The following is a 65,266-nucleotide window of genomic DNA, read 5'->3' as shown; positions in this document are numbered from 1 at the left end:
TTGTAATGAACCTGTGCATGTACCCCATGAACCTAAACTCAAAAATCAAAAACAAGTATTTGGATAATTTTTTTAAATAAGCAAATAAAAAATAAAGATGTGTTTGGACAAGATGAATAAGGAAGGGAAGGGTACCTCTGGGGAATATGGCACAGTGTTATCATTATAACAGAGGTAGTCTTATAGTGTTATCACTATAACAGAGGTAGAAGATGGTAAAAGGACTTGGCAACATTCCTCTCCACCAAGGATGGTCTGAAGTATGGAAATACTAAGAGGAAAATGAGGTCTGCCTAAGAAGATTGGGTGAGAAAATAGCAAAGATCATCAAGCAACTTTAACTCAAAACTCTAAGCCAGACACATTTCTAATGCAAGGAAATAAAAGGACTTTCAGGTTTGAGCTCAGACCATCATTAATAACCTTGTGAGGAATCACAATCTGTAGAAGAAAGGCCAGAACACTGCTCCAATTTTTCAGAGTTGCTCTTTCCAACTCTGGAAATAATGATCCACTGAGCTTGACATAAGTCCTCAGAAAATTCTACAATGGATAATTTTATATGACTTTTGAAAATAATTATGTTACAGACAAAGTGTAAATATTATCAACTTGACACAGTGAAGGCAAAATTACAGCTGAGAAAAAAGAGAAGGTGAGGAGGCATTTAAAAAGTGGCAGAAAGGATAGGAATATGAATATCCTTATCCTACAAAGTGGATGGTCAAGAGATTATGTTCATAGCTGATTGAACAAAAAAGAGGAGTTTAAGTACATTATTCTGAGTTACAAAAGTTAACTTTAGAAGAACTAAAAACAGTGATATTATATTACAAAAGAGAAGAGAGATGGGGGTGGAGAATGAGCAAAATTCTCATCTACAATAGTGTCTACAATGAATGAACCAAGAATTCATAGTAAGCATGTTTTTAAAGTTACAGGCATTACCAACAAAAGAAAGCAGAAATGGTTAAAGGTGAGGATTTCTGAGAAGGGAGGAGTAGGACAGAATAATGATTATTTTCAGTATAAGCCCTTCCACACTACATGATGCTTTAAACCATGTTTATGAATTACTTAAATTTTTTAAAAAATCATTTTTCAAATGATACATTAGTAGTTCAGAAAAAGCTGCTATTTATCTCTAGGACCCCTTATATGCTCACCAAGAATAATTCATGCCACACTAGCCTGGATAGGAGAGGAGCTTTGTTGAAATAGATCTTTTTTTCCACCTCACACAGTATTCAGAATACAATATACATCTAAGAACTATCTCTTGAATGAATTAATGAATGAAGAAATGACATCTCAATTTCAGCCTAAGTCTCAAATGATGTCTTTTTTTGTGCAATGAAGGAATGTGGGTGGAGGAGGGTACAGTGGGGTGAGTTTTTTGGATGCGCCTGAGTCTTTCCAATCCAAGAGCCCTGAAGTCAGGCATTGGCGGTAATTCTAGATATCTCCCAGTGATCAACAGCAGCCTCTGAATCACTGTTACCAAAACCTGCCAGCAACCACGCTCAGCACTGGCCACAGAGACTTCATCCTCCCTGTGCCCAGATATGACTCTAGCTTCACAAGAGTATCCAAGTACTGATGGGTAGTTTTCCCTCTGTACATGTTAGGATCTATTAAACCATCCAATCTCCAAACGGAGACTTGGAGTATATCTTTTAAATAACATGAAAACATTATTTTGTGTGAAGCTTGCTTTTAAATACTGTGGCTTCGTGTTTGTAATTTAGCAATTAATCTGGCTTTGAGTTTCTTTGCTGCCAGAACATCTTGAAACTAGATTTCCATAGATAAAATGGACCACTCAGAGAGTTAAGTCGAGAGATAAAAGAGTGCATCCAAATTCAGAGCAGAGTGAATTAATTTTCCAGGTCTAGCTGGTTTTTGAATACATAACTTTGCTTAAGAAAATTTCCCAATATCTGTTTTTTTTTTGTTTTTTGTTTTTTGTTTTTAAGGACAAGGATAGGGGGAGGAAAGAATGAAAGAATGCCATTGGTCCTGAAAGTAACTGATTCATTCTTCTTGGGTTTTTTTCGGGTTAGTTGGTTTGTCTGTTTGTTTGTTTTTTTGAGATGGATTATCACTCTGTTACCCAGGCTGGAGTGCAGTAGTGTGATCTCGGCTCACTGTAACCTCCACCCCCTGGGTTCAAGCGATTCTCCTGCCTCAGACTCCCAAGTAGTTGGGATTACAGGCTAATTTTTGTATTTTTAGTAGAGATGCAGTTTTTGCCATGTTGGCCAGGCTGGTCTTGAACTCCTGACCTCAGGTGATCCACCCACTTCGGCCTCCCAAAGTGCTGGGATTACAGGCGTGAGCCACTATGCCCCGCCTAATTCATTCTTCTTAATGCTAGGTGAAGCCACAATTTTAGTCACAAAAGAAAGCTTTGGAAATAATTGATGAAATAAGCTTAAATATACCTTTGTTTGATATAGGACAATGTGTTGGCTGATAACTTGAAATTTTTCTTACACCTAAAAGTAGCACCTTCCATTTAAATTTAATATGCTAGGATATGCTTGAAAGAAAATTTAAGGCCTTTGAGTTCCCATGGAGGAAGTCGGTTTTGAAATGAGTTTTGAGAGATGAACAAGATTTCACCAGGTAGAGTCTGGAATGGGAAATCATTTCAGGAAAAAAATAATGTGGAAATTTTAAAATAAATAAATGTAATTTCTGACAGCTCTGTCAGAATGTCACTTCTGAAGTAAAAAGTAAGTTAACACAAACACTTCCTCTCAAATAGCTCAGCTATTCCCTGCCCTGAGCCTCCCTTACCATCCTTCCCACCGCTCTCCCTCCCTGCTGCCCGCCCATCACCCCTCCGTGAAACAAACACAGCATATCAAACTGGAAGGCAGTGATGATGAGACAAGGAGTCCCACTTGACAGGAGCAAAGCTGAATAGCTCTTTAAAGCCAGACTCGAAAGCTCTGCCATTTGAGCCTTCATGTCATTTCATGATAAATGATCCTTTCCCAACAGTTTGCCACTGCTATTAAACAGGGGTCCTAACAGGGCCCTCCCATCTACACTCTACCTTTGTAATTAGCACGTTTGGTCTCTGTGCATGTATTTCATGGGTGACTCACTTATAAGCTAAGTGATAAGTAACCAAATTACAAGGCTATAAATATATCAACTGCTGCCTGGGAGAAAGCCTGAGTGGTTTCGTTTATGAAGTCAGCAATATTCTGAACTGATTCTTACAACAGAGCTTAGTTTTCTTTTCCTCCCTCCCCCTCCCCACTTAGGTAATTTGATATTGTATATATCTCCAATTATAAATCACAAGTGAATTATTGGAAAAATGTAACTTGGGCCTGAATGATTTTAATTAGAGCAACATTTTTTATTCATAAGAAGCCTTAGCTGGACAATTTCCAAAGAAACTACATCCACCCAAAACATTTGGAAACAGGCAAGAACTCTTGGTATGTAAAGCAAATCTGGCCTTCACCAACTGTCTTGCTGTCTTGGTACCATCATTGTGTTTTATCTGTCCAAATGGGTGCCAGTTACTAAATTTTAGAAAGAAATGTATTAGGTAAGAGTCCCCAAAGTGTGATTTCACATGTGAAAAGGACAAAAGTTGACGATAATCATTATTATAATGAAGACAACTAACACTGAATGGAAATTTACATTCAACACTTTCCCTGTTTCTACTGTCTAGTTTACCCTCCACACTGACAACAGAACTTTTTTAAAAATTATCATTTTAATAATATAAGGATAGGGTCTCACTATGTTGCCCAGGCTGGTCTCAAATTCCTGGGCTCATGTGATCTTCCCGCCTTGGCCTCCCAAAATGCTGAGGTTACAGGTGTGAGCCACTGTGCCCAGCCAGCAGAGCTATTTTTATTTAACTTTTAAACATTGTCCTTCTTCTGCCTAAAAACTTCTGTTAGCATAAAGACTGAGAAATTAATCTTGACTCCTCCTGTACTATTATTTGTCATGTTGTAGTTCCATCTCCTCCTTGAGAGTAAGAGCATGTTTTACCCATCTTTGTATCCTAAGCACCTACCATAGACCCTGACACAAAATTGGTGCTTATCAAACATTTCTGTTGAACTACGAACTGAACCTCTTTAAACAAGAGATCTGATCTCATGTGAATACACATATATATGTTTTCTATGAATTTCTTGTTGTTTTAAACTTAAAATTGAAACTTCTCAATGTGACATAGGGGACTTTTTGCAATCTGATTCCGATCTTCCATTCTGGCATCATCCCCTACCCCTCCACCTGAGCACCATATTTGTGCTCAGCTTCTCCGATATTAGGGCAAAGTTTTGTTCTCCTCCTAGGCCCATTGTCTTTTTAATATTCAGTTAAATATAGAACAAATGATCTCATTTAATGGAAGCTGAGTCTTGAGGCAGCACCAGTAAAGGTCAGAAGCAGAGACAAGAGTGAATTGTGGAATATCGGAGCAAAAGCCAGAAAACAAAGATACTGTTAAAGAATGGGAGAGAAAATTCAGACTAGAATTTTTTTTTTTTCTAAAAGCTAGAACATGACTATGGGTAATGTTTACCTATGCATGGGATAAAGAAGAAAGGGATGCATTTCACCCTGAGAGATAAAAAATTAGAAAGTTGGTCCCAAGTTTAAGATAACCCCTAGAACAGAACTAGATGTTAGGAAATATGTGCAGAGTTCCTCACGAAGTAAGTTATTTTATTGATGATGATGAGTCAGTACAAAGTCACCACAATAGTACCATGCTCCATGTTTGCTATCACCCTTGTTACAAACACCTCAGTCTCCGTTGAGCCTATCATCAGACAGTTAACAAGGAAGGTGGGTGTCATGAACAGGTAAGAGACAACAGCTGGGCTCTATCAGTAGGGTCAGGGTTGCAAGGCTTCCAGGAGACATACAAACAGATGAGATGCTGAGAAACCTTACCTCCCAAGGTTGAACAAGATCATCAGAAGTCAATATTTGCAGCGAGTTTTACAGGTGATTCTTCAGGCCTTACCATAGCAACCTCACCAAGGAAACAGAAGCCTAAATGGCCAAATGACTTGTTGGGAACATGTGGCAAATCAGTAGGATAAAGGCATTTCCCTCGGTCAGTTTGGTGCTTAGTCCTTCAAACCATATTGTCTCTCCTTTTAAACATGTCTCTGCTCTATGGATTAAAAAATCTTGGAAACTTGAGATGATGTGCTTGCTAATTAAGAATGTTTCCATTTCTCTGAATTGCTCCTCTTAAATCTTTTCATGGGAAAGCTATAACAAACCCCTCTTTATTACTAAATAGGACTGGCCCAATGAGGTCAGCTGCTCCAAGGAAACTGTCTCTGCTTATAACAGTGACTGGACTGCAGTACAGCAATTCTCTCCTGCAGAGAAAGTGGAATCAAGACCAAAAGAGGAAGGAGCAAGATGCAAAATTCAATCTGAATTTCATTTGAGGCAAATTGCATTTATCTCTCTAGATGTATTCAAGATTTGTAGGAGTGGGGAGGGGAATAGCATAAACATATCTATAGGATTGTATAATTTTTTAGCCAAATGATGAAACTGAGGCCCAAAGATATAACACAGCAAATTATTAGCAGAGCTCTGACTAGAACTCAGAGTCCTATGGCCACTTTCATTGCAAGAGGAGGCAGAGCAGAGAGTGTGGTTTCCTGGCCTGAATCCTGGCTCTGCAGCTTACCAGCTGTATGACCTTGGGTAGGTTTCTTAAAGCCTGTACTACGTTTTCACGTCTGTAAAACAGTGGCGATGGATCCTCCCCTGAGGTTGTTGTAGGGTTTAAATTAGTGACTACATGATCAGTGCTTACAACAGCGCTTGGAACTTAGAAAGCAATTACCGTTAGCCTCATTTTGACTTAGGATCTTTTCCAAACATTTCAAACAACACACCAAAAACACTGAAAGCAGAAGGAGGGAAACACCATGGAGCTGGAAAGCAAGCTCTTCATATAAAGCCCTTACCCATCCAGTCTCCTTCATACTTTGTGATCCTTTAAAGCAGGCTACACTATCTTTTCCTGTGTCTAGTTTTTTTTGCCAACTGGAGCTAAACATTTCTTTTTTTAACTTTTTAAAACTATCATCCTAGGATGCATCTTCTCAGCAATAGCTTACTGGTCATGACAGCCTGTACAAAATTCTCTTTTACCCAGGAGAGTGAGGAGTTCTTCACTGAAGCAGCACAGTTCCTCTCTCTCTCTCATCCCCCCAAGCCTGTCCCCCTAAGGGTGTGATGAACCTTGAGTTCAGTCATACACCCTGATCTCATGTTGGGCATGGAAAGGAAACAGTGTTATTCTGAGTGACTGTGAATGAATGAAGGTGAGTGGTGCTCCCTCCCTGAGAGGAGCTGCTCCCTCATAACAGCTTAGGAGCCCTAAGGAGGCTCACACATGAACAAAGTCTTAGAGGGAGACGGTGGATTCCTGCAGCGACCTCAAGAAGGAAGTGTCTGGGTATTTCTAACGTGTATTAGCGAGTTGGGGTGGTACTCGTATAAATTCAAGAAATGCTAAGGAGTAATTGAAAGAAATAGGGAGAGATCGAGAAGCAAAATGAACAAAATGCCTGATATGTCCACGTGCCAGTGAGGAGGTGAGGTGTGAGGAGAAGTCTGTCACAGTAGCCAATAAACCATGAGGGCGAAAATATTTGGCTTGAATAACTTAGAATCTGCTCCCTGCCTGCAGCAGAGCTTGGCAGTGAGTCAACAAATCCAGAACAGAATTTCTTTTTCAGGAGCCACAGAGAGTTCATTTACATACACACACACACACACACACACACACACACACACACACACACACACTTCTCTTATAGATATACCCTTTATCAGCAAGGAGACTAATATGGCATTTCTTAGTATATTTCCAAAACTGTGTACATCATTGACAGTCATCAGGACCTATTTGCCAATAAATCAAAAGGTTTTTTGAAGCATTTTTTAAAATTCTACTAAAAAAATGCCACATGTGTTCTGATAATTTCTTCTATCCTCTCCTTTTGTTAAAAGTGAAACAAAAACACAAGGACATAACCAAAATGTTAATAATGGCTATATCTGGGTTGCATGATTACAAGGTAATTTTTTCCTCTTTTTTCTTTGTTGATTATTTGTATTTTCTAATTCATCTTCCATAAACATATATTATTTTTCTAGTATTCAAAATAAGAATAAAAACAGAGTGAGCAAAAGCAAAAAATTTCCAGAGAGCAGTCTTGCTATATTATATGATGTTCCTTCAAATGACACCCCCTTGAACCAACAAGTACCAACGATAATATTCTTGAGAAAGGGCAAGACCACCACAGAAGAGCAAAAGGGATTAAGAACACAGGGGAATCACAGAGATTATTTCACAGTCTTGCAGAAATGCTAAAACCTGCATAGTGACTGTGCTGAGCAAAATGTCACACTGAGAAGGCTCTGTGGGACATCAGCGTCTATCAGGTCCATGAGCAGTAGGACCCCCCAAACAATTGCAGGTCCCAAGCAGGCTTTGCAACTCAGTCAGAATTTTCCTTTTTGCAAAGGTATTCCCAGTATTCACATTGCACATGTGTTTAAGTGCTAATTAATTGGGTGTAAATAGAGGAGAAATCCATGTAATTCAAGCTAATGCTATCTGTGAATGTCATTTTCCAAATTGAAGCCCATTTGGTTCTAGATATCAGCCAGACTACAAAGTAATCATGCACTCCAAAACCTGTCCTGCCCCACTAATGGGAAAACATCCTTAAAAAGCCCATTGAAGAGGCTCACCTGGATTTCAGGTAACATCTTTCTCACCTCCACCTGGTGCCTTTGATATTGAGGAAACCACAATATCAGAAACTCTGATCTTTCCTTTTAAAAACCTTCCCAAGGATTGGCATTCAATTCAGAATCATCAGTTCCTATAAACTACAAGTATTTTACATGCACTGGAGATCACACCAGCTTCAGTTGTCATGTCCCAGGGTCTTTACTGTGCCAGAGGTGACGAGCAACCTCGTGTTGTCTAGTCATTTCAATGTACATGTCATAGCTCAGGCATGTCCCAACCCAAGGCAGCGTGGTGTCAGTGGAAGAAGCTAAGATTCAGGCAAGAGAAGGGCTGGTCCCTAAGGAGGAATGGAGGTTGGGGTGAGAGACCCCAGTCCAATGAGCAGTATTTGAAGTGGAAAAAGCACATTTGGGCTCACATCAGGAGTCATATCTCAGGGGATCCAGTGTCATGAACAAGTGAGGGACAACAGTTGGGCATAGGTAAAAGTTTACCTGCAACCAACCCCCAACCTACATGGCATTTCCAGTAGCTCCATCTCTATCTGAATCATCCACCTGGTATTCAAGTTCATGTAAGCCCTTAACTATCTCCACAGGGTTTGTAATTAGACTCCTCAATCTCAGCCCTGGAGCTCAACAGGCAGCACCCCCTTACACTACATGCCAGCTGTTGTCACGCATTGCAGCTTTTCTCCCAGGCTTCCATATTATGGCTTCATTACATATGGCCACAGGGTGAGGAAAGGGCATCTGACACATATATGAGCCCCACACTATGTGACCTTGGGCAAGTTACTTTTATAAACTTCAGTTTTCTTATCCAGAAAATGGGAGCAATAGAGTTCCTTCATCTTAGGGTTGTTATGGGGATTAAATGAGATAATGAATGCAAAGAATGCCTGCCACGTGGTAAGTACTCAATAAAAACAGGATGGTGGATGGATCTTCTTAACCCTGGCCACATGCCTGGAACCCAACCTACCACAGTGGTTCTCAACCAGGGGTGATTTTGCTGGTTGCATTAACTGAGAGGGGCTGTGGGGCTACTAACCTCTAGTGAGTAGGGGCCAGGGATGCCACTCACCATCCTACAATGCACAGTGCAGCCCCGCAATAAAGAATTATCTTGTCCAAAATGTCAACAGTGCCAAGGCTGAGAAACCCTGTCCTGCTAGTAGCTTCACTTGACTTCCTTCGGCCCATGCTGCTACTGTGTCCCCCACGTTGGAGTGGCTTTGGAGCCCTTCCCAGGACCGGCCCATCCCACTGTCTCCTGAGCTCCCATTTGTGAGACTGTTTGTCAAAAGGCCGCCAGGCTTTAGTGCCCTGACCTGAGTCCATAACAGCAGGAGACAGGCAGAATCACCAGGCCTCTCTGACCAGAGACAGGCAAGAAACTGCCTCCTGCAGGGCTGTGGCAAAGAGCCACGTGAAAACAGGCACAGCAGCCAGTGGAGCGTTCCACCCAAACTGGCTCCACACCAGGCCCAGACCATGAGTCACCACCACATGCTGCCGCCTCTCGCCACGACCTTTCTTTATCCCTTCATTAGCCATAAATCTTCAGGAGCAAAACAGCAGAGAACAGACTGGGAAGGCCCTGGCAGAATATCACACCAGGCAAATGCCCAAATCAAAATTCAGAGTTAAATGCCCGGGCCCTGGATGAATGCCAGTCACGGCAAAGCAAGGCTCCCCCGAGCCATCCCTGCAAACCAGGGAAGTGGACAAACGGAACCTCCACTCTTGCCATAATTTAAATCATGTGACAACACTGGGGCATCCTCTCCAAGAGAAGAAACAGATGTGTTTAGCAATACCCAGATGGCTGGAGACAAACTGAAGAACCTGTGCAATGTTTGCCTCTAATTCATGCTTGCACCAAAAGTCCCCGACTCCTCTAATGTCAAATGGAATTAATATTAAGTCTTTCATGCAGTGTTGTGAGAAACAATTGACACAAGTTATTAAGTGGTGCTTTGACTCAAAATAAAGCAAATTTGGCTTTTTTGTTTTCTGGTTGTTTGCTTCCTTTTTAGAAGCAAACCATAATGCTGGGGAAAAGCCTGGCAGAGGCAGCTCCTCCTACACGGAAACTTTACTCTGCCCAATCTCACTGGAATTGTCTTTTTCAAAGTGTAGTTTCTAAGCACCTGTGTTAGAAGTACCTAGAGAGCCAGAAAACAAGCAGATTCCTGGGCCCTACCAACAACCTACTGAATTGAAATGTTTGTGAATAAGGCTTTGGAAGGTGCCCTTTTAACAAGTTCCCCACTTGAGTTTTATACCCCCTAAAGTTTCAGAACCTTGTAACAGTGAATAAACCCTGGGACAGCCCAGCCACTGCCACTATTTCCAGCAGTAAGAAGACAGACTGGGTCCTTAGCTTGCTTCTTTCCTCTGCCAATGGTACCCCATCTTATGCAAGTGAAGCTTCTGGACAAGACAGGACAGACCCGGAATGACTCATCTGAGCTAAACTGTCCACCCTCACACTGATGTTTATAATACTGACAGCAGCAAATTGCCATTTGTCCTTCTTGGTTTTGTAATTTATGTCAACATTCTCAAAGTTAAAAGAGCCTGAGTGTTTCCCTTTCACAGCTGGATGCTGACGGCTCTGAGCAAACTCCCATCTCCATTGCTTGTTACCAGGGAACTCATGATAAACAAACAGATCTGACCTTAAATCAATCTCTCTTCCCCTCACTCCTCCCCTCACCCACAACAACTTTTTTGAGTATTTAATGTGTGCTCCAGACATTCACATACATTTTTCTTGCAAAAGGTCTTGTGAGGAATTAGCTCCATTTTACAGATGAGGGAACTGAGCCACTAAGAGGCCATGTAAGAAACAGAACTGATGCTCGACTAGGCTTTCTGACTCCAAACCCAATGCTCTTAACAGCTAAACTACACTGCCTCCTGCTGTCTCCAGGAAATGATAATTCAGTGTAGCCACCAATTGACTGTGGTTGTCTAACCTTTAAAATCTTCTAACCATACCATTAGCAAGCACAAACAAGCAGACCAAGTAAAGGAGGATTATTTTATGACTACTCGACCATCCAGTTTCATCAATTCATGAACTTCTGGGATAATACCAACAACTCACATTTGTTAAGCACTTACTGCTGCAAAGAATTCTTCCAAGTGCTGAAAGTACTCGTTTAATCCTCGCAACCACTCTTGGAGGTCAGTGCTACCATTGTTCTCTCTTCACAACTAGGAAGATGTAATACAGAAACGTTTGCTAAGGTATCTAAGGTCACACAGCTAATAAGTACCTAAGTTGGGAATATACCCAGGAAATAAGGCTGCAAAGCCATACTAGTCAAAGTTAGTTAAAGCCTTAACTAACCCACTTTACTGTGTATTCCAGAGTTAACACAATGACAGTGTCAACACATCTATGCAAACAATGAGGAGAGCGGGACACACTCTTCCTAGATCTTTCTGGTGCCTGAGGGAATTGACATTGTTTTGAACCATGGTTTCAGAAATGCTACAGAAAACGGAGACCCATAAAATGCTGAGCACATGGAAGATGAAAGCTCTAAAATGGTGTGGGATTCCGTCATAAATAAAGTCTCAGAAAGAGTTCAGGTCTGCAATGTGCTTTCAACTAAGGGCAGGGAGAAGCTTTGTTATGATTATTACAATCTAATTTAAAGCTGAAGCCAGGCAGGAGGGAAAAAAAGAAAGAAAATAAACTCTCCACTAAAGCTGTCAGCCCAGCTGTAGCCTCCAACTGTTTTAGTCACTAAAACCTCATATTTAATGGTCACTTTTATAACGAACACTAAGAAAGAAATACAAAGCTCTAAATCAGACTTTATTTCTTTAAAGATGAACAGAAATCGCATTGGAGGCGTCGGGAAGGCCACTGAGAGACGGTGCCACCATGCTGCCCTTCCCGCTGGTGATGGTGACATAACCATCAAGCCAAACCTCTGGTCTAAGGTAGTCCAATAACCTTGAAGGGAATCCCAACTGTGTGTGCAGAGTCCAAATCATTCCCAACACCAAGTGACAGCAGCTTCTATCCATCTGGCCCAGACCTAGAGCTTCTACATTCCCATTTCAGAATGATCATCTTTCCCATTCATAATTTGTTTAACATGGCGTTATTGCCACAGGAAGTAAATACTGGGTGGCCAAAATGAAAGTCTCCCATAAAACTTCTTAACAAATTGGAGCATTTATCTGCTAAGCCTCAAGAATGCAGTTTATCTCTGATTATGTATGACATCTTTTAAATTCTTCGGCTCAGAAGAACATTCCAGAGATGCTACTATGGTACTATGGTCTGTCACTAATTGCAGAACCAAAAGAACAAATGCTGAGACCATATTTGGCCAGAAGATGTTTTCTAACATTTATGAGGTAGTGTGATCAAACTAAAATCTGGGAAACAAAACTTCAGCAAATGAGTAAACTCCTTATGCTTAAATCCCAGCCCCAGGGTTCCCTCCTTCCCTGACTTTCCTAGGACAAGTCAGTCACTCCATCTTCTGGGTCGCACTGCATTCTCTTCATACCTCAATGATGGCATGGAAGATATTGTGGTCTAATTATCCTTTTTCACAATGTCTGTCTCCCTTACTATCTACATGATAGCTCCTACAAGGAAAGGGCCAGTGCCTTATCATCTTAATGTCCTCAGCACTTAGCAGAACTGGCAAATAATAGGCACTCAATAAATATTCAGTGAAAAAAAGAATGGGATCTAAAATGAGAGGGCAAAACCCATCCATTCAATTCAAAATTTTTGTTGTTGTTGTTGTTTTAGAATTAGGGTCTCACTCTGTCACCCTGGCTGGTATGCAGTGGTACAATCATAGCCCACTGCAGCCTCAAACTCTTGGGCTGAAGAGATCCTCCTACTTGAGTCCCCCAAGTAGCTGGGACTACAGGCCACCCACTACCACATCTGGCTAATTTTTTATTTTGTTATTTATTTATTTATTTATTTATTTTTAGAGATGGGGTCTCACTCTGTTGCCCAGGCTGGAAGACAGTGACACAATCATGGCTTACTTCAGCCTCAACCTTCCGGGCTCAAGCAATTCTCCCACCTTAGCCTCCTAAGTAGCTAAGACTACACGCAGGCACCACTATGCCCAGCTAATTTTTTATGTTTTTGTCAGAGACAAGGTCTTGCTGTGTTGCCCAGGCTGGTCTTGAACACCTTGCCTCAAGCGGTCCTGCCCTGGCCTCAAAAAGTGCTGGGATGATCCCCCACACCTGGCCTCAAAGCAATTATATCAATTAATCCTGTGGTACTGGGTCAATAATTTTGTGGCTCTATCTTCTGATTTGGCCTGTCTCTGGTTCTATTTCTGTTCAAGTGTAATCCCTTTTTTTTTTTTTTTTTTGAGATGGAGTCTCACTCACTCCGTCACCCAAGCTGGAGTGCAGTGGCACCATCTTGGCTTACTGCAACCTCTGCTGCCTGGGTTCAAGCAATTCTCCTGCCTCAGCATACCAAGCAGCTGGGATTACAGGTGTTAGCCACCATGCCCAGCTAATTTTTTTGTATTTTTAGTAGAGACGGGGTTTCACCATGTTGGTCAGGCTGGTCTCAAACTCCTGGCCTCAAGTGATCCGCCCACCTTGGCCTCCCAAAGTGCTGGGATTACAGGCATGAGCCACCAAGCCCAGCCTCAAGTGTGATCCTTACACCAAAGACTTGATCAGGGATCCTAAAGTTGATGTAACACACATAAGTATATAGGTTTGCAATACATTGACATACTATTAGGTTGGTGCAAAGTTAATTGCGGTTTTTGCCGTTAAAAGTAATGGCATTAAAAGTAATGGCAACAATCGCAATTACCTTTGCATCAACCTAATATTTACTGGATTTCTCAAACCAAAAAAACAAGTAGTATATGGATACTTCCATTTTCATCAGGAAATTGTGTCTAATGAATCTGAGACTGTTTCTTTCCTCCTTCCTCTACCCAGAGGGCAGACAAGTCTGCATGGCCATTCCCACACAGTCCACAGGAAGCCAAGAGTAGGATGGATCATTCGCTCCGTCATTATCCCCTAACTTTGCACCAATCCCTTCAGCCCTATTCAGTACAAACGCATCGTGACTCCACTTCCAGGTTACCTTCTCCATAAAGTCCCCTATCCTGGGGCAAGGGAAGCCTGGATAGAGGCAGGACCAGAAGAACAAAGTTCTGTCATCTTTGCCCCAACATGCCTCTTTCCAAATCCCATAGCTCAAGTGTGTACTCCTGACATAAAGCCACATGCCAGAGTTCTCTCCTCTTCTACCACACAGCATTCATCGCCCTTTAGTTCCTAGATGACAGCAAAGATTTATTAGCATGTGAAAATGCCCCAATCCACCCACAAGTAGAATTATCTTTGTCAGCCCATTCGTAAATCTTTTATGATACAGAATCAGAGAATGGGTAAGAAGTCCAGAGAGGTGTGAGAAAACAGGGAGACTAACCAGAGAAGCTAGGTCAGTCTACATAAGAAAGAGCTGGGAGATGCAGGGCACAAGGGGGGATGTCAGTAGACATGTTGGGAAGTAGTGATTCAAAGAGAATTAGAAAGGAGAAGAAACAAGATTTTATGATGTATAGCTGGCAGATAAGAACAAGTTCTCCTTTAATGTGTTTTGAGAGGCTTGTGTAAAGATTAAAATCACTTAAATTACGTTTGGTTTAGGCTGGGCATATTTATAGGAAATTCCATGCAGAGATTGGCCATTTGGGCTCTCAGCTTGTTTTAGAGTTCTACCTGCTATGACCTAATGCAGTAACACCTTTCCAGGTTGGGAAACTTGTCCTTGTGAGAATCACCTTACCGCACCCTTTATAATATAATCCATGAGGGGCAAATTGGGATCCACAGAGGATAATTAGGCTCATTTACAAGGAAGATTAAAACTAACCATTGTGGTATATAATTCACTGTTGGCCAGGCACTGTGAAAACTGCTTTAAATGTATTTGCTCATTTATTTGGTAACAAATTTATTTTTATTTTATCCTATCTCATTTCAGAAAGATAAAAGCAGCTTAGAGGAATACTTAACTACACAAAATACAATAAATAAAAAGTGAGAGCAATTTTTTTAAAAATTGCAACGGTGTAAACTGATCCATGTATGAGGCCAAAAATGTATAACATAATGACATGCACACTTGATACTGATGAACCGCACACTTGGCTCTAGGCTTTCTAGCAGCTAGTTCAAACAAAGAAAACCAGTCAGTTATGCAAATTACCAAATCCATAAGATTAAAGCACAGCAAGAGATGTGAAGCTATTCCTGGTATAAAGGCCAAATAAGCATTTCTCCAGTGGAGAGGAACCATACATGATGGACAAAACAACTCCCTCCACAACATCCATAAATAGAGTTTCAAATACACATTTCAAAAGCTATTTCTTATATTGACGTTGAATATAAGCTGACAATTTTACAACTAACTAAAAGCAAGTCTACATATAACCCTGTGAAGTGGATATTGTTCTCTAATCTGGTAGGAAAAAAATAAGACTCAAAGAGGTTAACTGATGTGTCCACAGACACACTCAATGAAGTGCACACTCACTCAGGTTTGTGCAGCACCACCTGACTCTGAGTCCCAAGCTCTTCATATGACCAACACTACTCCAGCAAGGCCAAACCACAGAACAAAAGGAGTCCTCTTTATCAAAAGTTATTCTCCACCAAAGTCATCATGATGCACATGCATCTTCTTCTCAAAAGACTGGAAAATAGGTTTCTTAGGAGGCAATATTATAAGTCTCTGGTGTATGAGGCAGGCCCTCCTCAACTTCAGAGTGGCTTCTAGCATCTATGTTCATTTAAGTATTTAAGTGTCACTGAAGCAGGTGGCACCCTGAGTACCAGCCTGCAGAAGAGGTCAACCCTGTGGGGTGGGGGGTAACCAAGACCTGGTTATGTTGGAGGTATCTTCCCTGGTGCCCTCTCAGGACCAGCAGGTGAAGGCATCTCTGGGAATGTTTCCCTCCCCTTGTAGCACTGGGTGACAGGAAGAGATGCTCATGAGAAGAGGAACAGGAAGGGGAGGGGGGGAAGGCTGGCTGGGTCACATTGAAGGGCTCTCAGTGGCAGGTCCAGGAAGCAGGGATGTGTTTCTTACCCTTGAGCAGCCATGAGCAGGGCAGGAACAGCTGGGCAGCAGTCCTCAAGTCAGAACAAGAGGGCTTCTTCCCTGAATCACATTCCCAGCCCCGCCCCAGACCTACTGGGTAAGAATCTCAGGGCGGGTTGACCCCGGATGATTCTCATGGTCAGAACACTTGAAAACTGGAGTTAGGACTTGCAGTCAAATTGGTTCTTTAAACTCACAGATATTTACGAAGGGCCCCTCATGTGCCAAACTTGAAGTGAATCCCAGGGAAGAGGGAGGAGCACCAAGACAAGACCTTGTCTTCAGACTACAGTCATTGGAGACAGACATTTGAAAAAAACACAGAAATATAGACACAGTAGATTGTGCCTTTCTCTCACCTAGAATCAAGTCTTTCAGCTTGCAGTGCAATGTACTGAACTTTCCAGGGCCTGGGAAGCTCAGTTTTAAAAAGTATGAGGAGCTGCATTTCAAAAAGGCATAACCTGAAAAGAGGAAAGCACCCTCTGGTGGCCCTCTGGGTGGCAGCACCTGCAGGAACCCCCAGTCCTAAGTAAGAGGGCAGATGTGGCTTCAGGCAGGCGGCCCCAAGGCAGGAGATCCCAGAGTAGCCAGAACGTCCACAGGCTCTGTTGTGTTTCCGTCCTAAATCTCTCCTCAGTGTCAAACCAGTCACTCTGTGAGAAGACATTTCCCCCTGTGTCCATTGCTAAGTGGGTTTACTTCTGAACACCTGGCCTCTGCTGTGGAGTCAAGTGACATAATCTGTAGTTAAGGCATGGCCTGAGTCCATCTCTACTCTCCCCCGACTCTAACATGCAACAGCGCCTGGAACACAGAGGTACTCAATATAAATGTGATGAATAAATAAATGAACTGCACTATCCCATCTAGCCTGACATTGTCTGCTTTGTAGGACCTAGGGAAGGCTGGACAAATATCACAGTGGTTAAGTCCCTGAATTCTCTGAAAATAAATGACTTCTTAAAATATTTAAATATAATCTATGTCCTTCCTAAGAGTCTCTATGAAAAGAATAATATTCACAAGGGGTATACTTTGTGCTTGGAGCTAAGCCTGGTATGGCTTAATTTGCAGTAGAGTAACATGTAAATTTATGATAATAAATTATATTATTTAAATGAAATTATAAAAATAAGAGTGGCTCACTCATATTCAACTTTCATGAATGCTGACACCTCTTGAAGAACATGGAGGCCTGATTTGTATTCAGGCCTGAATACCAGTGTGAACCACAAGAGCTCAGAGACTGCTGGTTTGAAGTATGTCCATGGGAAGCCCAGTCAAATACCTGCATGGTATACTTAGCATTTTCAGCACATCTCCATTCAAGAAGCCATGAGGAAATCCGCTCAGTGCAGGAATCTGGGTTATGACATGGCACCCACAAAGTCACTCAACACTAGCTCTCAGAGACCACCAGGAAGAAAGGTCATAACAAGAAGGAACAGAAAAGGCGTACATTTGATGATACGGTGGAAGAATTAGAAGGGCAGAGAGAGAGAGAAAAGCACAGAATGGAAAAAAAAAAACCCTCAAAGAACTATTTGAAATGGTGTTTAATCCGCAGAATCCAAAAGTAAACAAACCAGTCAGTAGCCTCTGAAGGAGGGAATTGATTTTGAGACATGTTGATTATGCCTCTAACTCTTAAGCTTGTGAAATACTCTACTGAATTAAGAAACACCAGAGGCTGAAAAGTACTTCTGGCCAAAGATGTAATCCATCTGAGTTGAAAGGCCACGGCAAACCAGCGGAGAGATGGTTGGCTAAGTAGTTCACCACTGCACAGCCATGGCCTCTCACTGGATTCTACTTCTAGTGCTAGGAGTCTCCTCTGTCCACCATGTCTGGCTGAGCTCAGGGCATGGGATTTAACATGTGCACCTGTGGGATGTTTGCAAGGGGGCTAATGCTGACCAGAGAAACAGCTTCATTCACCTCCAGATGAGTGACATCAAATCTTCATTATTCAGAATTTTGGAACCCTGTCTTTGAGGTTTGCTGCCTATAAAAAGCCCACATTACTCCCAACTACCATCCTCAGGAAATACATGGGAGAAGTGGTTAAAAATATTAGCTTTGGTAGAAAAGCTGAATTTTAATGTTCACAGCACGAAGAAATAACAAATATTCAAGGTGATGATATGCTAACTGATATGGTTTAGCTCTGTGTCCCTACCCAAATCTCATCTCCAATTGTAATCCCCACATGTTGAGAAAGGGAGGTGATTGGATCATGGGAGCAGTTTCCCCCATGCTGTTCTCATTATAAGTGTTTGGGAGTTCCTTCTTCCCTCTTCTCTCTCCTGCCACCTTTGTGAAGAAGGTGCTTGTTTCTCCTTCAACTTCCGTCATAATTGTAAGTTTCCTAAGGCCTCCCCAGTCACATGGAACTGTGTGTCAATTAAACCTATTTCCTTTATAAATTACCCAGTCTCAGGTATTTCTTTATAGCAGTGTGAAAACGGACTAATACAGGAAATTGGTACCAGTAGAGTGGGGCACTGTTATAAAGATAACCTGAAAATGTGGAAGCAACTTTGGAACTAGGTAATGGGCAGAGGTTGAAACAGTTTGGAAGGCTCAAAAGAGGACAGGAGGATGTGGGAAAGTTTGGAACTTCCTAGAGACTTGTTGAATGGTTTTGACCAAAATGCTGATAGTGATATGGATAATGAAGTCCAGGCTGAGGTGGTCTCAGATGTAGATGAGGAACTTCTTGGTAACTGGAATAACAGTGACTCTTGCTATGCTCTAGCAAAAAGACTGGCAGCATTTTGCCCCTGCCCTAGAGATCTGTGGAACTTTGAACTTGAGAGACATTATCTGAAATTGGAATTTATGTTTTAAAGGGAGGAAGAGCATAAAAGTTTGGAAAATTTGCAGCCTGACCATGTGGTAGAAAAGAAAAACCCATTTTCCAAAAAGAAATTCAAGGTGGCTGCAGAAATTAGCGTAAGTAACGAGAAGACGAATGGTCATCACCAAAACAATGGGGAAAATGTCTCCAGGGAATGTCAGAGAAATTCGTTGCAGCCCCTCTCATCACAGGCCCAGAGGCTTAGGAAGGAAATGGTTTTATGGGCCAGGCCCAGGGCCCCCGCTGTTGTGTGCAGCCTTAGGACATGGTGCCCTGTGTCCCAGATGCGCCAGCTCCAGCCACTGCTAAAAGAGGTCAAGGTATCAGCTTGAGCAGTTGCTTCAGAGGGTGCAAACCCCAAGCCTTGGTGGCTTCTCCATGGTATTGGGCCTATGGGTGTGCAGAAGACAAGAGTCAAGCTTTGGGAGCCTCCGCCTGGATTTCAGAGGATGTACGGAAATGCCTGAATGTCCAAGCAGAAGTCTGCTGCAGGGGGTGGAGCCCTTGTGGATAACTTCAGCTAGGGCCATGCAGAGGGGAAATGTGGGGTTGGAGCCCCTACACAGAATCCCCACTGGGTCACTGCCTAGTACAGCTGCAAGAAGAGGGCCACCGTCCCTCAGACTCCAGAATGGTTGATCCACCGATAGCTTGCACCATGCACCTGGAAAAGCCACAGACACTTAATGCCAGTCCATGAAGGAGCTGCTCAAGGCTATGGGAGCCCACCCTTGCATCAGCATGCCCAAGATGTGAGACATGGGGTCAAAGGAGATCATTTTGGAGCTTTAAGATTTAATGACTCCCATGCTGGATTTTGGACTTGCATAGGGCCTGTAGCCCCTTTGTTTTAGCCAATTTCTCCCATTTGGAATGGGAGCGTTTACCCAATGCCTGTATCCCCACTGTATCTAGGAAGTAACTAACTTATTTTTGATTTTACAGACTCATAGGTGGAAGCGACTTGCCTTGTCTCAGTTGAAACTTTGGACTGTGGACTTTGAGTTAATGCTGAAATGAGTTAAGACTTTGGGTGACTGTCAGGAAGGCATGGTTGGTTTTGAAATGTGAAAAGACATGAGATTTGGGAGGGGACAGGGCAGAATGATATGGTTTGGCTCTGTGTCCCCACCCAAATCTTATCGCAAATTGTAATCCCCACATGTCGAGGGAGTAAGCCGTAACCCCCACATGTCGAGGGAGGGAGGTGATTGGATCATGGGGGTGGTTCCCCCATCCTGTTCTCATGATAGTGAGTGAATTCTCACAAGATCTGATTATTTCATTAGTGTTTGGAAGTTCCTCCTTCACTCTTCTCTCTCCTGCCGCCTTGTGAAGAAGGTGCTTCTTTCCCCTTTGTCTTCCACCATGATTGTAAGTTTCCTGAGGCCTCCCTAGCCATGTGGAACTGTGAGTCAATGCAATCTCTTTCTTTTATAAGTTACCCAGTCTCAGATATTTCTTTATAGCAGTGTGAAAACAGACTAACACACTAAGTTGATCACTACACATTGTATACATGTATCATTCTGGATATGGGATATCATTGTATCCCATAAGTATGTACAACTAAAAATAAAAGATAAACAAGATATTGGTTTTGAAGTCAGGGAATCAAGGATTAGAATTCTGGGTTTGCCATTTAGTAGCCATGCAACCTTGGGCAGGCTTATTTACTTCTATGAGCCTTAATTTCCTCAGGGTTAAAATGCAGATTATAATAATATATCTTAGAGGTTTACTGTAAAAACCAAATGATATGACATAAGTAAATCTGTTCGCAAATGCTAGGAAATAATAAGCTTTCAATACACATTTTTTAAAGTTCTAGTTCTTAACTGAGTCCAAAGATATCAAATGACTTTCCTGAGGTGACATAAAGGCAACGCAGCACCATTTGCTTCTCAATATCACGGATTGGTTTCAATTGCTACTTTTATTATGTATTATTTATCCTCTCATCTAGCTATTAGCAAATGTGTTAAATTTTAAAAGAGCCTTGTTTCATCTCTCTCAAACATTTCAACCTTTTTGGAGAAATCGTTATTAACCATCACTTGCTGCTCATAAACATTCAGTTAGGCTGACATACAAATGTCAAGAGTTCAGACATGTAAATGTTAAAATAATTTTGCCAGTAAAATTTCATGAGTTTCCACATAAAGTGTTTCAATTAACTCCATTTTGTTAGATGTGATCTTAATCCCTAAAACAGCAATTAATCTCAGCTAGTAGTATTCTGATTGTTTTTTCATCAAGCTTAAAATGCCCTTAAAGACAGGTTTGTGGCTTGCACTTCCTTCATATCCTGCACAATCTCTGGTATAGCAATAGGCCTAAGTAGATGTTTGATATCCATCTGATCAGGCATATCTTTGGTATCAATAAATGCAAGTTCAGGGAAAAAGAATAAACCAAGTCTCTTTCTCAAACTAAAGGCTAAATTATAAGAAAATTTTAATTGTTCCAATAAAAGCAATTAATTTGCAGCTACTGTGACAAAATAAGACTACACAGACAGAGTGAACCAGCCTCCTTGAGTTACTCAGCCCAGTGTTCTCACTGGTCCATGAGAACGTACAGTGAGAACATACAATGAGAAGGAGAGATGCTTCTTATTGTTAAAAATATATATATAGTAATAAAAACCATTTAATCTAAACTTACAGTTTTCAGCCTATGGGTACACATGAGATGTCAGTGATAATAGTACCTCCCCCTTAACTGGCTTGTTGTGATTTGAATAATGAAGAACTTCAACAATGCCTCTTTTGTGCCACCTTTTTAGCTGTCACTCATGTGACCACAGACAGTCCTCCAATGGCCTTTTCTCTGCCCACCCTTTACACTACACTTAAAGTCACAGAATGCAGCCCCAAGCCCATCCATGAAGATCCTAATTCCTTGCCTTAAATTGTATGCCTAGTGTTCACAAACCTATAAACCCACCAGATGCCAAAATGGTACCCACCAGATGCCAAAGTGGTTCCCTTCCATGCTCTTGACCCCAGCCACACAGTGGTCCTCACAGTGCAAAGCCACAGTCCTGGTGTCCTCACCTACCAAGTCCACATATGTCATAATATTGTGATTAGATATGTGTGCTCCAGGGTCAGACCACTTAGGAGAGAATTCTGGCTCTAAAACTCACGAACTCTGTGAACTAGGGTAAATTACTGAGCCTGTCTCTTAGCTTCAGCTTCCTTATCTGTAAAATGGGGATGATACAACTGGGGCTTATTGCAAAGAGTGAATGCAGTAAGGTACATAGTAGCTAGTATAGTTTCTGGCACATAAGAAACACTCAATAAATGTTCATTATTATTATATTACACCCTGAGAATAAATCACTAGAGTTATGCTCTAACATATGATTTAATGGCTGGCTGACATAACTGCAGGGAAACCCTAAAAGTGAATCCTTTTTTGCCAGGCATTATATTAGGCCCTATCATATAGTTTAATATTCACAAACACTGAAATAAATATCGTTATCACTGTTTTTACAGGTTCATAGAAGTGACTTACCCAGAGTTAATTTGCCTATACAAAAGAACAGCTAATAGCTGTCCAAAGTCCCAGTTTTCTCCACTAATTCATGGTGCCTCTCTCACACTTTGGAAAACTTGAGACCTTCTCATTGGTGCTACAGTTAACACTGAAATCAGCAACACACTCACAGGTTTAATCTGCTGTCCAGAAAGTTGCCCTGACTCCTACCCACTTCAGCTTCTGTCCACAGTTCATAAGGATGCAACCATCTACACAGCTGCTGGACTGTCATCACCTTTGAAGTTTTATTTATAAGTCCACAAAGCATGTGTCTTTACAAAAGTAATGGGTGGGACCCTCAAACACTAATGACTTCCCAGCAGGGGCACAGTTGTTGGTTTATCTCAAAGGCTTTGAACCCTGGCTCTTCCAAGCTTCTTCACAGGGAAAGGCTCTAAATCAACTCATCCTTTATGAGCCGCTAACTTCCTGAACTGGAGTTGGAGGCCTCCTTATTTGGAGGAGACAGGGACGGGTCTGGGACAATGTCTGAGCTGTCCCTTTCCGTCTCTGGCATGGAACACTCCCTGGGGTTGGGAATGTGCCCTCCTCCCCTTGTCGGTGAAAGCTGCACCCCTCTCATCTCTGTGCACAAACACCATCCTCTGTGCTGCCTCCTCGGTTTCCTCCACTGTCAGCAAGTGTCATCTTCGATACTTCAGGGGGCTAAATCCCAGCAAGACCTTGCTGAAGTTCTTCCCCTAATGAAGATAGACGGGCACATTGAAAAGATGATCTGAGTCTCCTCTAGAATTTCTTCTCTCAATTTCTGTATTCTCTTACGAACAAAGTACAAGGTTTTTTACTCATTCTCATTTCCAGAGTCAGAATGTTTCATTACAACAGATGTGTTCACTTGATGTGGACAAATCTCTTCTTTTTAGTCAAAAATTCTTATTACTACAGTAATGGATCTGCATTTGCAAACTGCTTAGAAAACAGGAACAGCCAGCCGGGTGCAGTGGCTCAAGCCTGTAATCCCACCACTTGGGGAGCCCGAGATGGGCGGATCACGAGGTCAGGAGTTCAAGACCAGCTTGACCAAAATGGCGAAACCCCATCTCTACTAAAAATACAAAAATTAGCCGGGCGTGGTGGCAGGCACCTGTAATCCCAGCAACTCGGGAGGCTGAGGCAGGAGAATCGCTCGAACCTGGGAGATGGAAGTTGCAGTGAGCTGAGATCGTGCCATTGCACTCCAGCCTGGGCAACAAGAGCAAGACTCCATCTCAAGAAAGAAAGAAAGAAAGAAAAAGAAAGAAAAGAAAAGAAAAGAAAGAAAGAAAGAAAGAAAGAAAGAAAGAAAGAAAGAAAGAAGGAAAGAAGGAAAGAAAGAAAGAAATCAGGAACAGCCTAATAAAAGCCATACTTTTTTCTGAGTTCCTTGGTATTTTTTATGTTCCTCTATTACTATTTTTAAGACCATTGTTTATATATCTGGTTCTCCAGCTAGTCTGTAAATGCTTTAAGAGCCAAAACTTGGTTTTATTCATTTTTGTAACCTCAGCAAAATGCTCAGTTTCCTGAAATGCAGCAGGTGATCAACAAATGTCTGGATGAATGGATTTAATAGAATCCTCAGACTTTAGAGAAGGAGAGCCCTTGAGCAAATCTAATCTGAATTTTTCTCATTTTACAGTACTATCTTTTCACTGAATTCCAATCAGGCTTAAAGATTACAGAGATGGCAATAGCATCAATTAACTTCTCCTATTCCTTCCTTTTGTGGTCCTTCTAGCCACTCAAGGGGCATGAAAGGAGTTCCAGGCTCCTCCATTCAACCAAGTTCTTTACAGTTTATCAAGTTTCCCCAAAATAATATGCTTGGCCAGTGTCAAGTTGAGGGGCTTTTCTAATGCTGTCTTATTCTCCTCTTGGAGAGTCCAACCTTGCAAATCTTTGTAATATTCACGTTTATAATAATATAAGTAGCAGACATTTATTGAAAGGTACTCCATGCCAGGCACTGCGTTATGGCTTTACATACATTGTCTCATATAATTCTCATGACAACCCTATGAGGCTTAGACAAGATAAGTGGTTGCCCAAGATGACACAGCTAATAAGTGGCAGAGCCAGAATTTGATCTAAGTCCAGCTTCTGAGCCCTACTTGTTTAATCTAATCTAGCTGAGAAAATCACCCATATTTTTCTCATGTAGCTATTTTGAGGGTTTTATTCTTAAGGGTCAACTGCTTTTATTATATCATGAATATGAAGTATTTCTAATGTATTGATGAAAAGTATTAAGTAGGAAATAATTGCATTCCTAAACTAACCCCATAAAACAGGATAGACTTCTACTATGAAACATCTTTGAAATGAGAGTTCAGAAGGAAAACAGAACAGGAAAGCACATGGAAACCCAAGGTGCCGATCATACTTGCTCAATGCACTGGCCAGCAGTTGTCCTTCAGAGCGAGCAGTGAAGTCACAAGAGATCATCCACTCTGTGTAAGGTAACACGTCTTGATTAAATTTTTAAAAGGAAGAAAAGTGTAACCTCTGTTCTGCCTACTTGAAGGTTACAACATATGCAAGAGGCCAATGTTTGCTCTTACTGGCTGTGGAAGCATATCATGTAACTTGTGCCTACTCAGGAATCAAGTTTGGGAAGGGAATTCCTACAGATGAATTCCAAGTAGCTGGCTTTATTAACATCTTGGGACATTAAGTTGCTTCTAACCTAATTATTCACGCTATTTTCAACCACAGATTGTGTCATCGCCAACACTCAGTCCAAAGACTAAAATAAAACAATCCTTGGAAAATTCCAGCAGCATTCTCATCAGCAGGCTCTGACCTTCAAAAGGCTCACTGAAATGCCTGTGCAAAGGCCCAGCATTCTCTGCTCCTTCTGAGCATTCCCAACTCAGACTATTCGCAATCTCAAATTCTTTACTCACTCCCACCTGCTTGGCAAAAGACTTTCCCTACCGAGACGTGCCACAACTTTTAGGAAGAACTCCACTAATTAGAAACACTGCACTGACAGTGGTTGTGAATAAGTTGTGCCAGGTGTTCACATGTCCTTAATACCAGCCATGTTTGGTTATTTATAACACCAAGTCAGGGCAATGGAATGCCTGGTCTTGCAGGCTGTGTCATATGTATTGCAGGCCATACATTGCATTTAATCCATATCACAGACTAATTAAAGGCACTAAAAGATATTGTTTTCAGCTCAAATTTTGAAAGAGGAGAGAAAGAAGTCTAAAATGTATTAAATACCTACTAAAGTCCAGGCCTTGTGCTGGGAGCTTTACTTAATGTTGCCTCTTTAATTCCCATCACAGTCATACAAGGGAGGTATTACTGTCCCCATCTCACAGATAAGGAAATGTAACCGCTGAAGGATTAAATATCCTGCCCAGGTGGGTGGTAAAGACAGGATGGGAACCTGGATTATGTGAGCCCAAATTCCATGTTTGTTTTCACCAGCAGATCAAAATTTCCCCCACACTGCCTAGTCTGGGACCAAAGCATAGGAATAATGGTTTAAAAGGTACAGATTCTGCAGTCAGGCTTCCTGGGTGTTTAATCTGCTCCACTCAGTTTCTAAGTATGTGACCCATCAAGTTACTTAACCTCTCTTAACCTCAGTTTCCTCACCTTAAAAAAAAAATAGAGATCATTATAATGCTAACTCACAGATTTTAATTATTTGACAATAATTATGACTGATATTGTTTGGTTGTGTCCCCACCCAAATCTCAACTTGAATTGTATCTCCCAGAATTCTCATGTGTTGTGGGAGGGACCCATTGGGAGGTAATTGAATCATGGGGGCCGATCTTTCCCATGCTATTTTCGTGATAGTGAATAAGTCTCATGAGTTCTGATGGGTTTATCAGGGGTTTCCGCTTTTGCTTATTCCTCCTGTTCTCTTGCCACTGCAATGTAAGAAGTGCCTTTTGCCTCCTGTCATGATTCTGAGGCCTCCCCAGCCATGTGGAACTGTTAAATCCAATTAAACCTCTTTTTCTTCCCAGTCTGGGCTAGGTCTTTATCAGCAGCATGAAAATGGACTAATACAGTAAATTGGTACCAGTAGAGTGGGACATTGCTGAAAAGATACCCGAAAATGTGGAAGTGACTTTGGAACTGGGTAACAGGCAGAGGTTGGAACAATTTGGAGGGCTCAGAAGAAGATAGAAAAATGTGGGAAAGTTTGGAACCTCCTAGAGACTTGCTGAATGGCTTTGACAAAAATGCTGATAGTGATATGAACAATAAGGTCCAGGCTGAGGTGGTCTCAGATGGAGATGAGTATCTTGTTGGGAAATGGAGCAAAGGTGACTCTTGTTATGTTTTAGCAAAGAGACTGGCGGCATTTTGCCCCTGCCCTAGAGATTTGTGGAACTTTGAACTTGAGAGAGATGATTTAGGGTATCTGGCAGAAGAAATTTCTAAGCAGCAAAGCATTCAAAAGGTGACTTGGGTGCTGTTAAAAGCATTCCATTTTAAAACAGAGCATAAAAGTTCAGAAAATGTGCAGCCTGGCGATGCAGTAGAAAAGAAAAATACATTTTTGATGAGAAATTCAAGCTGGCTGCAGAAATTTGCGTAAGTAGCAAGAAGCCTAATGTTAATCCCCAAGACCACGGGGAAAATGTCTCCAGGCCATGTCAGAGACCTTCACAGCAGCCTCTCCCATCACAGGCCTGGAGGTCCAGGAGGAAAAAGTGGTTTTTGTGGGTTGGGCCCAGGGTCCCCATGCTATATGTGGCCTAGGGACGTGGTACCCTGTGTCCCAGATGCTCCAACCACGGCTGAAAGGGGCCAATGTACAGTTCGGGATGTGGCTTCAGAGGGTGGAAGCCCTAAGCCTTGGCAGCTTCCATGTGGTGTTGAGCCTGCGGGTCCACAGAAGTCAAGAATTGAGGTTTGGGAACCTCCACCATGATTTCAGAAGATGTAAGGAAATGCCTGGATGCCCAGAAAAAGTTTGCTGCAAGGGCAGGCCCTCATGGAGAACCTCTGCTAGGCACTGTGGAAGGGAAATGTGGGGTCGGAGCCCCACACAGAGTCCTTTCTGGGGCACTGTCTAGTGTAGCTATGAGAAGAGGGTCACCGTCCTCCAGACCCCAGAATGGTAGATCCACCGACAGCTTGCACCATGCACCTGGAAAAGCCACAGACACTCAACATCAGCCTGTGAAAGCAGCCAGGAGGGGGGCTGTACCTTGCAAAGCCACAGGAGTAGAGGTGCCCAAGACCATGGGAACCCACCTCTTGCATCAGCATGACCTGGATGTGAGATCTGGAGTCAAAGAAGATTCTTGTGGAGCTTTAAAATTTGAGTGCCCTGCTGGATTTCAGACATGCATGGGCCCTGTAACCCCTTTGTTCTGGCCAATTTCTCCCATTTGGAACAGCTGTATTTACCCAATGCCTGTACCCCCTTTGTATCTAGGAAGTAACTAGCTTGCTTTTGATTTTACAGGCTCATAAGTGGAAGGGACTTGCCTTGTCTCAGATGACACTTTGGACTGTGGACTTTTGGGTTAATGCTGAAATGAGTTAAGACTTTGAGGGACTATTGGGAAGGCATGATTGGTTTTGAAATGTGAGGACATGAGATTTGGAGGGGTCGGGGTGGAATGATATGGTTCAGCTGTGTCCCTACCCAAATCTCAACGTGAATTATATCTCCCAGCATTCCCATGTGTTGTGGGAGGGACCCATTGGGAGGTAATTGAATCATGGGGCCTGTCTTTCCTGTGCTATTCTCATGATAGTGAATAAGTCTCACGAGATCTGATGGGTTTATCAGGGCTTTCTGCTTTTGCTTCTTCCTCCTTTTCTCTTGCCGCAGCCAAGTAAGAAGTGCGTTTTGCCTCCCGCCATGATTCTGAGGCCTCCCCAGCCACATGGAACTGTAAATCCAATTAAGCCTGTTTTTCTTCCCAGTCTGGGGTATGTCTTTATCAGCAGCATGAAAATGGACTAATACAATGACTATGGTCATTTTCTTTCCCCCAAGCCTCATCAACTGTTAAATAAAATATTGAATTCTTACTACAGGCCAGGTACTACACTGAGGGTTTTTTAATGAATTATCTTGTTTAATTCTTACACTAATCCAATGAAACAGCAGTAACTAACACTTCTTAATCACTCACTACATACCAAAATCTGTCTTAAACACTTTACTCGTATTAACTAAATAACTAATAACTATTCATGTGAACTAGTGAGTAACTGGGGCAGGCAATATTGTTGTCTCAATTGTGCAAGTAAGGAAAAGGAAGTTCAGAGAGGATAAGTAAATTGCCACAGTCACACAGCTAGGAAAAGATGAAGCCATGTTAAGGACTCAGGAAGCCTGACTTAGGGGGTTCAGTCTTAACCTCTACTCTCAGGTTTCTGGGCCTGGGCTAGGCTACGAAAGACCTAAGAGTTCTGAAACATATCAAAGTTACAAGATGTTTAACATGTAAGGATGCTATAATACTCTGTAATCAAATGTCCAAAATATGCAAAATATGCGATAGGCCCAGGGGTGAGGATGGTGGCCTGTGGGTTCTGGGGAAACCTTCCTCAGGAATCTGTGGCTTTCATTGATTGGGGTTAGTCAGGAGGTGAGGTGGGGGGAAAGTACCTCAGGAGGGAGACTCAGTAAGTGCAGACAGGTAGACTTGAGGGGAAGAATAAGGAGAGTTACCCAACTAAGGAGGGGTTTCATAGAGCAAAATAGAGATAAAATAAGACATGAAGACAAGGACAGTTTACAGAGGACCCTTGACAACAGTCTAAACTGGGACATCACTTACAAGGGGCAATAGGAAGCACCAGATTTTTTTTTTTTTTAATTGAGATGGTTGTTGTGGGGGGTCTCACTCTCACCCAGGCTGGAGTGCAGTGGTGCAATCTTGGCTCACTGCAGCCTCCACCTCCAGGGCTCAAGTGATTCTTGCACCTCTACCTCCCGAGTAGCTGGGACCACAGGTGTGCACCACTAGGCCTGGGTAATATTTTGTATTTTTGGTGGAGACATGTTGCCCAGGCCAGTCTTGAACTCCTGAGCTTAGTGCTGGGATTATAGGTATAAGTCACTGCACCCAGCTGCAAGCATCAGATCCTTGAAGAGAAAAGCGACCTGATGAGAGTACCCTGTGCAGCACAACTCAGTGTGGAGCTGGAGCCAGATGGTGGCTCTGCAGTGCCCCCCATTCTTGACTGAAGGGCCAGCAGCGGGAGAGAGAAGGAAGGGCCAAAGCAGAATCAGTGGAGTTCAGTGAAAGATTGATGCAGGAGAGCTTTAGCAGAGAACAGGTCCACCATGTTAGGATCGGAACCAGGCCCAGTAAACACTGAATTCCCACACCTGGCTCTGTAAACGACCTACTGACACAGAAAACAAGTTTGCTAAATACATGTATAAGTCATCCAGCTGCCAGCTCAGGCTCTTCACTTTGCACATCAGAAAACAGATCCCAAAGGTTATGTGAATTAACCAAAATTATGAAAATATGAGCAGCAAAATTTAAACTAAACTCTCAAATCCTAACACTTATTCCAGACTTTTTTTCTGCTATAACTTGCTCTCAAATTGGGAAGTCTCAGCGACTATAATATCAATAACAGATGTCATCAATAACAGAAACTAAGATTTGGGGAAAGATTGCCGGGGTTCTTAGATAATATTAACTTAGTTTTGAAAATGTAAATACTGACTTGATGGCAGAACTTCTGATTAGAAATGTCCTGTAAGCAGTTTTCAATTTGAGACAGAAGTACAAATGAGAATTAATGACTAGAGACAGAGATATTTGAGAATCACAAATACAGAACTATTAGCTGAAGGCGTGCGGAACATATTTGTATAATATCATGAATAAGAAATGTTTTTGGTTTCTCATTACTTCAATTAAATATTTTTTAGTCTACTGAAGAACTGTTGAACAAGCAGTGCACTTAGCTGCAATCAGCATGTTAATGTTGTCAGAATCACTTCATTTGCACATGTCAATCTTTGATCTGCCTGCATACAGAATGATTTGGGGACCGCTGCATTGACCAAACTATATTAGTGCCCCCTGAAAAGCATTGCCAGGGCTCCAGATCTGTTCTGTAGGTCCTGCTGGAATTTCTATTCTGTAAGTTTTGCTAGATCTTGCCAGCTATAGTTTCCAAGGCAAAGCAAAGATCTTAAAACTTTTCTCAGATTTAGAGCATATGTTTAGGCTATACATGAAGCAGAGGCCTTAGATGTAGATATTTTCACCCTGTAAGATTTTTCCCTTTGGCTCCCTAAATGCAAGGGGTCGACCCAAATCAGTAGATTAAGTCTGTTATCAATGAAGTTAGACATTGCTGAATTACTGTCATCTAAAACAACACCTGTTTTCTCAGCATGGACTCTACATAATTCTATACCAACCCAAAACCTAGTTACTGAGCAATGGGTACCCTACACTGCTTTATGGGAAAGGACAAGGCACTCTGAAGTAAATATATATATATATCTTTGGAGAGGTTATCAGGTTCACTGATACAAATTTTTAAATCTTTTGGGCTTTGTAGTGAGTTGAATGTTGGTCCCACCCAAAAGATGTGCCCAACCAGAACCTGTGAGTGACTTACTTGTAAGTAGGGTCTTTGCAGCCATAATTAAGTTAAGGATCTTGAGGTGAGCTCACCCTGGATTATCCAGGTGGGTCCTAAATCCAATCACCAGTGTCCTTATACAGAAAAGGAGAAGACACAAGCACAGGGAAGTCCCTGTGAAGAGGCAGGCAGAGTTTAGAGCTATCAGCCACAAGTCAAAGGACACCTAGTCCCACCGAAAGCTGGCAGACATAAGGCAGGACTCCCCCCTAGAGCCTTCAGAAGGAGCAGGACCCTGCTGACACCTTGATTTTGGACTTCTGGCCCAAAACTGTAAGAGAATAAACTTTTGTTATTTCCAGCCAACATAATTACAGCAGCCATAAGAAGAGAACACAGAGTTCATGAAGTGAAAGACTTTTATCTCTTTTGATCCCCTTGGAACAATGATCTCAATCTTATCTTCAATAATTCAGTCTTTCAAAAATGCTACTCTCTTGGCTCCAACAAATAGGAATTATCATTGAGGTTAAGCGAGTTTTTGGTGCAGCAGCCAACAGGTAGAAATTATCTATATTGATATTTTTTTTCTTCCTGGAAAGGCACAAGAAATTCAGAGTTCATATCTTATAAGCCAATTTTGAAATCACATACAACATTCCTCCATTCCTTCCCATAATCGCCTCGCTGTTGTCGGATAAAGCACTGTTACCAGCAGATGAGCTTTGTTACACTGTCAGGGTTGGCTTCCGTCAATTCCTTACAGGGAGTAAAGCTGAGTTTTTACAGAGGTGACCAAAATCACCACCTGAGTGCACTTACTGAGAGCTTCATCGCCTGACTCACCAAGTTCCTCTCCACTCTAATACTGACGTCAGTTTGGGCAAAATAAACATCCATGTGAAATACCCATCCAACACCCAAAACAGAAAATTCCTTGACTTTTTAGACTCCAGTTCCCAATTCAGTTCCATGGGCAAATCCTAAAGCTTGTCTTCGCTGCCAAGCCTCCTCCCCAAACCCTGGCCCCTTAAAAAATGACCCACAATTCCTATATGGTGGCTACTGATTGTGAATCCTGTCAACCAGCTTGTTATATCCAGTTTCCACTCCACAACCTATAAACTAACCTGCATCACATCTCAGTTAAAAGGAATCCTCCACTCATTGAAGCTAGACTCTCTACCTATACTAGATTATTAGTCTTCTTTTCCCAATAACAATTCCTCCTTCCTCTCTCTCTACCTATCTCTCTCCTGTATATTTAATAGCGTCTTCTCAAAGGCTGTTCCCGCTCAGCACTTCCCAGAGACTGTTGAACTCTCTCTTAACTTGGACATTGCTCTCCACCTTTGACTTCCCACAGCCCAGCTTCTTGGAAGTGCGGTCACCATGGGTTTTCCCACTTCCTCACCTCTTATTCACTCTCAACCTCTGATGCTCACTCACATACTTCAATGAAACTCTTGCAACAAGGTCACACAAATACAACAAAAATGTCTGTCGTTACACCTGATCTCTCAGTAGCTTTCCATGCTGTCGCATTCTCCTTGTCACACTCTCCTCCCTCTGTTCCTGCGTATTATGGACAGAAAGTTTATGTCCCCCCAAAATTCATATGTTGAAATCCTAACCCCCCCAGGTGATGGTATTAGGAGGTGAGGACTTTTGGAGGTGATTAGTTCATGAGGGCAAAGCCCTCCTCAATGGAATTAGTGCCTTCATAAAAAGACACAAAAGAGCAGCTTTCTCTCTCTTTCTGCCACTTAAGGATACAACGAGAAGACTGCCATCTGCAAGCCAGGAAGAGGGTCCTCACCAGACACTATATCTGCCAGCACTTTGATCTTAGATTTCCCAGGCTCCCAAACTGTGAGAAATAAATTCTGTAGTGGAAGTCACCTGTCTATGCTATTTTTGTTATAGCAGGCCAAACTAAGACACTGGGACACCATTATCTCCTGGGTCTCCTCAAGCTTCCTGAACCATTTTTTCTCATCCCACATATTTACATGGTTCTCCCTTCTTCTCTTCTTGCACACTCAACCTATATACGAATGATTCCAAAATTATCTAGATCCTAAATGCTTTTCCTGAAGTTGATACCAACTGGGTGCTGGGCGGTATCCATCTTTACACTCTGTGAGTACTTTAAATTCAACATTTAACTAAATACCTATTTCCTCATGAAGTCAATTTTCCTATCCCAAAGAGTGGGTACCACCACTCACTCCATGGCCTCTTTACTGTTGATTCTCCCTTCTATTTCTCGTGCCAATTCCCCACTCCTGATCTCCTATCAATGCCGTAGTTCAGGCCTTATTGATTCCCCCTCTAGACCACAGCCTCGCAGAAGTTCTCTCTCTGCCTGTAGCCTCAACCCTTTCATATCCATTGTCCCTGTTGCAATCAGAGGAATTTTCCCAAAATGCAAATCATGTTATCGCTTAAATCCTTCTATCTACAAACCACTTAGCCTGACCTAGAAAACCATTTGCTATCTGCCTTCTATCTCTTTCTAACCTAATTTCTTGTCCCTTTCTTCTTAACCCACTATTGTTATGCCAAACAACTTGTAGTTCCTGCATAAAACACACCTTACACCTCTCTCCTTTGAACTAGCTGTTTTCTCTGCCTGAAGTAGCCTTTCCCATCCTTGTGTTGCCTCACAAACTCCTCACCATTCATAAGGCAACCCAGGAATCCTCTTCTCTGAAAGGTTTTACCTGAGTCTAATCTGTGACCCTCACAACTGCCCCAATTTAGGCAATCAGGCATCCTTTCTCTTCCTTCCTCCAGTACCCTAAACACATTTCAGTTCTAGCATACAGCATACTATTTTGAAACTGCTTTTGTCTATATTTCCTCAACTAGTCAATGTGTATGTCTATTAAAGTAAGCCTTTAAATCCTCCTCATCTTCTTGACATCAGTTATAGCCCACGTTAGAAATTTAGTCCATTTTGATTGAAATATTTTAACATCTGATCACCTGAAGAGTTTGGGTGATCAAGGTTGGTCTAGCAGTTTATGGGACGGAGAAACCATGTCCACACAGATTTATACTAGCAGGAGGGAGAAATTCTTTCCCAACAGAGAAACCCACAGAAGGGAGAACAACTAGGAGGTGGGAATGAGCATAATGTATCTGGAAGGAGGGAGGAAACTGATCTGACCCAAGCAGAAGACATTGCTGGGTGGGTTGGATGGGATGAAATTGTGGAAGGTCTCATAAGGGTAAGAATGAGACTCGGTATACTAGCTTGCTATGGCTGTTGTAACAAATTGCCATTAACTCAGTGGCTTAAAACAACAAAAGTTGATTACCTTAAACTTCTGGAAGTCAGAAGGTAGAAATGAGTCTCACTGGGCTAAGATCAAGGTGTTGGCCAGACGGTGTTCCTTTCTGGAGACTGTAGGTGAGAACCATTTTCTGATCTTTTCCAGCTTTTTAGAGGCTGCCCTTATTCCTTGGCTCACGACCCTCTTCCAGCTTCAAAACCAGCAAGGGCTGGTTGAGTCTTCTTTACATCCCTATACTATCACACTTTCTTCTGCCTCCCTCTTTCACTTTTAAAGACCATTGTGATTACACTGGGCACACCCAGACAATCCAGGATAACTTCCCAATCTCAAGGTCAGCTGATTAGCAACATTGACTTTATCTGAACCTTAAATCCCCTTTGCCACGTAACCTAACATATTCACAGGTTCTAAGGATTTGGATACGACATCTCTGGGGGGCCATTATTCTGCCCACCACACTCAGTAACTACTTGGAAACCTCTATCCAGCTCTTAAGCCTTAAATGCCACCAGGAAAACATAGAGCTCCAGACTGAGCTGCCCTAAATCACCCTCTCTGAAATCTTGCACAACTGAGTCATGATGAGGTTTTTTGTTTTTTTTTAATTTGCCTTTGTGCATAAAATATTGTTGGGGCCCAGCACTCTTGCATTGTGCCACTCTGCTGCCTATATGCACACAAAAAAATGTAACAGCAGATATTCTTGTAACACCTTAATCACATACACATACACAGATAACATGACAATTTTGAGTCTTTCTCTGTGTATAGATGAGGTTGGCCCTGAGAAATGGGCCAGTTGTCATACTGTGGGATGCCCACATGCATAATATTTTAAATTATTTTAATTTGCTTAACTGGATCTGGTTCCTATTAACATGGTAGGAGGCACTGTGATTCCCATGACACTGACAGGGCTGTGTGAGTCTCTCACTTTTGTATAACACTAATTAATCATGACAATACAACTATCTCAAATGCAGTTATCATCTTTCTTAGAGCTCAGAGTTTCACAGAATTTATCCTTTTTCTTTCAAAAATATTCCTACAGGGTTACCAGCCGCAGGATCACTATTTGAGATTAAAATAAGAAATAATTTTCTTACATCAGTGAAAGGCAAAAAGAAATTTATAAATGCAATGCTCTAACTGAAAAAATAATCACATCTTTTATTTCCAAATATGCAAATTGTGAATTGAAAGATGTTTAAGTGAAGATTTCTGAAGTTAACTTACCTCTATCTTCAAAGTATAGGCGACCATGTCTTCATTCACTCATTCTTTCAACACATATTTCATATAAACTTTCAGATATGAGATACCATTCCCTAGAACCCACAAGACAGATTCAACAAGACAATGTCAATGTCCTCAAGGAGCTTACTGTTAGTAGGAGACAGACCATACACTTTTAACAAACATATGAACAAATAAATCATCTTTCAGATAATGACGAGTGCTCTGAATAACAACAACAAAATAGTGCCAGGTAAAAGAGAGAGAATGTGAGAGATAATAGAAAAAAGGTTATTTTAGTTTGGATGGTCAGGGAAGGCCTACGCAGATATTTGAATAAGGAGCAAGGCATGTGAAGAAATGAGAAAAGGGTGAACATGCCAATTTGATTCCATTTAACAATTTTTTTTTTTTTGAGGCAGAGTTTCGCTCTTGTTGCCGAAGCTGGAGTGCAATGGCGTGATCTCGGCTCACCACAACCTCCACCTCCCAGGTTCAAGTGATTCTCCTGCCTCAGCCTCCCGAGTAGCTGGAATTATAGGCGCTTTAGTGCCACCACATCCGGCTAATTTTTTATATTTTTAGTAGAAACGGGGTTTCACTATGTTAGCCAGGCTGGTCTCCAACTCCTGACCTCAGGTGATCTACCTGCCTCGGCCTCCCAAAGTGCTGTGGTTACAGGTTTGAGCCACTGCACCCGGCCCATTGAACAAATATTAATTAAGCATAGACTATATGCCAGTCATGGTTTTTGGTGCTGGAGAGAAAGCAAGTATAAATAACCTGCTTACAACAGAACAAGCCTGAATAGATCAAGAAACGAACAAAAATGTAGCATTACGTTGCGTCCATAAATGTCTTTACCGAACACATTTACCCTCTAATTATCTGACAAACGATATAATTATCAAAAGCACAAAATCTTAGTGGTAGAGGTCAGTTAAACTATCTCTCTTCCTAAACTTGGTTTTCAAATTTTTGCAATAGAACTATTTGTTTAAATAAAATAGTATGTGGAATTCCAACATAAACAAATAAAAGTGGTCTGCTCCAGGGAAGGACTGTGAAAGTCCACAGTCCTACCTATTCTCCCTCCCCTCAAAGCCCCTACCACCATTTTGCAGCAATGTTAATTTACTGGTTTTGATCACTGGATCATTTGATCATGGTTGTGTAAAATATTAACATCAAGAGAAGCTGGGTGAAGGATATATGGGAACTCTGCATACTAGTTTGCAACTTTTCCGTAAGTCTAAAGTTACTTCAAACTAAAAAGTTGAAAGAAAAGTAATCCTACCATGATCACTACTGGCAGCCCACCTTAGGGCGCTGGAGACACCAGCTGACATCATTAACCTTGATCATGCTGGGCTGGTTTAGCCTATTTACTAAGGACCTTCAGAAGAGGGGAATTCCTTTCTAGGTAGCCTCATCTGGTTTTTAACCATTCTCAACACCAGAAGATTCTTTCCTATGACTCTTTCAATCTCTAAGATAAACCCACTTTTTCAAGTTTTGTCATCAGTGGAAAATTAATTTGTCTTCTCTAAAAACCTTGTGATACATTTATAGACCTTGTAATTTTTCATCAACTTTCTTTCCACAAATTAAGAGCAATGCTTTCATCTTTTCTCATGGGTCTTCTACTTCCATTTTTGAATCATTCAGAAAACTCTGCACTGCAAGTATTTTTTTACCTTCTTAAACTACGGTGTTTAGAGCTCATCACTGGATTTTAAATAAATAAAAGAGGCCTCAGCCAGTATCAAATACCTTGGGTAAAAGGGTTGTATTATCACTCAGACTTTATACACATTATTGCTATTGGATATTACTGCCTTAACAACCTCTCTACATTACCATATTTTGTTTTTTCTTACACATTTTTTCACACTGCTTATGACAGTCATTAAGCCAAGTGCCCCAGGCATTTGCTCTTAACCAATGAACAGCCAGAGCCAGACTGGAAACTTCAAGTCTTTCAGCAAGTCACAAAGTGCCAAAAATGCTCTCTCGCCAGAAGACAAATTTCCTGAGTTAGAGAAAGTAGAAATTCGTTCTGATCTCATTCACCTGAGATCATTCAACAGTCAGATAAGTGAACTGATTGAGTCTGTGACCCTGTCTGTTGGACCTCTCCTTGCTTTAGTTCCCTGCCTGAAAAGCAAGGATAAGAGTGTTTACCAACTTTGCACGGGTGTTGCAAGAGTTGATTAAGGCTTATATGGCACCATCTGATGACAGTCTCTGTGGCTGTGCCACTCAAGTTGTCAAAGGCTGTGAAATGCCCGTGTGCCTCAAGGGCACTCCGTTAAAGCTCAATATCACAACTCTAGGTGACTTGCTGTGGACCATAACTAGAATATGACCCAACTGTACTTTCAGACATGCATGCCGAGCGCCAGTAAGGCTACCATCCAAAGCTGAAAAGCAGTTTTTCTAATGCTGCAGGCTCATGCACAAGGCACCAAAATAGCACCAGAAATACTATACCCATATTGCTTTATCCTAGACATCTGACACTTATAAAGCTGATGCCAAATTTCTTGTCACATATGTGTCTGGAAGCCTTCGTGCTGAGAGGCATTTCTTATCTTCTGACATTTCAGAGAGCTGCATAAAGCTAGACAAGCACAGAGCCTCCTTCTAAAAGGCATGAGGCAGAGGCGAGCATTCTTTTCAGATGACCTCTGAAACCCTCATTGGAGGAGATCCAAGACACCCTTCAGCACATCTGTAATCCTCAGGATATTCCAAATGTTTGAATGTGCAGCTTCCAGTTAGTAACAGCCAAACTACCCTGGCTCTCCAAGGTCATCTGAAAACAATTTGCCCATCAGCCAAATGAGAAAATGCTATTGTAAGCAAACCAATCATAAGATCAGACAATCCTCAGGGGCCCAGGGCCCAGATGCTCTGCCTCTGGTGACACAGGCCACCCCATCTATTACACTCGGGCTTCTGGTTGATGCTAATGACTGTTGTGACTGACACCCCCAAACAGAAACAAAACTAGGATATTTGGATGTGATACAATAATAGACAATTTCTAGTGATTCCTTTCTCTTCTCACCTTACCTACGCAAATGCCTGACAAAGTGGGTGCCGTGTAGACCTCCCCCACAACTGCCAAAGAGCAGAGGGTTCTAGTAGGAAAGTCCCCTAAAGCAATGTGTGTCAGAGTAACCTGGTTTTAAATGCAAATTCCTGGACCTTATTCCAGACCTTTGAATTAGAACCTCAGGCAAATGGGATCCAAGAATCTACATTTTGAACAAATTCCTCAGATGATCTTTTTTTTAACTTTTTATTTTCCCAGATAATTTTTATACACACTAAAATTTTCAGAAATCTGATGGAATTTTCAAGTAAATTAAAATTCATACAAACCCTCAGCTCATTGGGAGGGTTTCTGGCCACAGGCCTATATTTAGTGGTCATTAAGCCACTACTCTAAACACCCACAGGCAAACCACTCTGTGCTCAAGAGGAAGGAACAAGTTTCATGATTTCATCCTTCTCTCAGCCTCACTGTTCACGCTCCTCTTTTGGAACAATAGGCACTGCCATATGATGCTTCTGGCACCAGTTGCCTTGTATTGTTTAACTTTTTGTGTTCGTTTTTTATTGCTGCCATAACAGATTACCACAAATGTGGCACAAATTTATTATCTTACAGTACTGTAGGTTAGAAGTCCAATACAGAAGTCACTGGGCTAAATTCAAGGTGTCAGCAGAACTAGGTTCCTTGCTGGAGGCTCCAGGGGTAAATCTGTTTTCGTGCCTTTTCCAGCTTATAGAGGCCACCCACACTCCTTGGCTCATGGCCCTCCTCCATCTTCAAAGCCAGAAATGCTGCATCTCTGATTCTTCACATCTCCTTCTGACTCTCTTCTTCTGCCTCTCTTCTCCACTTTTAAGGACCCTTGTGATCATACCAGGGCCACCCAGATAATACAGGATAACTTTCCTATCTCAAGGTTCTTAAGATGTGATTACATATGTGATTACATTTCGAAAGTCCCTTTTTCCAAGTAAGGTAATGTTTTCACAAGTTCCAGCGATCTAAGATATGGATATCTTTAAGGGGCCATTATTGTACCTACCACAACTTTCACCTGTAATATGAAGGATGTCTTCATTTGGGCTCCTGCAAAAGCAGACCCTGAGACTAGGATTTGAGTAGAAGTCCCACGAAGCCCAGTAAAGGAGTGGGGCAGTCAGGTAGTAAGGGAGGAAAGCAAATAACTTGTGAGTTAAATGAGCAGGATACTACTACAGGCAACTAGACTAAATTCTCCTAGGGACTGTGTACAACACACATTAGAATAGTCCCACCTCGGGGAAAGGAAACTGGAGCATTTATCCACCAGTTCCCATCATTTTGTAGTTAGGGGTCACATTAACTCCCAGTGCACTTCCAGCACTTCATGCTTCCCTGCCTGTGAACGGGCTCCACAGCTAGCAAATATTCCTGGTGGAGACACTCAACAGGCTATAAACTTGTTCCATCTGAGAGACCTCCGGAGTGGACCAAGAAGATATGAGTGGGTCATCAACAGCATCTGAATCAAGGGGGTTGGTGTTTGAGCCAAGTGTGGCATTACGTCTCAAAAGTTTCAATGCTCATATCCTTTGACCCAGCAAATCCACGTCCAGGGAATGCGTGCTAAGAGTATAACTGCAGACAGGTGCAATGATTGCTTATAATATTTTAAGGAATTAGAAATTATTTAAATTCCATTAATAAGGGATTAGTTGAATAACTTATGGTGATACAATTGAACATTCTGCTACATTTGGATATAATTAGGTGGGTCTACATTTATTGATAGGGAAACCAGTTCCTGACATACTGCTGAGTGGAAAAAAAAAAGCAGGTTACAAATAGTAAGCATATTATAAATCCATTTATGTAAAATTATGTATGTATAATATATATGTGTGTGTATGTATAGCAAGATGTCTCAAAGAATGTTCATCAAAACTCTAACAGTAGTTATTTCTAGGAAGCAGAATTTCTCATCCTTTATACTTTCTTCTTCATGCATCTCTGTATTACAAAAAAATTTACAATAAACAATGTATTGTTTATTAATCAATTACAAAGACACTTGCAATTTTTTTAAAAAAGAATTCAAATTTGCCCTAAAAGATAAGCTTCTATTTAGTTCTAATATGATAATGTCAATTATCATTATACATCTCCATTTTAAAACTACATGATGCTGAGGACCCCCTTGTATTACACAAAATGCTTAGGGCATATTTGGAACACAGCAGGTACTTAATAATAATTGACGTTCATCAGTATGAAATTCAATAAAACAACACACGGAACAAACTGGGTCATGGTAAAATTTTCACAATGCATGGGATGACTCCCTAGGGAGCTGAGAGGCCTGGCGTGGCCTTATCAGGCAGGGGCCTGCTCTGGCAGACAAGGAAGGCCTGCCCTTGCACAGACACACCCATGCCATCCCAGAGATAGCATCAGAGCCCTGCTCATCTTAGGTAGAAGTGAAAACAAAGGCAACTGTAGGCTTGCAGTTTTATAGCATGAACGAGACAAGTGGAATCTGTGTTAATCTGTTAGAAATTAACTCAATGGTTTGTCTCCTGAAACTCTAGGCCTTCCTTGCAAGAGCACTCCACTTCCTGTTATGCACAATGGCAAAGCTGACTGGAACTGCCCAGAGGAAGAACAAGTGGAAGAGTAAGTCACGGTGTGCCCATAGGGCAATAGAAATTTAAAAGAATATTTAGGTGTGGGACTTCACATCCATGCCTCTTTTTCATGTCTAATAGGGAAAATGTCTCACCTGCTCAGGTTGCTCTTGGACTCTCATTTGTTGCTCAGAATCTAAATAATGAGCAAATAGAGGGAAAACAGAAGAGTGGAGAAATCCCCGTTTGTGTATATATTAAAGAGCTGAGAGAGGCAGCAAGAGGAAGGAGGGAGAGAGACCAGAAAATCATGTGGAATAGGTGCCAGGGAGTTTGGGGTTTGTGAGATAATAGTTGGAGATTAAGAGCTTTGGGGATCACCTGATATCCATATGGAAGAAAATGAAGATAACAGTAAAGTAGATTTTAAGATGCTTTTTCTATAGTAAGAATGCATACCCCACACTAACATCGAATTGTATACTTTAAATGGATGAATTGTATGGTATGTAAATGACGCCTCAATAAAGCTGTTTTTTAAAAAAGAATACTCCGTTCCAAAAAAAAAAAATGCACACTCCACTTTGGCAGTTTACTGAGAGACTGCAAAAATATTTGAAGAATCCTAATTACCATTTAGATACCAGACCATTCCTTTGAATTCATTCTTTCACAGAGGCTGAGTCATGTGGAACTTCAACTATGTTTAGGTTCTGGTAGGTTAGAGAAAGGACCCTTAAGATCCTCTAGTCTAATGCTCTCATTTCAAAGGTGAGGAAATGAAGCCACAGAGGTTAAATAAGTCTGCACTGTCACACAGCAGCAAAGCTGGGAACTATGGAGGTCTGATCTCAGGTCTTTCGAAATGCACCATTCCACCCCCATGTGATGCTCTTCCTGCTTTTGTTTACAGAAAGAAACAATTTGAGGATAAGCATGATTAGAACATATAGTTATTATGCCCATGGTTCAGTCTAGTTGTTCTGACCTTTAAAACGAGTCAGTCAGACTGGCACCAGTCCAATCAGTTGCACACCACTGCCCAGCTAACAGCCTGGCCATGGAGATCCGGCCTTCCCAGCCCAAGCCTGTAGAACAAACAATCCCCACAATGGCAATGTTACTTTCACCTCCTTTTGAAGAACAATAGGAAAACAACAATAGATACCTAACATTTATTGGACACTTATCAGTGCAGCAACTTGGGCAGAGTAGTCAGAGCCCTATGACACTGAAATTTAGAGAGTTCAAATTTTAAGTAAGAACTTTAAAACTACTAGATGTCACTAATGTAAATAACACCCATCTGTGAATCACATCAGAAGTTTACAAAGTTAATTATGGGATCGCATTTCTGATGCTCTCCCAGGATGGCTCTGGCGCCTGCTATGTGCTAGGCGCTGGTCTAGACATTTTACATATGGCACCTCTTTTAATCTCCACAATAATTCCATCACATGGGTATTAATCACCCCACTCTGTAAGTAAGAAAAAAAAGAAAAAAACTGAAAACATGATGGGAGCAGGACCAGGCACATAAAAGATAAGTTCTGATGTCAAGAAACAGCCTTAGGGCTCAAGGAGGGTATCTTTATGATGTAACTTAAGTCTGTACCAGAAGAGTTCTCCTTTATCCCTAAAGAGTCACCTCAATGCGTATCATTCCATCATTAGTTTCACCCTTTTTTTTTTTTTTTTTTGAGACAGAGTCTCACTCTGTTGCCCAGGCTGGAGTGCAATGGCACGATCTTGGCTCACTGCAACCTCCGCCTCCCGAGATCAAGCGATTCTCCTGCCTCAGCCTCCCAAGTAGCTTGGACTACAGGTGCTCACCACTACGCCTGGCTAATTTTTGTATTTTTTAGTACAGACGGGGTTTCGCCATATTGGCCAGGCTGGTCTTGAACTCCTGACCTTGTGATCCACCCACCTCGGCCTCCCAAAGTGCTGGGATTACAGGCATGAGCCACCACACCCAGCCTAGTTTCATCCATTTTTAACTTAAATACCGTTAGTAGTCACCCATAAAATTGAGAATACCCCTATGCATTGATCAGAGTCAGCAATGCTATGTTACAGAATAAGCTGGAATCTCAGCAGACTAACATGATAAAAGTATTTCTTGCTCATGCAAAGTCTGATGCAGATGTCTGGAGCCATTTTAGAGGACCAGGAATGAGATAAGGAGAGCATGGTAGATATGCAGGATATTTCAGATTCAGAGCATGGAAGATCAAGAAGCTTACAAGTAGAGAACACCATTTCCACCCACATTCCATTAGCCAGAAATCAGTCACATGGCCAACCTAACTGCACAGGAGTCTGAGAAATGTAGGGAAGTGCAGAAATGGGTGGGCTTTATAATATCCACCACCTTCCCAAAATAATTCTATGTTTGGTTCTTATTTGTCAGCACATCAGTTAACAAGAATTAGTAGCAACAATAGATACAAGTAGTATGTAGGAGTCTCTTCTTCAGGACAGGACCAGAAAGGAAGAGATGGAAAAGGGACAGTGACAGAGACATATATACATATTTAATAATTTTATTGGGTTCTGCCTGACTTGAAAGATCTATCTACTAAGCCTTGCTGTGTCTCCAGCTCATTGGCTGATACTTCCAATAACTTTGGCTGGATGCTGAATTAGACTTTAAGTTTTGCAAGTATAATTTCTTCCAGAGATATCAGAAATAAAGCTATTTATTCATTTTAGGTACTTTGACAAATAGGTACTTTGGGATCTACAACTGAATAAATAAATGTTTTCCTGACAAGTTGAGTATAACAGATTTTAATGAAGTGACATTTTTTCATTTTATTTCTACCATAAAATTCAACAACAAAACAAGTTGGCCCTGAAAGGAAACAATAATCAAATTTAGGAATGTATCAAATTTTTTAAATTATATATAAAAGGAAAAGTATAACTTATTAAAACTTTAATAATAACTATTAATGCACCACCCGACAATTAAGACAGAAACCTGGCTTGAAACCTTCTTCTTCACTCAGTCTATCCAAGCACCAACTACATGTGATTTTATCCCCAAAATATCTCTCAAGCTTATCATATTCTATCTTCTATCCCCATTGACACTACTTCAAACTTTCTCACTTGGAGTGACATCACCTCCTAGATGACCTCTCTGCATTCAGTCTTGCCCACCTTTTCAACCCCGTACCCCTGAGAGCAATGTGTTCAAAACTGCAGGGTGCAAGGGGATCTTCTTGGAAGGTTAAATACACAGATTCCAAAGTTTTCCACCAGGATTCTGATTCAGTAAACCCAGTGTTGACAAAAAGAGTCAAACTCTGTAAAATATTTGAAGAGATTTATTCTGAGCCAAATATGAGTGACCAACGGCCTGTGACACAACCCTCAGGAGATCCTGAGAACATGTGCCCAAAGTGGTTGGGGTACAGCTTAGTTTTACAGATTTTAGGGAGACATGAGACATCTATCAGATACACATAGGATGTACATTCGTTTGGTCCAGAAAGGCAGGACAACTACTTGGAAGGAAGGGCCTCCAAGTCATAGGCAGATTTAAAGACTTATTGATTGGCATGGATTGAAACAGTTAGGTTATTGTCTAAAAACTTAGGACTGTCTGGGTTAAGATAAGGAGTTGTGGAGACCAAGGTTTTATCATGCAGGTGAAGCCTCCTGGTAGCAGACTTTGAGAATAGATTGTAAATGTTTCTTATCAGACTTAAAAAGTCTGTTCTATCAGTAATTCCAAAAGGAAGGAGTTCCAACACCCCCTTCCCATCATGGTCTAAAACTAGTTTTTCCATTTAACTTTGGAATGCCCTTGCCAAGAGAAGGGGCCATTGGGATGGTCAAGGGGATTAAAATTTTATTTTTGCTTTATACCAGGATGGAGTTCAGGGCTCTGAATTTTTAACAGGCACAACAGAAGATTTTAATGTATGTGCTCTTGGGAGAAATACTGCTCCACAAAAAAATCTCAACAAGAATTCCAAATCTCAGTGGTCAGTCCTTTGTTTAAAGCAATTGAATGGCTTTCCAGTGACTACCAGATAAATCCCAAGACCCTTATTATAGAATATAAGGCACCATGACACAGGCCTGGAGTATCTTTCCAGCCTCATATTTCCCTATTTCTCCTTAAACCTTACAGTTTCAGAACCACCAGTGCCAAATTATTTGTATTTCCTGAGCACACTACATTGGTTCATGCCTCGACATCTTAGCCATGTCAAAGAAGGATTTTTTTCAGCCCCTTTGCTGGATTCGCAGCAGGGGTGCCCCCTCTACTTGGCCTGCCATGCTCAGCCCCTTGCAGGAGGGAGCATGTGAGCGAGCAAGTGTGGAACCTGGCCAGCCACTCTGACCACCAACACAGGAGCAAGCTCTGTGCAGGGCCCATGGCCAAGCCAGGCATGTTACCTCGAAGGGAATAGGGCAGTGCCCAGGGAGGGATGCCCTTGACCCTGAAGCCCCAGAGCAGGTGTTAGTGTGATAATTAGCTCTTGTAGTTCCACTGTCCGCAGCCTTATGGCAGCATGTTAGCAGCTCAGTCGGTCCATTGCTCCATTGTGCAGGGTGGCTGCTCTCTGCTGGCAAGGGCAAGGGCCAGTACTACAGCTTTTCAGAGTACCTGTGCTCAGTGGGTCCTAAGCTCTTGTCCAGCAACCAAGAAAAATGACATCACACTGATGACTGAAGGGTGATGACAGCAGAGGATTTTATTGAGTGACAGAACAGCTCTCAGAAGAGAGGGGATGCAGGGTGGGAGGAAGGTACCCCCGCCCCCACAGTCGGGTGGTTTCTCCCTGTGTGATTGGGTCTGGGGCTTTTTATGGACTCAGAATGGGGAGTGCATGCTGATTGGTTTGTGAGTATGCAAAAAAGTTTAAAGCAAAGACACCACTCAAAGGTGGGCACCACAATGTAGAAAACCAATTAGGAAAGGGTAGGTATATGTAAAATGGGTGAAAGGCAGAGACCAATCAGAGGAAAGCACACCAAATGGGAAGACAGGTTCTCAATCTGGTCCCAGCATTTAACTTGTAACTTGGCTTTCAGGCTTTACATGGTCTTCGACTTGGAGGTGGGATTTTGCTGGGGACTCACCCCTATCTGCCTAGGCATCTGACTGCCTCCTGTCACTATCAATGTTGTTCCTGCTACCCAGAATTTCCATGCCCATTGTCATCCTGATAAACCAGCATTTACCTTCAAAACTGAGCTCAATTCTTTTGTTAATTTCTTCTAATATGCCACCATTGGCAGAGTTAATGTCTTCCTCCTCTTTCATCATCCTGTCTGTTCTGACCTTTGAAGTACTTCTATTACTACACATCTTTGTTTACATTCCGCTCATCCCCTATCTAACCTCCTTACGTCATCTCAGTGCCTCGCATGTAGAAGGCATTAAATAAACATTGTTGAACTATAACTAAATACAAAACATGAGCTCTTTGGGAGCAGAAACAAATAAAGATTCCTCTTTAGATTATTTGGTCCTTTAAGTTAAATATTTCAGTTCAGTTCAGTTTATACAATTTTTTTCTTTCTTCATTATTCATTAATGAATTATTCATTTCCTTCATTAATTCTACAAACGCTTTTTGAAAGCCTACTATGCACATCATTGTACAATAATGCTACCTAAAATCCAGTGTTTATATGCTAGAAACTATTAGATACAGTATTTCTTTACCTTTTATTCTCTACAGGTCTTTCGTTAATTTTCTTATGTAATGGTTCCTGTCACAGGTAGGAGAGTACTTTGAAGACTGGCATCTTTTGAGATACTAATAAATGTTTCCCTCCCAATAAAACTAAAATGTTTCCCAAATAGTATAGTATAGTGTTAAAATGATATCCATACATTTGTGTTTCTACCTCATGGGCTTCTTTGGGGAAGTACATGAGAAAGTTAATAGCAGCCTACCAGCCTACCATTTAACCCACATCCCTAATCAATCAATAATTTTTTTTTTTGAGACAGAGTTTCGCTCTTGTTGTCCAGGCTGGAGTGCAATGGCACCATCTCAGCTCACTGCAACCTCCGCCTCCCGGGTTCAAGCGATTCTCCTGTCTCAGCCTCCCGAGTAGCTGGGATTACAGGCGCATGCCACCATGCCCAGCTAATTTTTGTATTTTTAGTAGAGATGGGATTTCATCATACTGGTCAGGCTGGTCTCGAACTCCTGACCTCAGGTGATCCGCCCACCTCAGCCTCCCAAAGTGTTGGGATTACAGGCGTGAGCCACCGCACCCGGCCAATCAATAATTTTTTTTTAATTGCACATAAGCACCTAACTCACACCCTAAGGGAGACTGTGAAAAAACAGAAAGAATGGGCCACTGTCTTTCTTTATTCATCTCTACATCTTTGTACTTACAGGCCTCCTCTGGATTCTAAAAGCAGCCTTGACAGTTGAAAACATGGCATAAATTTTGTAGCCTCAATCACCCCTAGATGAACTTAAAAAAACACCTTTTTTGTATATTTATTCTAAAATTCAGGTCAGGATCTAAAACCTGAACATAACAATGTATTTAAACATTGCTGCTTTACTCTACTTCTTACATATCTTATTGTGTAAATTTGTCTTTCAAAGAAGAAAACGTTTATACTATCATAAAATAGACAGTGAAGCTCTAAAACTTGCCAAATACTGTAATCTAAAATCATTTTCTGACAGAAGAAGACACTACTCCTTTTTAGAAAAAGAGTGGAGTTATTACAAATGTATTCTTTTTGACATCAAAACAAAAAGAATGATTACTCATTTTATATTTGTTGGCATGGAGTTATTTGGACGTGGTTAAAAATATCTCCAAGAACAGTCTTCACTCTAGCCCCAAACCTGTATATCTTCCCTTCAGAGATGAAAACTGTCCACAGCAATCAACAGTAACATTCCAAGTCTGACACTCCCAGACACCCAAACAACACAATGCCGGGCGGCTGGAGAGCACAGTTAGCATTACAGAAATCACACTCCCTCTGCCCGGAGAACAAGCAGATCAAACATCAAAACTGTCCCAGAAATATGCAATGTGGGGTTATAAATATGCTCCCACAGAGGGATAAGAATTTGTAACAAAGTTTAAAATCATTTGTAGATTGGCTATAATTAAAAAAAAACAGAAAACAGTAAATGCTGATGAGTATATGGAGAAATCAGAACTCTCATACATTGCTGGTGGGAATGTAAAGTGTGCAGCCTTTTGGTGATTCCTCAATAAGTCAAACATAAAATACCATATGACTCAGCAATTTCATTCCTAGGTATATGCCCAAAATAATTGAAAACAGGGAGTCAAGCAGATGCTTGTACACCAGTGTTCACAGCAGCACTATTTCTACTAGCCAAAAGACAGAAAAAAACACAAATGTCCATCAATTCATGAATGAACAAATAAACATGGTATAACCATCCAATAGAATATTTTTCAGCCTTAAAATAGAAAGAAGTCCTGAGACATGCCTCAGCATCCATGAACCTTGAAAACATCATGTTAAGTTAAAAAAGCCAGTCACAAAAGGCTTTGTGACTGTAAATGGTATGATACCATTTATATGAAATATCCAAGAATAGGCAAATCTATAGGGACAGAAAACAGATTAGTAGTTTCCAGGAGCTGTGGGTAGGGGAGGATGGGGAGTGGCTGCTTATTGTCTCCTGTTTCCATCTGGGGTGATGAAAATGTTCTGGAGCTAGATAGTGGTGGTAGTTGCACAACCATGTGAACGTCCTAAATACCAATGAATTGTATGCTTTAAAAATGCTTAATCTAAGCTGGGCACAGTGGCTTACACCTGTAGCCTGAGCGCTTTGAAAGATTGAGGCAGGAGGATCACTTGAGTCCAGGAGTCCAAGACCAACCTGACCAACATAGAGAGACCTAATCTCTACAAAGAAAATAAAAAATAAAAAACAGCCGGGCATGGTGCCACACACCTGTAGTCCCGGCTACTTGAGAAGCAGAGGCTTGAAACCAGGAGGTCAAGGCTGCAGTGAGCTCTGTTTGTGCCACTGCACTCAGGCCTGGGCAACAGAGTAAGACCCTGGTTTTTTTTTTTTTAAAAGGACAACAACAACAAAAAAAGATGACTCTGCAATTTTACAGGCAGTAGGGAAAAAAATGATTTAAATGGTAAATTTTATACTAACTGAATTTTACTACAATAAAAAATCATTTGTCAGTTAAATAATTTTTTTAATGTGATGCAATTCTAGGATATTCCACAGTGAAAATATTTTTGAGTAAAACATACTTATCAATATATGCATGTGTACACTGCTTGAATTATCAAATATTAGATCTAACTTAATTGTTCTATAACTAAATAAGTTAACTCTTTCAGTAAAATTTCAGAGAAACTTAAAAATAGGGGGCTGGGTGCAGTGGTTCATGCCTGTAATCCCAGCACTTTAGGAGGCCAAGGCAGGCAGATCTCTTGATGTCAGAAGTTCAAGACAAGCCTAGCCAACATGGTGAAACCCTGTCTCTACTAAAAATACAAAAATTAGCTGGGTGTGGTGGCGGGTGCCTGTAATCCCAGCTACTTAGGAGGCTGAGGCATGAGAATTGCTTGAACTCAGGAGGTGGAGGTTGCAGTGAGCCAAGATCACGCCACTACACTCCAGCCTGGGCATCGCAGTGAGACTCTGTCTCCAAAAAAAAAAAAAAAAAAAATAGAAGATATTTGGTGAATTTCATAACATAAAATGATCATAGATTATTTGTGGTCAAATACCTAGAATACCTAGAAGACCACAAACTCTCAGAAGTCTGAGAAAAACTAATGTTCTATTTTGAAAACCAGCACACTCTCAGCACCCCAAAGTACTCGCCTATAGCCTTACTTAGCATTACGTATAAGTATGAAGAGTCATCCAACATAATTTATTCTGAGTGCTTATAATGTGTCAGGCACTAGTCTAGGCACTGGAAATATGAAAGCTACTAAGGCAAGGTTCTTGCCCTAATGGATCTTATGAATAAAATAGAAACTATGCATGTTTTACATATTGCAATTTTTGTGTATGACAATAACATTACCCAAGACCAGTGAAGGGATGAATAGGAAACCAGAGCCAACAGTAAATTGCTATTATCTCCTAAGTGGTATTTAAAGCAAAGCAATAATAAATCAGGATCATCATGTTGTCATCCAGACAACTGCTAAGAAACATCTTGTTGGATATTTGAGTTGGTAATCACATTCTCCAAAACCCCTAAGCTCTGTTTTATTCACGTTCTATCCCTTCAACCAATAAGAAGAATAAGTAAATGTTTCATTTCAAGCTGTTATCACTAAGAATAGAAATGTTTCATCTACAGAACCCTGTTCCAGGAACTATGGATGATTCAAAGTTAATGGAAGGTATCCCTGCCTTTGTGTAGTTTATCATCTGACTGGGTAGGCAAAATGTCCATCAAAACTATCTGAGAGCAATTATAATGTGACATAAGAGCTAAACACGTGTGAGTTGACATAGTATAAACCAAGCTCTCAAGGGCAGTGAGAATGTGAAGTATGAACTACTCAAAACCAGAGCACTACATGGTATTCACTGTCCTTCTGATACAGCACAGGCTATAGTTTACATGTTCCCTTAAAGTGTAGAAACAATCCTAATACTAATCTGTTTTTTCTTATCACATGTAGGGGTTTGGGAGAGAAAGTCTGGGACTTACTATGTTGCCAGGCATTTTGATAGGCACTTTTAAATTTAACCTCACAAAAACCCAAGCTACTTTTTCACCATCATCATCATCGTCATTCCCATCATCATTATCCCTATTTAATACTTGCCCAAAGTCAGCCAGCAACTAAGTGTCATGGTTGCAGAGGACTCACTGAGCTTTGACAAACCTGACAAAAACAAGAAATGGGGAAAGGATTCCCTAATTAATAAATGGTGCTGGTGCTGGGAAAACTGGCTAGCCATATGTAGAAAGCTGAAACTGGATCCCTTCCTTACACCTTATACAAAAATTAATTCAAGATGGATTAAAGACTTAAATATTAGACCTAAAACCATAAAAACCCTAGAAGAAAACCTAGGCAATACCATTCAGGACATAGGCATGGGCAAGGACTTCATGTCTAAAACACCAAAAGCAATGGCAACAAAAGCCAAAATTGACAAATGGGATCTCATTAAACTAAAGAGCTTCTGCACAGCAAAAGAAACTACCCTCAGAGTGAACAGGCAACCTACAGAATGGGAGAAAATTTTTGCAATCTACTCATCTGACAAAGGGCTAATATCCAGAATCTACAATGAACTCAAACAAATTTACAAGAAAAAAACAAACAACCCCATCAAAAAGTGGGCGAAGTATATGAACAGACACTTCTCAAAAGAAGACATTTATGCAGCCAACAGACACATGAAAAAATGCTCATCATCACTGCCAATCAGAGAAATGCAAATCAAAACCACAATGAGATACCATCTCACACCAGTTAGAATGGCAATCATTAAAAAGTCAGGAAACAACAGGTGCTGGAGAGGATGTGGAGAAATAGGAACACTTTTATACTGTTGGTGGGACTGTAAACTAGTTCAACCATTGTGGAAGACAGTGTGGTGATTCCTCCAGGATCTAGAACTAGAAATACTATTTGATCCAGCCATCCCATTACTGGGTATATACCCAAGGGATTATAAATCATGCTGCTATAAAGACACATGCACACGTATGTTTATTGCGGCACTTATTCACAATAGCAAAGACTTGGAACCAACCCAAATGTCCATCAATGATAGACTGGATTAAGAAAATGTGGCACATATACACCATGGAATACTATGCAGCCATAAAAAACGATGAGTTCATGTCCTTTGTAGGGGCATGGATGAAGCTGGAAACCATCATTCTCAGCAAACTATCACAAGGACAAAAAACCAAACACTGCATGTTCTCACTCACAGGTGGGAAGTGAACAATGAGAACACTTGGACACAGGAAGGGGAACATCACACACCGGGGCATGTTGTGGGGTGGGGGAAGGGGGAGGGATAGCATTAGGAGATATATCTAATGTAAATGATGAGTTAATGGGTGCAGCACACCAACATGGCACATGTATACCTATGTAACAAACCTGCACATTGTGCACATGTACCCTAGAACTTAAAGTATAATAATAAAAAAGTTTACCAAAAAGAAAAAAAGGATCCAAACCCAAGGGTGAGAGGCAGAGCCTGAAGAAATGCCTGAGATTTTCTCGTGGTTCCTATGGTCAAAGGCAAGAGTGTAGCCCAAGGACTTGTAGGTATTGCCCAACTCAGGTGTAACATACATGTACAGTTGATGCTTGAACAACACAGCTTTAAACTGTGTGGGTCCATTTATATGCAGATTTTCTTCTGCCTCTGCCACTCTGAGACAGCAGGATTAATCCCTCCTCTTCCCCCTCCTCAGCCTACTCATCCTGAAGAAGTTTATGATGATCCACTTCCACTTAATAAATGTTAATATATTTTCTCTTAAAAAAAAAAAAAAAAGCTCTGCCTTAAAGTATGTCCCAGGAGGAAAACATCAATTACATAATTTAAGAACAATCCTCAGAACTGAAGGACATGAATTTTCAGGTTAAAAAGACTCACTAAATGCCTGCCTAAGTAATGAAAATAGATCCACAGCAAGGCATAGCATTACGAAATGGCAGAGGATTGGGAAAAAGAGACAATCCAATAAACACTGAAGAGACTTCCTTTAAAGTCATATAGAAAACAAATGGAATCAAAATGGTTTTAGACATCCCAACAACAATACTGGAAGCTAGAAGATAAGGGAACAATGGCTTCAAAAGCAGAAACTGGGTGTAGTGGCTCATGCCTGTAATCCCAGCACTTTGGGAGGTCAAAGCAGAAGGATCGCTCGAGGCCAGAAATTCAAGACCAGCCTGTGCAATAGAGAGAGACCTTGACTCTACTAAAAATAAAAGATTAGCTGGGCGTGATGGACACATGTTTGTAGTCCCAGCTACTTGGGAGACTGAGGCGGGAGGATCACTTCAGCCCAACAGTTCAAGGTTGCAGTGAGCTATGACTGATGATTGTCACTGAACTCCAGCCTGGGCAACAGAGTATGACCCTCTCAAAAAAAAAAAAAAAAAAAAAAAAGCAGAAGAAAATTTTCCCCAACCTAGAATTTTAAACCAATCCAAACTATTAGTCAAATATGAAGGAAAGATTTTTTAAAAAGCATCTTCAGACAAAGTCTCAAAAAATTGACTTTCCATTCATCCTTTTTCAGGAAGCAAGAGAATATATTCTACTGAAATGAAAGAGTAGCACTAGAAAAGAAATAAGACATGAGATACAGTTAACAAAGGATCCACCACAGAAGACAGCAAAGAGAATCTCCAGATGGATGATAAAGGGTGACACAGCCTGACAACTGTGTCCCAGGCCCATAGGGCAACCAGACCAATTGAAAGGTCAGAAACAAGTCAGAAGGCTCCAGAAGAGCTTGCCCCAGGAAATGAAGTCAGTAGAATACTGAATGTTTCTGAATACGTTGCAGAGAGACTAAAAATTTGTAGTTTGAGGTTGAATTATAATAAGCTAGAGGTTGCAAATTTTTCTTATAAAAGGCCAGATAATAAATATTTTAGGTTTTTCAGACCATACAGTCTCCATCACACTACTTAACTCTGCTGTTGTAGGGCAAAAGCAGACATAAACAATAAGCAAACCAAATTTATTTGCAAAAACAGGTAACAGGCTGGATTTGTCCCACGAGACAGTTTGCTGACCCCTGATATATGCAGATAAGCACAAAGAAGACAAAAAATGTATAAACATGAAAATTATTAGTTTCAGGGAAAATAAAAAGTTGTACAGAGAAGAAAATATTATCGTGGCTCAGATAAATGGGTTTATATACATAATCATATCATGTAATCACTGAATATTTATATAATCATAATCATGTAATCACTGAATATTGATGCTACTAAAACCACCACATATCCATATTAGGAGGATGGAGGAATGGGAAGTGAGCAAATATGTGATAGGCGCAGGGGAGATAAGTAAGAGAAAGCTAGGTTCTCATCTTTCACATTGGGAAATAACATTTACAATGACAATACCAAGAAGTAGTCAAGGTGACTAACTTCTCAGTCTCAACTGAGGCCAAGCTCTTCAGAATAAACGTAATTCATGGGAGAATAAAAATGAAGTGATGAAAAGCCAATGTGCCAAGCCACTGATACCCAGGAGATGTATAAAGTTATTGCTCAGGATGTGGTATGTTGGCCAGGCACAGTGGCTCATGCCTGTAATCCCAGCACTTTGGGAGGCTGAGGCAGATGGATCACTTGAGGACAGGAGTTCGAGACCACCCTGGTCAACATGGTGAAACTCCATCTCTACTAAATATGCAAAAATTAGCCAGGCGTGGTGGCATGGGCCTGTAATCCCAGCTACTCAAGAGGCTGAGGCATAACATCACTTGAACCTGGGAGGTGGAGGTTGCAGTGAGCTGAGACCATGCCACTGGACTCCAGTGTCTTATGTTACTGACCACAAGGGGGACTTCAAGAAAGGTGATCCATACATAAGCAGAATATGCATAGTAAAAAAAAAGGCGAGACAGCCACCGAAAAAGCTGTAAAACTTCTCTCTCTTGACCACAGTGGAACAAAAGGGTCTGACCCCTCAAAAAGAACTAATCTGCTAAGGAGGACACAGACACTGACACTGAGCCCATTAGAAAGACAATCGTGTTGTTGCATATCCATTGCCAGTTCTGGTAGAGCAGTACAGAGAGGTAAAACATCCCAGAGAAGCCAGCTGATAAAGGCTCAGGGCTTAATGCCAGACTTAAGCCAATGCACAAGTAAAGGCCGTGTATTAGCCCATTTTCACACTGCTACAAAGAACTACCTTAGACTGGGTAAATTATGAAAAAAAAAAAGAGGTTTAATTGACTCACAATTCCACAGGCTTAACAGGAAGCATGACTGGTAGGCCTCAGGAAACTTATGATCGTGGCAGAAGGCAAAGAAGAAGCAAGGACCTTCTTCACATGGTGGCAGGAAAGAGAGAGAGGATGAAGGGGGAAGTGCCACACATTTTTAAACCATCAGATCTCATGAGAACTCACTCACTATCACAAGAACAGCAAGGGGGAAATTCACCCCCATGACCCAATCACCTCCCACCAGGCCCTTCCTCCAATTCTGGATGAGATTTGGGTGGGGACACAAATCCAAACCATATCAGACAGGAATTAGGAATAAAGGACTCAGTGTCTAGAAGAGGATTCTCTGGACCACATGTAAAAAGAGGAACAGAATCCTTATGTAATCTCTTCTCTATGCCACACAAATTATAGTTTCTCATCAACTTCTTAGGGATGTCAGAACCCCTAAAAGGCCTCTACAAAAGAGGGCCTCTTTTTTTTTAATTCATAGGCTTTAATCACCAGGAGGGCTTCTTTTGACAATCTAGGTTCAACGGTTTCAACAACTACTTTTGACATCTTCATAAAACTCCAAGTTAAGGAATCCCTTCCAGGAATTATTGTATTGAGATACACAGTGAAGTAGTATCTTGAAATACTAACCTTTGTGGGGTTTTTTTGTTGTTTTGTTTTTGTTTTTGTTTTTTGAGATGGAGTCTCGCTCTGTTGCTCAGGCTGGAGTGCAGTAGTGTGATCTCAGCTCACTGCAATCTCCACCTCCTGGGTTCAAGCAATTCTCCTGCCTCAGCCTCCTGAGTAGCTGAGACTACAGGTGCCCACCACCACCACGCCCAGCTAATTTTTCTATTTTTAGTAGAGACAGGGTTTTACCATATTGGCCAGGATGGTCTCGAACTCCTGACCTCATGATCTGCCTGCCTCAGCCTCCCAAAGTGCTGGGATAACAGGCGTGAGCCACCGCGCCCAACCCACCTTTGTGGTTTTTAAAAAAATGTTCTGCACTTCCTTGGAGTGACCCTATCCTACTCAATCTGAGGCACCCATATTGCCTTACAGAGAATTTGAACAGCTACAGCAAAAATGAAGGAAGCAGGGCATGGAGTTTATGTCATAATAATAGATTGGAAACAGAATAGAGAGAGGCAAATGATCCCCTCTCCATCTCCCAGGTTAACTGAGGATCACTTGGGCTGTGATTAAAAGAAAAATGGTAGTGGTGGGTGACTGTGCTGGTAAAGAAGAGGAATAGACATGGAAGAACTACATGATAACTAATACCAGAGAACTGTAAGGAATCTGAGCCAATACTCATCAACCACCCAGCACTATTCTAATGAAAACCACGTATCAGCCAAGCTGAGGAGCTGTAGAGTGAGAGTCCACCATTGACAAAAGCCTACACATCACCCTTGCAGCATCTAACAGATGGACATCTACTCATCCTCAAAAGCTTATTAAATCCCATATAAACTGCCTCTTGAGGACTTTCCAAGAAACTCATAAGTCCATGACACCCAGGGGAGCACTAGGTCAAGAAACGGAAGCCCTGAGCAACATGTGAACTTGAATGAGACTAGATAGTAGTTAAATCTGCCCCAATCGCAGGCACTTGGACTGGGTGGGTTCTATCTGACTATAGTTACCCAAGTAAGCACCCTTTAAGGCATTCGGCCTTAATGAGACTTGTTTTTGTCCATATATTATGAAAGTTTATACCATGTTTGTGAAGAAATGTATTTTCTAAGTTTCTAAATCAGTTCTCCTAGGAAAAAAGCTCTGAAATTGAAAGTCTTGGTTAGTCTTAGATTTGAATGAAGGGTTCATTAACAGCTCCCACTAGAACTCTATAAATACCCAGATGCGATAGCTACTAATTCCAGACAGTAAGCCAAGCATCTGAAACAACAACAACGAAAAACAGAGTAATACTTCCCTTTGGGTATATGGTATCTCTAAACATTTATGTGTTCTTCTCAAAGACAGTGTCTTTTTTTAGGGACTCAATACTATTGCATTTATAAACAAAGTTTAGAAGTTCTACTCAGGGCCTGCATTCTAGTTTGGTCTTCACCTGTATTTTATTTTTCGTTTTTTATAGAGACAGTATCTTCCTATGTTGCCCAGGCTGGTCTCAAGTTCCTGGGCTCAAGCCATGCACCCACCTTGGCCTCCCAAAGTGCTGAGATTACAGGCATGAGCCACCATTCCGAGCCTTCCCCTGTATTTTATAGCACTACATTGTCAGCTTAAAACCATGCCCTCCTTGTTAAGCTCCACTTCTCAAATTTAATAAACACATAAGAATCTGATGTCAACATTCCTATATGTATTTATCAAGGAGTTTTCTCAGAGAGGAAAAATGCTGTAATAGCTTTTTAAAAACAGAATAGGCAATGGTCCGGTAACAAATCTGTTGAACAAAGAATATAAGAGCGAGCTCAGGCCTTCCTTAACAGCAAGAAGAGATGCCACCTAACAAGACATCTGCTTACTCTTTAATGCTTATGATAGGACTATGTGTCCATGTGGCATTAGGCAAGAAAAATGATTCCAAGTGATGGCCTAGAGTTGATAAGGCCAACCACAACCACCAAGTCCTAAGTGGAATGTTGTGACTCAGAGGAAACAGAGTGGGGTGTAAATATGTGGGTCACAGACACTAACAGCAAACAGGCTGATGTATCTGAGGCAGCTCCTAATAAATTTCTGGCACCTTTTACAATCTTACCAAACTAGCTGTTTCAAACACAACAAATGTTTTGCCTAACTTAAATAGACTAAGTTATTAAGTCTGAATAAATGAGGAAGACTTGCTGCCATGATTATAGCTACAAACACAATCAGAATGTTGGTTAGGGCTTAAAGAAATTGCTGGGAGAAACATGCAACACAGGCGAAGTATTGAGAAGGAAGCTAGACAGAAGAGATGGTGAGGAACAAATGATAGTTCATCAATGCATTTAAGGTCAGAAAAAGAATTATAGACTTTAGGGCTTGAAAGAGTCTTTGAGATTATCTAACCCAAGTCTCTCTTTTTTAACATATGAAGGAAATAAAACCCAAGAAAATGTTAAGTTGTTCAATGTCACATGAGTTTTCTTTATTTCCTGTTTAGACTCTTTCCACTATACCATTTTGGCCTCCTCTACTTAACTTTCCCAAGGACAGGGATTCTACCCTTCTAGACTGTCCTTGTATTCCATAAATCCTTATTTGATGAAGGATTTCTGGGCATAAGCCCTGGCTCCTTAGGCTTCCTCTCTGCAAGTGAACCCTTTCCTTCCAGTTCCCATACACCACACAAAGCAAGCAAATACTAATGCAACACATTGCTCTTAACGACTTTACGGAGGAAGGAAATGAGTAGCAAGGTCTACTAGCAAATGATGTTCTTGTTCCAAAGATGAAGGAAGAGTTATGCAAACATCACCCTTTAGGGAAGCTAAAATTCACTCCAAGAGGAAGATGAAGGGCTACCATGCTACAAAACCAGTCTGCCAAATTAGGCCTGCTGGTGAGAGAAAAAGCCATACTATATGGTTGGTAAATATTCACACTGAGTGCCAGATGGGTGTTACACAAATATTAAGGGAGGAATCAATTTGAGAATGTCATATGGGTAACTTTATCTCATGTTTGATTATACAAATGCCCTTCATTGTTTCAGCAACTATTTATTGAGTACCTCCTACATGCCAAGCACTGCTGTAGACCTGTAGATACAGTGGTAGAAAAGCCAGGCCAGGTGTGGTGGCTCACACCTGTAATCCCAGCATTTTGGGAGGCCGAGGCAGGTGGATCACCTGAGGTCAGGAGTTCGAGACCATCCTGGCCAACGTGGGGAAACCCCATCTCTACTAAAAAATACAAAAATTAGCTGGGTGTGGTGGCAGGCACCTGTAATCCCAGCTACTCAGGAGGCTGAAACAAGAGAACTGCTTGAACGCAGGAGGCAGGGGTTGCAGTGAGCCGACATTGCACCACTGCACTCCAGCCTGGGCGACAAGAGTGAAAACTCCATCTCAAAAAAAAAAAAAAAAAAGAAAAAGAAAAAGAAAAGAAAAGCCAAATCCCTACCCTCACTCCCTCAAACACAAAATTGCAGTCCTTCTTACCATTTCCCCTCATGCCCCACTTTTATTCAGCATCCTAGGTCCTTTCAGATATTGCCTTTATCCCTTTCCCCCTTTATGTTTGCTTTCTAAGCCAGCACATTAGCTCAGGCCTTCATTATCTCATCCCTAAACCAGTTTTCTAACAGATCTCCGTCTTCTTTCAATGACCCAATTATAGTTTCAAAAATTCTGATTCATTCTGGTTACTTAAATTCTCAAAAGCTTCAATAGCTCCACACAGCCCACCTCAAACTCCCCAGACTGGCATGTCCCAGCCTCCAAGTTCTGGATCCACCTCTTCTGTACAAACTTAATTAAAAGGCATACTACTTAAAAGCAACTTTAAACTGCATTAATGTTTGTGATCACATATCCCATAAGTTTACACAAAGAGAAAAAAGACCTATAAGACAAGCAATTTTTCATTTATGTGAGTTAAGTTCCTGTCAAAGTTATTTCAAATCAACAAAACATAGACTTTAATTTTTCCATAGAAACAATGCTATTATAAAGAGGTTCACTCTTGACCAAGAGGCTAATGCCCAACATTTTTATTACATGTCAAGATAATGGGAAAAATCTTTGGGAGGCAGAGGTAGGTGGATCGCTTGAGCCTAAGAGTTCAACACCAGCCTGGGCAACATCATGAAACCTTGTCTCTAATAAAAATACAAAAATCAGCTGCGTATGTTGGTGCATGCCCATAATCTCAGCTACTCAGGAGGCTGACAGGGAGAATCACTTGAACCCAGGAGGTGGAGGTTGCAGTGAGCCAAGATCATGCCACTACACTCCAGTCTGGGGGACAGAGCAAGATCCTACCTCAAATTAAAAAAAAAAAAAAAAAAAGATAGTGGGAAAAGTGCTGTAAGCCAAAATGATGTAAGTAGAATCTTATTTACTGTTGAAATAGCTATACTTCTAAGCAAGTGTCAACTGAGCAACCCTTTTTGGAAACCAGTCACCAAATATTATCAACTATAAGCCACCTACCTATGCACTGTGAAATACAAGGCTTTCTAAAATTTAAGTAATCAAAGCAATACAATTATAAGAACAGATTAGAACAGATTTAATATGATATGGTATCAAACGTTATTACACAGTTTTCTCTGCTTACTTGGTAACTTCCACTTTATTTTCACTACAGTAAAAGTAAAGGTGAGATACACCTTCACCCCAAGGACATAGAGTTTAGGAGGATTACCTTGGGTCAATTTTGACAGCTTCTTTGAGAAAAGAAGTCCTAGGGCAACTTTTTTTAGTGTTAATGATATAAGGAATTCTAAATTGTTGGTGCCCCTTTTTCTCTCTTAAGAAAAATGTTATTATAGTAAGCTTAAGCATTAGAGATTAAAGGTCTTTGTGTGCTTGCAAACTTTCTTGAGCAGTGATATCACCAGTGCAATCATCTTAAAATATATAAAGTGACTCTCTCAGATTAATTTTTGATCTCTCACCACTTCTTACTTCACAGTGTTAAAAAGACTCAAAGTCAAGCCCAAAGAACTCAGTGTTACGTTTGATTTGAACCAAGTGAAGTAAGTCTCTCTACCTTAGTCACAACTGAGTTATTAGCTTATAGTTATGGAATGCAGCCAGCCCTCAACATGTAATCAGTCATTTAGGATAATTTTTATAGACAATGTCCTCCCATTAGTGGCTAATTTTTCCCACAAACATGTGAAACTGTTAAATACAAATGTTTTGGTTCTAGCAAGTACCAAAAGCCGTTAAGATGTATATGCGTGGGGCTGTGTGCAATGGCTCATGCCTATAATCCCAGCACTTTGGGAGGCTGAGGTGGGACAATCGCTTGAGCCCAGGAGTTCAAGACCAGCCTGGGCAACATGGGGAAACCACTCTTCTAGAAAAAAATTTAAAAATTAGCTGGGCGTGGTGGTGCGTACCCGTAGTCCCGGCTACTCAGGAGGCTGAGGCGGGAGGATCACTTGAGCCCAGGAGGTCAAGGCTGCAGTGAGCTATAATGGTGCCACTGCACTCAAGCCTGGGTGACAGAGCAAGATCTGGTCTTTACAAACAAACAAACAAACAAACAAACAAAGAAGATGTACATTCCTGCTGTTTATCAGTAATAGACTGCAATTTCATTTATAGTAATTTTTTGTAATGAAATAAAGATGCAAAGAAATATACAAAAATGTGCGCATAAGAATGTATCACAACATTGGTTATAACAATGAGAAAAGGAAATAATCTAAATGTCCATCAATAAAAAAACACTACATTTGGATGCATTCAGGCAATGCAATACTATGTTAGCCTAGGTTTCAGCCAGAAAGCAGACGGCAGGAACTTGCATGGAGGTAGTTTATTTTAGGGTGTCAACCCAAGGAAAAGTAGTGGGAAACTGGGAGAAATGGAACAGGAAAGAAAGAAAATCCACTATTAAGGTACACTATCAAACTAGAAAGTATGGGAAACTGGAGCTTGATTCAAATGAGGGGCTCTAAGAAACCATGTAGAATGTGCCCCTTTTAATTGTCAACCTAAGAGACAGAATTGGGAAGCATTTAGCCACGGGCTCCCATCTCCCATCGATCAAGGGTTTTCCCATGAGGATTAACACCCTCACACTTCCAAGTCTACACAGACTCAAGTGCTAAATGGGTCCCCACAAGTTTCCCATGTGGGGTGTGAGAAGCCCCAGGGCAGAAACTGACAAATACATGGTGCAGCTAAAGCAGGTACGTGTAAGGTAACACCTATGCAATGGCCAGAGTAAAACTGAGAAGATGTGAAGTGTGAGAGTAAGAAGTGTCCAACATAAAACTATGTGCCACAAAAGTGATGGTGCAGTTCTATCATCTACTGACATGAAAGACATCTGTTCCATCATGATAAGGGAATAACACAAGTTACAAAAGGCTATGTATAGTATGATCCCATTCGTTTTAGTTAGCTAGCTTTAGTTTCTAGTAACAAAGTCCCTCAAGGTAGCTTTTAAAGGGGAAGGGGTGTTTTACTGAAAGAATCAATAGAGCAATAACAGAAAAGGGGATCTTAGAGGAACTGTGATACATACAGTTCTCAGGGCAACTAGGAAGCCACCACAGAAACAGCTAAAGTATTGAGCACTCTTTCCACCTCACTCTCACTCACAACCTAGTTCTGCTGTTCTCTTCCTCTTGGCTGGCTCCCTCAGCCTATCCTCTCTAGCTTGGAATCTCTGCTTCTTCATCTAAAGCATGGTTTCTGCTTCTTCACTGTCTTGGTGTACACATATATTTCCCATCAGAGCTCTCAGTGGTAGCTCCCATTGTAAACTCTTTCCTTCTTGATTTCTCCCCTAGATGTGTTCCTTTCTCAGTAAATGTCTTCGTTATTCACAGACCATGCTGTTGCCCTGCTCCAAACCCTCCATGGCTTCTCAGTGCATTTAGAATAAAATCCAAACTCCTGACCAGGGCCCTCATGACTCTGGAACATCAGGCGTTGGCTTCCTCTTCACAGTCATGCCACCACCCACCTCCCCCACTGCCATTCACTCACTCTCCAGGCAAGCATGCCAAACTTGTTCCCACTTCAGAGCCTCTAATGTTGCTGTCCCTTCTGCCTGGCACAGAAATCTTCTGGCTCTTTATCTTATTCAAGTCTCAGCTCAACCACCACCTGAGAAGCCCTCTCTGCCCAGCCTAGCTAAAGTAGCTCACTGTCCCAACAACATTCTGTGAAATCTCCACTTTAACTATTTCAGAGCAGTTTTCATCACCTGAAATTGCCTTATTTGTGTATTTAAAATTGCCCTTCTTTCCTAGTCATTAGCAGTACCCTGGAGAGCGTCGATGGACATTAGGTACTTGTAACTAACCATAGTTGAACAACTGAATGAATGCACTGGTATTCATGGTACAAATTCCCCAAAGGAGAAAGCTGAGTGGACCAGCGTGTTTTTTTTGTTTTTGTTTTGTTGTTGTTGTTGTTGTTGTTTTGTTGTTTTTGTTTTTTTTACCAGATCACACCATAGTCGCTGGCCAATTTAAGGCCAATGCCTGAGCCAGGAACCCTTCCCTAGTTCAGTAAGTCATAACAAGGTGGGAGTAGGCAGGCACAAAACATGGCCACCATGTCCCACCCCTTCAGCAGAAACGATGGGCAAAGAAACAGAATTACCAAAAGCTCTAACACATCTCTTTTTGGTGTATAATCCTTTACAAACCTGTAGACCCAACTCATCTAGTTCCAGGGAAATATTAGAGCAATATTCTTGCACTTCTCGAAGGATATTGAAAGAAAAATCAAACACATAATCCAGAGAAACACATTAAAATTTCTCATCTTGCCACTTCATTCTATCTGAAACTCTTTGGAGACTCTCTTTTTCCAACCCCAAGAAACTCTCTCATCCATGCAATTTTCTCACTATCTCTTCCTCCTCTTGCTTCTTCTTCCTCACCTCTAATTCCTCTCACCTTTAAACAGATTTTCTCCCATCGTATCACAACCACTGATGTGTAGTGTCCTAACAAGTAATGGACGTTTTTCTGTTTTACTCCTTTTTTCCCAAGGACAATTCATCCAATTCTTGTGCTCTCTCTGTTCTCCACTCCCCTCCCCATCTTCACTGGGAGAGTTGAAGCAGGAATCTTTGGAAATTCACCTGTTAATAATTTTTTTGTTCCCATGATATAAGGCCCATATAGGCTTATATTCAGCTCCTGTGTCCCTGTACAGTGATATTGGTTGTTTATGGCTGACATCCACTTTGACTGGTAGACTTTCATGTAATTTTATTTGTTAAATACTTTTTAATATCACCTGTGTATACATATACATGCATACATACATGTACATATACATGCACATACATATATGTATTATGCATTATGGAGAGGAAGAAGAGACATGTAAGGAAATAGAGAAAGAATCAGAGAATAAGAACCTGTACCAGAGCCAGTGAAGGAAGATGTAACTGTCACTGCACACACAAATACACAGTTTATGTATATGGTAGCAATACTCACACACAGAAGGATTTTCTTCAGCCCAGTGCCAGAAATAACTCTTTCTCCTTTTGGTCTAAATATAGAATGTGGTTAGCAAAAGGAAGGAGACTCTGAAGAAATTCATTCTCTCCAAATCCAAAGAATGTACATTTCCCAGGAAAAAGGTGTGGAGAAAATAGCTCATTAACATATTTTTCTACAATATATCAAAGCAGTCAGGTACTCAGACCTTCATAATTAAACACATGAGAATCAGGAAGCATAAAACTCTTATAATGTATCAACTCTAAGAATTAGATGGTTTCTCATGCCATAAGAAACCAAAAAGAGACTTTTTATGCATTTTTTGTATATCCTAGCAAATAATAAAGTCAATATTTGTAAATATTCTATAAAAATCTTGAGTACTTTTATTAAATGCAACTTTATAGCTGATATCTGTTGTTTTGGTCCCTATAACTATCATAATTCTCCTTCATGGAACCACTTTTCCACTTTTCCACCAATCTTGGGCCATGTGGTTTGGATGGCTTATCCCACTCTTAAATCCAGTATGAGCCATGACTGAACTAAGTTAATCGGCAGATTCAATCCACTTACACAAAATAATTGATTCAGGGATGGGCACATGTCCTAATTCAGGCTACTGAGAACCAAACGCGGGGCCTCTGTCAACCACCATTTTATTTTCTGTCTTTATGAATTTATCTGCTGAGGGTGAGATGTCCTCTCTTCCTCAATAGACTTGAAGTCTTGGGAGTGTGAAGTCTCGGAAGGCTGCAGCTTTCTTACAACCATGAGGGGAGACTTTATCTAAGAATGAGGCCAACATGTGGAAGAGAGAGAAAATGAGGTGAGACCTGGTGCTGGAAATGTCTCTGGGCACCTGCGTCAAGCAACAGGTAAACCAGGCTCTTCAAGCGGACCAGTTACAAATGCCTATAAATTCCCTTTTTGATTAATTCCATTTGGTTGAGCTTCCTTCACTTTCAACCAAAAGAAACTTAACTGGTACACTGCTTACAACATAGACACTGGTTTGTTTCTATGCTTTTCTCCAGGAATATAGAGAGAGCAGACACCATCAGAAATAAGCCTAGCCAATAAACTATTCTGTAAGGGGG

General features: G+C 41.2%; 6 annotated features.

Annotated features, from left to right (window-relative positions):
- Positions 3,104-3,273: an enhancer, noted in NCBI's record as "experimental_73985 CRE fragment used in MPRA reporter constructs". NCBI's record gives its function as "activates a minimal promoter by MPRAs in K562 erythroleukemia cells, with activity observed for both the introgressed and non-introgressed 4:129314454 or rs76828607 variant alleles {active_cell/tissue: K562}" and the evidence as "EXISTENCE:reporter gene assay evidence [ECO:0000049][PMID:34662402]".
- Position 3,188: a transcriptional cis regulatory region, noted in NCBI's record as "Neanderthal adaptively introgressed variant 4:129314454 (GRCh37/hg19 assembly coordinates) or rs76828607 in the experimental_73985 CRE". NCBI's record gives its function as "modulates activity of the experimental_73985 enhancer by MPRAs in K562 erythroleukemia cells {active_cell/tissue: K562}" and the evidence as "EXISTENCE:reporter gene assay evidence [ECO:0000049][PMID:34662402]".
- Positions 7,618-8,817: an enhancer, noted in NCBI's record as "CDK7 strongly-dependent group 2 enhancer chr4:129308825-129310024 (GRCh37/hg19 assembly coordinates)". NCBI's record gives its function as "activates an origin of replication core promoter dependent on BRD2, BRD4, P300/CBP, MED14 and CDK7 cofactors, with strong dependence on CDK7, by STARR-seq in HCT116 cells {active_cell/tissue: HCT116}" and the evidence as "EXISTENCE:reporter gene assay evidence [ECO:0000049][PMID:35650434]".
- Positions 33,235-33,773: an enhancer, noted in NCBI's record as "OCT4-NANOG hESC enhancer chr4:129283869-129284407 (GRCh37/hg19 assembly coordinates)". NCBI's record gives its function as "activates a minimal SCP1, AML or CMV promoter by ChIP-STARR-seq in naive and primed H9 embryonic stem cells {active_cell/tissue: H9 hESC(naive and primed)}" and the evidence as "EXISTENCE:reporter gene assay evidence [ECO:0000049][PMID:30033119]".
- Positions 45,484-46,022: an enhancer, noted in NCBI's record as "H3K4me1 hESC enhancer chr4:129271620-129272158 (GRCh37/hg19 assembly coordinates)". NCBI's record gives its function as "activates a minimal SCP1, AML or CMV promoter by ChIP-STARR-seq in naive H9 embryonic stem cells {active_cell/tissue: H9 hESC(naive)}" and the evidence as "EXISTENCE:reporter gene assay evidence [ECO:0000049][PMID:30033119]".
- Positions 46,057-46,635: an enhancer, noted in NCBI's record as "OCT4-NANOG hESC enhancer chr4:129271007-129271585 (GRCh37/hg19 assembly coordinates)". NCBI's record gives its function as "activates a minimal SCP1, AML or CMV promoter by ChIP-STARR-seq in naive H9 embryonic stem cells {active_cell/tissue: H9 hESC(naive)}" and the evidence as "EXISTENCE:reporter gene assay evidence [ECO:0000049][PMID:30033119]".

The sequence above is a fragment of the Homo sapiens genome, chromosome 4, assembly GCF_000001405.40.
Source record: "Homo sapiens chromosome 4, GRCh38.p14 Primary Assembly".
Taxonomy (NCBI): Eukaryota; Metazoa; Chordata; class Mammalia; order Primates; family Hominidae; genus Homo; species Homo sapiens.
Note: the sequence above shows the minus strand (reverse complement) of the source record. Positions and strands in the feature narration are given on the sequence as shown.